Source organism: Poecilia reticulata, chromosome 5 (assembly GCF_904066995.2).
Source record: "Poecilia reticulata chromosome 5, P_reticulata-male-v2, whole genome shotgun sequence".
NCBI classification, from domain to species: Eukaryota; Metazoa; Chordata; class Actinopteri; order Cyprinodontiformes; family Poeciliidae; genus Poecilia; species Poecilia reticulata.
In genome coordinates this window covers 31,190,091-31,243,893 of record NC_088834.1, presented here as the reverse complement: position 1 = coordinate 31,243,893, position 53,803 = coordinate 31,190,091, and the positions used below count along the sequence as shown (strand labels likewise).

The following is a 53,803-nucleotide window of genomic DNA, read 5'->3' as shown; positions in this document are numbered from 1 at the left end:
TACATGTTTTCTACTGAATCAAATACAAATGTCATTATGCATTAAAATGCAAATGAATTATTTAAAAATTATACAATGTGATTATCAGGATTTTTCCCCGGTGAGGCGTTCCGACAAAGAAAACGACAGACCATTTGTCCAGCAGTTCCAGTCGTTGCCCTCATGGGTGGTTTGAACAGAAACAGTCGCCACCAGTTTTTGGATGTAATGCTAAGGCTGAGAGATAAAGATCACCCCCTTTCATTTCATATAGATGTCCTCGAAAGGCGGTGAATGGGGGATCCATCCCAGCCTCAGTGACCCGCTTCGCCCAGCCGGGAGGCTCCCTCATCCACCCCTGTGAGGCGTTCACGCATTCCCTGCGTTTCTGGAGTGCTGTCTGTCAGCGCCTTCTTCCACTAAAGAGCCGCTGACAGCCATTAATTATGGCACAGCGTGAACGAAGGCCATTCCTCTTTGCTGAAATATTGGTACTCATACACAGACGCTTCTGCGTTCGGCCGCAGAGCAACGCCACCTGGCCTCTGTCGGTCTTCATCGAGTTTGACGAATGAGTCTAAATGTTTTTTGGTTTTCTTTCTGTTCTCTGGAGTCATTTGATCACAGTTCGACTGCACACACACCCGTGCGCACTATGCTGGCAGGTAGCTGAGGGTTAGGGTGCTACACCCTCTTTTAAGAGACAATTTTATGATGATCTGCACAGATACTGAGTTGTGATGAAAGGCATGCTGAGGATTTTAAATTTTTATCTGAGCTGGGCAGTAAATCATCGTTCAGACAGCTCAGCTGGTTACAATGTGAGGTCTTCTGTGTGTTTTTGTCTATGTAACCATGGAAATAAATCTGTATTTCTGGCTAAAACTGGGAAACACCACTTGCCTATTATGCTTCACAATGTTGTTGTTTTTACCTCCACCCAGAACACAATGTGGTTTTCAAGAAGATGTTAACTCTTCTAGTGGATTGGAGGTTTAATTGGGGCCTTTGTTTTTTTTTTGTTTTTAACCGCTTTCATTAACAGTTTAGGAATAAAGTGGTATTATGTGACGGGCTGCACCAGTGGTGCAGTTGGTAGAGCTGTTGCCTTGTAGCAAGAAGGTTCTGGGTTCGATTCCCAGCCTTTGGTCTTTCTGCATGGAGTTTGTATGTTCTCCCTGTGCATGTGTGGGTTTTCTCTGGGTACTCTGGTTTCCTCCCACAGTCCAAAAACATGACTGTCAGGTTAATTGGCCTCTCCAAATTGTCCCTAGGTGTGAGTGTGTGTGTGCATGGTTGTTTGTCCTGTCTGTCTCTGTGTTGCCCTGCAACAGACTGGCGACCTGTCCAGGGTGACCCCGCCTCTCGCCTGGAACGTTAGCTGGAGATGGGCACCAGCAACCCTCCCAACCCCACTAAGGGACAAGGGTGTAAAGAAAATGGATGGATGGATGAATGTGAAGCGCTGTCCTCTCTGACCTGTCAGCGGTGTGGGCTTCCTCACCCCGCTGTCCGTGGATGGTTGAGATTTCATTGTTAGGTGAACCAATTACCTACATCTCTCATGACAATGTGAACACTGTTTTCTGCCAAGCAGCTTACTGAACAACAAGTATGCATACAGCATCATAAAAATCGACTTTTGCTTTGCGTACACCAGGATATATGGCTGAGTATGTGGGGACCTTTACTGTTGCAAGACTTAAAATTTTACCTTTGAGTCTGCATTGAGTTCACCTCAAATGCACACGGACTGCTGCGGAGTGAAGTACATCTGAGTATCTGGGGAAGCCTTAACATGAGCACATAATCCTTCAAAGCCCCCACATGAACTTCACTCGTGCTAAAAGCAGACCTAAATCAGATGTCCACCAGACGCCTCTGTACAAAGGCCAATCTTCACATCATTCTCAGGAAAACGGCATTCACATCGAACTGTTTTGAATACAACACCAAGCTTGGAGTAATAAGGGATTATCTTATCTTAATGTTGAGAGTTGCCGCAAACAGTTGCAAGGATGCGCAGCATTTGTGTGTTGGCTGCCCAGGTGGACAAGAAACAGGGCTAGGCACCCAACTAGCTCATCAAACTTGCTGGTATCCATTCAGATTGTCGGAAATTAAGAAATTTGTCATGAGAAGTGCAGTCAGTCGGTACGCTCTACTATGAATTTGCCACTGTCCATGGACGTTGTGCTCAGAGTCTTAACATACCATCCCTATAATGATGCATGGAGGTTGTAGCATCATCCTGTGGTGATCCTGTGGATCAGCAGGAACAGAGAAGCTGATCAAAATTGATCGGATGATGGATGGAGCTAAATTCAAACCAATTCTGGAAGACTACCTGTTAGAGAAACTCAAAGTCTAGACCTAAAACCAAATGAATCTGGGGCAACACGTTGAGACCAATAGCTCCAAACAGAGGGAGAGCTAAGTATAAATCTTACACTTCCATCTATCCATCCATCCATATCCTCAGTGGGTGCTGGTGCCTATCTGCAGCGGTCAACAGGTGAAAAGCAGGATTCACCCTGGACAGAATGCCAGTCCATCACGGAATCTACTCTTTAATTTTATAAAACATTTTCCTCCCATCTCACATATATGAGCGACTTTTTGCTGGTCTAGCACATAAGACACCCTCGGTAAGATCCATAGCCAAGAAAAAGCTTTCTGACGTATTCAGATCAGTAATCGGGCTCTGTGATTGGAGAACATACCTGGCAGCCAGGTGGCCATGCCACCAGGTTAAAGTCGGTCGCTGGAACATTTATTTTGACACGGAAGGTTGCTGTTGCCTCACCGATACATGTAACACACACACATGGTCTAACCTTAGCCTGGTCCAGGTGCTAAGGGAAAGTTTCTGGCAGCTCAGTTGCTGACAGACGCATGCTTGCACAGAAAGCATGCGTCTGTGGAGAGGGAAGCACATCGTTCTCCTCCATACCAGCATGCAGAACCGCAACTATGGTTGCCAAAGCCCCCATCAACAGCATGATCTACCATCTGGGGTTGAGTGTGTGGGTGAGAGGAGTTGTCACTTTCTCTTCACCTAAATCCTCCCTCCTTCCCTCTCCCCGATCCATTCTTATCTGATCTGTCCACGCTTGTATAAACTGTTGTCTGAAAGGCATCAAATGAGTGTTTGGAATTCAGCTGTATCAGAAATGCTCTAAAGCTGCACAGATACAGTTGTTGGAAACAGCATTTAGTGGTAATGTAATAGTTGTGGGACGCACTGCAGTTGGCAGCGTAAAAAAAAAAATGCTGCCGGAGCTTTTAGATCTCGTTTATTTTACTGTGGATTGTGTTGTTTTTATCACCATAACAAAAAGCTTTTAATGTTTAACAAGGTAACGGCTGAGAGGTGAACAAGCACTAAAACACTGGTGTCATGGTGGTTCTGTGCTTGGGAGTTGGGTTCATTTCACCTTTACAACCTCCGTAGGCACTATACAAGATGTAGAAGGAAGCTCTACTGGATCCAGTTGGTTCTCTATTCATCTGTCAAAGTAGCTTGGCCATTCCCTTCCTGCGCAGTCTGGCTCAGTTCTCATCTCCCTTCATTGCTCTGTCTGGAATTTCTCTCATTGTTTGTCCAGTAGAAATTTGACCGGGCCAACCAGCGCACAGAAGGAGAAGTCGTGAGCGAAGACGATAATTTCCTGCGCTGTTTTGGAATTGTAGTTTGCCTGTAGTTTTAACTGGCAGTAGAGGAAGTGAAGGAAGCTGTTCAGTCTACGTTGTCCACGCTTCCAATTATTGAGCAATTTTCATCGTGTGGATCCCATTCAGCAGAGGAGAGGACAAACATGAAAGTCGTTCTTGCCAGCATTTCCACAACTTTTACTAGTTCAAGTCAAGCTAATTTGTCTGTAGCAACAGCTCACCTCGTTGGGTCTCATCCACGGCAGTGTTTACAAAACTAGGCTTAGAAACCAATCCAGATCTTCTACCTTCTGACATGCTTGTTGATTTAATCAAATTGCTGACTTTGCCTGAATATGTACCACATGATTTCTTCCACTACGTCGTAAACAGAGTTTCTCCTTACATCAGAGCAGAATTAAAAACGTTCCAAAGTTTGGATGTTAACCAGTTTTTTCGTACATGATGGTAGGGCATTTCCTCCATAATTAATAATGAATAAACATGTACCTTTGCCATAATTCAATGTTTTATTCCATTGTATGAAGTAGATGAACATTAATCTTCTTACCTTGTAAAAAGTTTTTGAAGGGAATTTGTGAGCACACAGAGCTGCCGGGTCTTCACCGTGCTGTCATCTCCGTCTTCTGCTCTCATAAAAGGTTTACAATAAAATAACAAGTTTGGTTTGCATCCTTGTCTGTTTGTTCACCTAATAGCTACTCTTACAGTGACATTAACTGAATGAAAGTGATACTAGGCTAATTGTCTGTTCACTGACCAGCAGGGGCAGATCTACTGGGGTGGCATGGGGTGGCAGTTGCCACCCCAAATAAGAGCCTTGCCACCCCTGTTGCCACCCCAGTTGGCGACTATGAATTCAATAAATAGTTATGGGAAATCGGACATTAAGCGCACAAATCTCTTTTTTCCGACAACATTGAATGCAACACAATGTAACCTGACACCTACTGCTGAAAAGCAGGAAGTGCGAGAAAAGGACAGAGCGCAGCAGCATTGATGGATATATAGGTTACTGGACTGGACATTACGTGACTTATCGTGCGCCACACATGCACCATTGCTGTCCTCTGAGTCAACATTATGGGTGGTCAGAAAATACCACAGTCGCGCAAAGAATCTGAAAAATGGACGCAAAATTTAGCGATTAATTCAACCCTATGAATTGGATTACAAGGGCTTCAGATTTAACAGGTGAGCAAAAAGTTTTAACTTAAAGAAAACATTGAACAAGTGAGCAGTGGGTCCGTTATGCTAGCCTACCTGCAGGGCTTAAAGAGCTCTGGCCAGGGGCCGGATTTCCGGCTTTTGACCAAACGGTCCGCCTCAACCAAACTAGTCTCCATGGGGGGGGTTCAGACTTTCAAGCAAAGCGAGCATTGGACCAAACGGCCCGCCTCAACTAAACTGTAGATAATAGACAAAGATGTCTGCCAATCAGATTTCTAGCTCCCGTGTTCTTGACCAATGACTGTAAAACGGTTTGTAGAAAAAAAGCACATGCGTTCGGTTCAGCGATTACATCAAATGCAATATGAAAGAAGATGAAGTTTGTCTGACCCGGTAAAGAAACACGTTTACTTGAGAAAGGAATTAAAAACAAGTGGCGCTGGGCATGGCTAGAGGAAAGGGGACAGGAAGTTGGTGGAAATTTTTCCAAAAGGGCGGCGCTGGGATTCCATTGGGGGGCGTTTGGTCGAAGGTAAACTTTACACCTTACAATCACAACAATACCAGTTTAGACTCGAGCAACTTGGTAAAACTGTATTTCGGAACATTAAATCATGCCTGGCTGCAACTGTATCGATGGCAGCTCTCCTTCTATTCAGTGTTTGTAGCTTTTGGTGCAGCTCCGCTCCTGCTAGTAGCTTCACCGCATCAGGTCAGCGTTACACCGGCTGATGACCGCTGCTGTGATTCACTTTGTGTGGTGTCTGATTTTCTAATATTTTATGTTTTATTGAGGATTTTTGTACATATGTTTTGGCAGTTCTGTGATCATGGCAAAGCAGCAACTTATATTAAAAAGTGTTTTATTGTCCGTCTGGGTGCTGCCTGCTTCCATGGAAGGACAACAGAAAATCGCTCTTATAAACAAGTAATTGCTAAAATCACAATACCCTCACTGTGTATCCCTCTGAAAAATGAACCCATTTAAATAAAGAAATCCCTCCATGGGTGATACCACGATAGAGCGTTCATTTTATAGCGTTAACACCGGTGCTGTAAGTGGTCCGGTACGAAATGGGTGCAATAGAACAATGGTACCACAGCACTTTTAAATTTTAATAATCAAAATACCGAAATTGTTTCCGCTGTTTTAAAAGGTTTATGTTAGTCTGCCTTTTCCCCAACGATACTTTTCCCGACCGCCCTGCACCTTAGGGGGTTAAAAAAAAAAAAAAAGCCGTGCACATTGAGCAAAACTCTGAAACAGGAGAAGCGGGACATAAAACGGAGCGACAAACTAGATGTGAATTATGGCATAAAAACAGAGGACCCGACTCTGAACAGTGAAAAATCAACACATGATGTGAAACATATGATGATTAGGCGGCTCAGCAGGTGATGAGTGAAGATTACTGATGGTGAGCGTCAATAAACGATTAAATAAATCTAGCAACAGGAAAGAAATTAAAGTGGACATAGCAATAAACCAAGAGAGGATAATATTAATCAAAGGAAACTAAATGGAAATGAATGAAGAACAAAATGCAAGAATAAACTAAGAAGCTAAAGTAAATACAGAGGAATAAACTGGTTTGGCAAGACATTTCAAGCAATAATCAATACAGAGGACTGTATGGCAAGAATAAACAGACACTATTTCCAGATAAAAGCTAAAATAATATTGTTGAAGTGCCATGGGTTTGTTGAGACCATATCTAGTACAGAGAATAAATACATATTACAGACCATAACAGTAAAGAACTGATCACTTATTTTTATGTTTTTAATTAGATTTGATATATTTATTTCTTCAATATTATTTTTCATGTCATTGTTAATGTCATGAGGCTGATGACTCCATGACACTTTCAATTTGACTCATTAGGATTTGATTTAGAACCAGAATTGTTCTTTGTAATTTCTGTCCAGTAAAACTATTAATCTATAATCAATAGACAGGTCTATATAAAGATATAATCCATGTTTCTGTCTCATATTTGTACGGCATTAAAAGGATCTGGAACTTTTGTTTCTCCACTGAAAGCTCTGGTTTGCACAATAAATGCCATGAGGGTGAAATTTTATGGATGATGCTCTGATGTCCCATTCTCCTGAAGGCAGCACAGAGCTGCACCACCAGAAACTGACAGAAACACTGAAGAGAAGAAGAGTTATGATTAATGTAGTTACAGTTCTATCCATGTTTTAATGTTGCAGAGCTCAGTCGTTTTGCAAATAGTTCAAAGTTTAAACTGGCATGTTGAACATCTTTTATCTGGTCATTTTGTGGAATATTTAACAACTGAAAAATGGCAAAGAACAAGAATATATTTTCCCACTCTGATTGGCTGCTGTTAGGCCTACCAATTTTGCGTTGAATGTTCATTAAATTTTTCGTAGACGCCTGTGAAAATAATTTCTATTCCCATGACTTTTTTGTTCTCTGGGAAATTATTTTGATGATAAATACAGAAACAAGCATTAAAATCAAAATATCTACAATAGTGATAGTAATATTAATGATAAAATAATAGTCACTGCAAAGTAGCCTACAAATTCTTTGGTGGGGGGTGGTGGGGACCTGGATAAAGGCTGGGGGGGAAGGGGGGAGGGGCTGGCCCAAAAAAGGTTGAGAAACACTGATTTAGTTGGTAATGTTGCATGTTCTAAATTACTTGCAAAAACATTGACTGAAAAGACTCTTATTTAATGTTGAGGGGTTTTTGCCTGTAAGGCTAACCTTTAGGGCACAGACATTTTACATTTTGTTTTGAGTTGATATGTACTGAAGTCTTATTTAAGTTTGAGTATTTGACTTGTTAATTGTATTGTTAGAAGCAATTGTTTGCACTATTCAAAGACACTTTTTACTAAACTGTGGCAATAGCAACGGTATAGTTAATTTATATCATAACTATAAGTTTCAGGCTCAGAATTTTTTTTTTACTTTAAGGCCTGTAACTGTTGCTAGTCTTCTATTGACTTTGATAAACCTTAACATGTGCTCAGTTCGGTGTGTTTTGGTTCCGTTAGCACTAAAACAGGTCAACCCGCCCACCAAGTCATCCGTACAGCAGCTGTTTAAATGAGCTAATCAACCACCGCTGTGCTCAGGCGAAAACTTATTAATAATGACAATATAGACATTAAGCCTGACAACATAATGCAACAAACTGGATGTTCTGTTTTGGTGTTTTTGCTACTTTTTGTGTGGGAAATGTTTGTTTTTTGGTGTTGATTCCCCTGATCAGTAATCTCTGCTCTATCTGTTGCCATGGCAACTGGTCTGCGTAAAGCGATACACAGAGCGAGAAAAGGCAAAATAGAAGTGGTGTTTGGTTCTTCACCTGTTTATCAGCTTTATTGTACCTTTATTGTGGCGCAATGTCTGCAGCTGCTGCAATTCCTAAAAGTTAAACAAGCAACAAAAACTGAACTAATCATCAAACTACGACTCCTACAGCATATTTTAAATAAAACGATTGACCAATATAAGAGTAATTTGCCCCTTCTTGCATCTTGACAGAACTAACAGAAACAAAATTATTTAAAGATTTGTATGACGGAGAATTTATCAAACATCAGTTTTCTCCTCTTTATTTTAAGTCGTATTTAATAGATATATCCGATAACAAATGATGGCGCTACGAATATTTTTGTGACAGATTTCTGCTCGTCCTGCATTGGGATAAAATGGTTTGGACATAACTCAATGAGTCACATAGTGACTAATAGGTGCTGTTCAATCCAGTAACACATATCAATCAGCAGGAGTATGAAAGACATAAAAATAATTAACTATACTATATTAAGAAATTATATTTAATCCTCAGTGCTACATGAATGCAAGTTAAAAACAACATTTTGCAACAAGTAAATCAAGTAAATTAAGTCCAATGTTGGACCTGTGTAAGCTAAACGTGAGAATGAGACGTTTTATTTATATATATATATATATATATATATATATATATATATATACTGGCATATGCTGCCCCCCTCTTACCATCCCATAAATATTTTCTGGATCCGCCCCTGCTGACCAGCTTTCCATTCATGTGACATCCATCAAGGCGGAGTGAGCCACTTTCTGAAGAGCGTGACAAAAGGTCAACACTGACTGAGTTATGCATCGCTAGACAATGTTTACCAATGACAATGCTTCTGAAGAAAATAAACATTACTGTATTTTATGTAATTGTATCAGAGTAAACAGGTAAACAGAAAGGCCTTGTAGACTTTTCAGATTTATATTTGAAAGTCTTAAAGGTGTAAGACTTTCACCTTTATCACTTAAAATCCCAATAGGCTTTATTAAACATAAACACAACATAATAAACTTTGTATGTGCAAAGTAACTAAATGCACGGAAGCTTAAGTCGTAGGCCTATGAATGTGATTTATTACAAGAAAAAAAGCTTCAATGTGAGAGGATGTCTTACACAACAGAGCAAAAAACGGTGAAAACACAAGAGACGAGAGGGAGCAGAAGGTAAGATGTGTGTGTGCGCGTGTGTGTGAGAGGGGGAGGGGGGCTAAGAGAGAAAGAATCGCAACTGTCATCACAAACAAGAACCATCTGCCTCATTTGTGTAACTTGTTTTCTTTTAATATGAGAAGTATGCTGGAGAGATCTGGGAGTTTGGGAGAGCGCTGGGAGGGCCAGGCTCTGAGCTAAAGCCGGCCTTCTCCTGGGTTCTCTGGGTGACTGGCATTAATATCCAGGCAACCCACACGGCTAACCCTGCAGATTCACTACACACACCGGCCCAGACACACAGACGGCCCTGGGAAGTCTGCAAACTGGACTATCAAGCAGATACGTGAAGTGAAATCAGCTTCAAGATGAATGTCGAGTTAGAGTCCTGATTTTAATGAGATGGCATCTTTGCCCGCTTACATCTTATAACTTTATTCACTGCTGAAAAAGCACAGAAAATGCAATGCACGATAAAAACGTGTTTGATAATATTTGATCTTTTAAGGTAGCTCAGCTTTAGAGAGACTGTGAGGATTGAGCCTCTGGTCACATGTACATCCCACTGGGACCCGGAACATTCTGGAGGGACTCTGTATAGTTAGGCTCAAAATTATTTATATCTCTATCACATTTAGTTTTTTTTTTTGTTGAATTAAAATAAAATTAATTTAATTCAATTAAAGAATTTAGTTGCTGATATTCAGGAGGCATCAATCCATTTTAATTTCAATTTGCCAGTATTTAGTATTGAAAAAAAAATGTCATTGACTTTTAGTTAGATTTTTATTAAAATAAGCACATAAAAAAACCTTCTCAAAAATTAATGGAAAAATCTTAGCATTTACATTTTATCATACTAACTTTTAGTATTGACTTTAAGCTTTACAAATATCTTCTACAACATCAAGATAAACAACAATGCACAAATACACGTGGAAGTACCTGACATTCACCCATTCATCTGTCCTGCATGTTTTTGGACCTGGAACAACAGAAATGTGAACGAGTTTCACATCATTAACGGTTCTCTAATGATGCTCCATCAGTTTTATAACAAAGAATATTTCAGTGGAATACTTATTTTTCATGTGACGTCACACTTCCGGGAACTTTGTAACTGACAGCCATCTTGGTAGGCAGTTGCTATGACAACAATAAACAAGTCACAAGATTAGAACTAGCTCATGCCTTATTCCTATCTAACTTATAAACAATTTAAGTACATTATGGCTATTACTCAATTATAATTTTTGAGTACTGTACTCACCTCTGTGCAATACTAAGATAAATATCAGTAATATTTACTGGAGTACTTAGTACTGAACTAGCAAAGTTAGCTTAGCTAATGTATCTTTTATCTGCGAGCTAAGATAGACATAAAGCTAGACATCTATGTTACCACATGTACTTACTCTGGCAGTCATCAGGACTTTGTTATTCCCATGAAGAGTTCATACATCCTTTACAAAGCCTTTGGAGCACCGATTACATGCGTCCCATTTTTTTCAGGCGTGAAGCTCCTCCATGGTGTACAGACTCTTCGTGTCCACTAAGTGAACTGTCACAGTAGGAGATCAGAGGCAGCTTGTCCACATCATCTGACATGTTTCCATTCTCTGTCTCATATTGGTCAATGCCTAAAGCAATGATTTTGTTTAAATGTCTTTCTCTTGCACATTAGTGAACACTGGCTAGGTATTTTCTTTTTGTTGGTCTCAAAGCCATGGGTCAGCTTTGCGCTGCACTTGCCTATCAAGATGGCGTGGATCACTTCCAGTTCAGACTTGTGGGAAACCTGTTGTGGGAGAGAGAAGTGCTGTAGCATTTTTCATCTACCGCACTGCACAGTAACAGTAACAGGTAGGGGAGGGACAGTACTGTCTTTCTTGATATGTCACACCAAAATGATACGATGGAACATTTGAGCAGTTTTGAAAAACCACAACCATTTGTTATATTTGCACTTTATTAACTCACACATAGACACACAGCAGCAGAGTCTGACTGCCAGTCTCTTGTCTCAGGTACAAACCACAATCCACAATCCACATGAGAATTCCCTGACTGACTGTACACTCATACAGTCTCTCAGGCTCTCAGAGGGAGCGTATGGACACATAAGCCAGCAGACATTCCCAATCAGCGCGGCTCCCCGCCACCCACTGCACCCAGGCCATGGCAGTGGTTTAATGAAGGACAGATCCCAGCCATCCCAAAACCACAAATGGCTGGAGTTGCACTCTCTGCAGAGGGGGCATCCAACTGGAACCACTGTAAGTCAAAGATATTGAAAGAGAAAGAACAAGAAGACCAGAGTGGGGAGAGCTGGGGGGCAGAATGATATTAATAGGACAGAAAGAGGAACAAAGTTTGTGCCATGTGGTCCTCATTTCACTGTAATCCGTGATCTAGCCCGGCGTTCTGCTCTCCCCTCTTCGCCCCCCGCTCTGCCTCAGTCAAGTGGTCTCTGAAACCCAAGAGGCCAGTTCGGTTCTTCCCAAACCTCGACAGCCACAGTCCCAGTGCCGCAGAAAACACATCCATCTCCTATTGATATACTGTTTGTGCTGATACTGTATATGGCACATAAATAATGTTTATAGGTGTCACGGGGTGCAGGGAAAGACCTCGGGGTGTAATGAAGCACACACACATGCATACACGCACGCACACACTCAAAATGCTGCACATAGCAAACTGTGGTCACATAATAATACAGCTGAAGACACGGGAAATGGACGATTTTATTGAAATATGTGAATGTCCGTCAGCAGTGTGTATGTGTGTGTGTGTGTGTGCGTGTGTGTGTGTTCTTGTTTTTCATACATTGTAAGGACTATTTTCCTAACACATACTACATTGTGGGGACCCACTGCTCTCCTTATGGGGCCCAAAGATAGAGTCCCATAAGAAGAAGTGCTGTTTTTGGGTTGGGGTTAGGGTGGAGAAATGAATACAAAATGAATGAAAGTTGATGCAAAGTCCTTGGGAAAGTAGGAAGACATACTATACGTGTGTGTGCGTTTGTCTTGTGGTGAAATGCAATCTCTCATGTTTCTCACGGTCTCCCACTTTTTGTTTTTAATATTGAATATTTATCATTCATACACACACTTACCTAGAAACAGAAACACCATATAATCTTTGTTTTATTAAAAAAAAATGACAACACTGAACTTAAAAACATCATATTTCATTATCAGCATACATTCATAGGCAGTATGGTCTTCTTCAGTGTCTTTACAGGTTGACAGTTTATCTCTATGATATAAACACGTTATAGGGAAGCTTGGCTTTATGGTGGTGGTACAGGAAGTCCTGACAGTGGCATTGATAACTTTATGTGTGTGTGTGTGTGCGTGTGTGTGCGTGTGTGTATGTGAGTGAGTGCAATACATATACAGAAGGTAAGTGAATATCCGTTTGAATGCTTGTTTCTGTGTGCCGAGGGTTCTATGTGCGCTTGGAGAGAAAGTGCTTCAGTCATGCTCAGAACATGCCCTCTGGATGACCCCTTTGGGTGTGAATGTGTGTGAGTGTTTGTCTTTGGAGAGTTGGCTGGTACATGCATGTTACTCATGTTTGTATGAAGCAAACCTAACAATCTGACAGATGGCAACTAACGTCAACATCACTCCAAAAGAACAAAAGGATATTCAGGAATAATAGTAGAGTCATTACAAATCTGTTCTGGTAAATGTTTAGACAGAAACTTTCAGGTGTCCTGGACAGTCATGGCTGGATGCAGGTGTTGTTCTGTGGCGTCGTTTACTGTGCATTAGAGGTGTAGCAAGACGGTCGGGTCAGAACAATGGACTACATTGCAAGAATGAGGCAAGATGTTAGCTCATTTTTAGGAAAAACTTGGAATCCCCACTCTTTTATGGGAGTTCCATCAGGCCAACTTGTGGGTTTTATTGACTTTATTATTGAAGTCAGACTCAGAAAAGAGGGAGAGCGAAAGGGGATAGTTGTAGCTCTCATGCTTGTGCAAAAGAGGACAAGAATCAGATGTTGGTTGGAGTAGCAGCCATGCTGCACAATTTTCCCAGAGTGTTTCTGACACTACTTGGTCTTTGGTAGTGCAAGTGCTAAATCAGCATTTGGTCCATCTGTCCTGCTTAATGGCCAGAGAGCACTTACTCAGGTTCACAGCCAGAGATTTTCTTACGACACTGGGCCGTGTGAACCCAACTTTGTTTTGACGCTTTCGGGTCTCTACAAAGCAGATGCCAACTTTCATCTCTTTCTTATATCTAAATATATACTAATAAAATGCTTTCTTCAATGCGTTTTTCAAAACTTTGGGCCAGCCTCGTTACTAGTCTTTGTTTTTAAATCTGTTAACAAAATGAGGCAACTCAAGAAGCATTTCTTTTCTTACTTCAAAATAAGAGTCTCAGACAAGTAGCTCAGTTTCCATTAACCATAAAATTGAACAGAACTGGGATTATGAAAGTAAATTAAAGGAAACAAACCAATAAAAAAATCCCTCATGTTTGTCAATGAAAAGTGTTTGCACCAAAATAAGTTTTTTTTCGGCTGTATCCAAATCTGTGCATTTCACAAAACTGTAAAAGAAACACTTTTTTGTATTGGTCGGATCATTCCAGTTTACACTCAGCAGTTTGTATTTTTAGCCAGTGCACAGCTGGCTCCACTAGAGCTCTCAAAGCATCACACAGTTCATTAAAAGTTGAATTTGGCATTCAAACAAGTTGAATCCATTGCTATTCTATGAAATCGCCAACTACGATTTCGCAAAACACAGCTTATGTAGAAGCTCCCAAGTATAAGAGGTTTATCGCTCCGCCTGAATAAAACATCTCCTCTGATGGCTGAATTATGAATATGCTTCTTATCAGTGTGTACATCCGTCACCATCTTAATTTTGAATCACGTATTGTGTGAGCAGACTCACTCGTGTGATTTTAATTGCATTTCCTACTTACTGGAAATAAGTGTTTTCTTACAACTATGTTTTTAAACATTAACAGAATATCAATGTTTGTGCACATTTCTAATGGAAACGAAGCCATAGGTACAGATGACCTGTCCTTAAGCTCTCATCTTCATATGCAGAAACCTGTTTTATAAACTGACACTAATCTTACCAGATGTTACAGACTTTACTCAGGCCAGAAACACTATAATGTTTTAACGTTGCAAGATTTCTTGGCATGACCTCTTGCTACACCCCTACTGTGTGTGTATGTATGTTAGATTTGTTCGATACCCATCACCTGCCAGTGCTATGAAACAAACCAGAAGGAGATGAAAGTGGCTTTTTCCTCTCCATTATCATCATTATATTCATCGTCCTCATTGGAGGAAGAACCCAGTGGGCATGTCAACGTCAAGGTATTTCAGTGGCCAGTTAGGTACTGATGCACACTGAGAAACCCACAGAAGATCCACAGTGTTTCTCTGTGTTGTGCGGGTGCGTCCTCTGACAGACTCGCCGACTCCCTTTTTTCACATCCAGCTCCCCAAATGAGTCCTGGAAGCAGCAGCAACATCATCAAGCACAGCGGGCAGGCAACCCTCCTTCTGATCCCCAACCCCACCTCCACCCTCAACTGTACAGTCGCAGTTCCAAATTTGTCACTTCTTGTCCCAACTTCTCTCCTTCTGTGTCCACCATCTGTCAATCTCCTCAGTCTCAACAAATAAGTTAGAGAATATAAAAATAAAAGGCATCAGTGACAAATCAAATGTGAGCATAAGAGAGACAGGAAGAGAATGGATGTTCTTTTTAAAAAAAAAATCTGACTCTGTTACTGGAAGTAGCCATTACTACAGCAGGATATATTTGCGTGATGACGGTTGACCTGAAAGAGTCATTGCCCATTGCTGTTTTAGGAGGGTGGGATGGTTTGAAAGCAGAAGAAGGGGGAGTTTCATAGAGCTCCTTGCTCCCTCTGGACCGTCACTGAGGAGCCGTATAGGATATTAGCTTTCCGTCCATCAACGTGGCCCTTTTTGCAGATTGCATCACCGGCAAGTGTGAATCTCCACCATTTTGCGGCACTGTTTGCATTTCACATAACAGCACCAGTGGAACTTACAACTACACCTGTCCACCACCTCCACTTCCTGCGTCTGGAAGCCTCGGCCGCAGCACATCAGCTCACAGCCGTCGATAGCCTTGGACGTTCTGTTACACTGGCGTCCCACTGTGCCCAACATACCCGGTGTACGTGGGTCATGGTCACAGAAATCCGGACTGGGCTCCAGGTAGACCAGATCTTCATCTGTGTGAGGTTTGAACTGGGAATTGCGAGGCACCAGGACTTTGGTGGATCCCACCTTGCGCTGCTCCACCTCTGTGGCCCCGTCGAATTTCTCCTTGATGATGTTGCCAACCTTGCGGAATGGTGGCATGGCTTTCCAGCAGGTCTTCACCTCACAGGAACCTGACACGCCATGGCATTTGCATTCCACTCGCATGTGGGACAAGATGGCCTGGAGAGATATCACAGCCATTGTCATTCTCTGAACACTGACACCCAACAGTTGTAGCATTATAATCACTAACAGACTGATCATCTTGCTAAAACGTAATAATGAAGATGACAGACGGTAGCAAGGAACGAACCAACAAACCTGGACCTGGCATTTGGGCTTTTCTCAAATTAAGAAGGACTTGACTGTCCTAAAAATATCCCCATCCCCGTATGGGCAACTCCAGTCCTCAAGCGCCTGTGTCCTAATCATGAAATTACTTGAATTGGATGTGTTACAGCACAGAAGCATCTAATCGTTGCAGACCCTCTAGGACTAGAGTCTCTGTCCTAAAACATAAATTAGACTGAAATTCAAGATTAAGGTCGGACTTAAATGAATGTTTAACTCAACCAACCCCATTTTTCCTCAAGTGGAAGCTTGTTTTGAAACTTTGAGGATTTTTTTGTTTGCAGAAAAGTTTCTATTGACTTGTTGCTTCCTGTGGATTTGGTACTAACTATAACTAAACAGGAGGTGAACTAGAAGTAAAATCACACCTTTTAATCTGATCATCTAAAACTCAATTAGCTCAACAATCCTGAGTCTCGATGGCAATCGAATTTAAATTAGAGCAAAGCAATGCAAGTTTGTTTGCAGATTTTAGCCACAAGGCAATTCAGTTCTCACAGAGAACTGAGCAGTGGGCTACCTTTCTCCCAGCTTCGTTGTTGTGCAGGTTCATGAGAGCGCGGCTGGAGGACTGGCCTTTACCCCTCTCTCTCACATCCACAAAAGACTGCGAGAAGGCCACTCCGTATGCGATGTTATCACTGCAGCCTGACCATTGGAAACCTTTGAAAACGCATAAAGTGGTTATTACCGTTATGACGTTGTTGGCTTTATAAGGTCAAAATGAGTTATTTAAAATGTCACATTATTTAATCTTTTTTTCAAGAGTAAATGGGCCTGGCCTTTCTGTTCCCTTTCCATGTGTGAAAGCGTTGCAGAGACCTACCCTCTGGACTGACTCCATGCACGTTGTGGTCACAGCCACATTTTTCCAGCTCTCCGCTGCTGCAGGCCCTTGTGACCGCAAATGCCACACTGGCTGCTGAGATGGCATACACAAAAGCTGCCTCACGGGTGCCTAACACACATAGGAAAACACAGACACATTTTATATAAATGAAAAGCGCTTCTTGCTCTGAATGGCGCAGCCTAAAAAAGGAACACACTCAGGATCAGAATGAAGCAAAATGCAAAGTAGTTCCTACTTTTGACCTATAATACATGAAGATTGTGAGTGATTAGAGCATAAAAGCGCTGACTGATGCTGTTAGTGTTGTTCCTTCAGGACTTGCTGCCGTGTACAACCCTACCTTGGGTCACTACTTTGCCAAACACAGGCATGGTTTCCAGAGTGGAACAGTTCCATCGACGGTTGCGAAACTGGAACTGACACTCGTCTATGGCCAACTGTGCTCCACGGCGGACCGCATCCATCACCTCCACACTGCGCTTACAGATCTGCACCTGAAGCACAAGCAGAGTGGACATGTTATGGTCATAACATGACCTAACTATTTGAACTGACTCCTTAACACTGTTGTTTGAGGTGTGGAAAAAAGAAAGTGGGAACTGTTTGAAGTTTAGTCACCAGTTCCCCTGCAGCCCTGAGCGCATAAAGAACCTCAGGTATGAAATGATCTTCAAATTTTAAGACTTTTAAGCAACTGCTAACTTTGTGAAGCAGGAAATCAACTGCTTAACTGGGACCTTATTTGTGTTGTTTTTTGTTAGTTTTTTATATATATATGTTGTTTGTCTTGTGGTGAACTTTTGTGATAAATGTATTTTTTTTATTTTGCAATACGCTCTTTTTAGACAAAAAAGCTTTTTATTATATTGTTATTATTCTCTTTTTTTGGAAGAAGCTTTGTAAGATGTGTGTATTGCATTGTAATATATTGTATTTATATTGATGCAGATGAAAACTAGCCTTTATGGCTAACTCTATTATGTAATGTGCAATGTTCCTTTTTGGAATAAATGAACAAGAACCTTACAAAACCCGTGATGTATAGTAACGAAGTAAAAACACTTCACTACTTTACTTAAGTATATTTTGGAGTACTTAATACTTTCCTTGAGTATGAACATTTTTGATAACTTTCACTTTTACTTCACTATATTTCCGAACTTAATTGCATACTTTTGCTCTGATACATTTTCAATGTGTGGTTTAGTTACTCGTTACAAAAAAGCGAGCGAGAGAAACGCTAGTTTTGACCCCACCTACTGATTGACTGCAACAAAGTCGGACACAAATGGAACCCCATACGACATGAACCACATATGCATATATGGTTCAGTTGTAAAGCAGGTTAAGTTAACTTTGTGGTATAGGTGAAGCACCTAATTTTCTTAACTAAATGATGCCTGCAGGTATATCTATTAGCAGGTTTAATTTTGCCTGCACTTGGTTGTGTACATTATTTTAAGTGTATTTGACAAGTTCACCAAAATATAAAAACTGTCATTCAAACTGCATTTGCCTTGTTTTACTTTTTACTTATACTTTTCATTACATTACTTGAGTACATCCATCTTTACAGTAATTTCCATACTTAAGTACAAGACGTTTCAGATACTTTAAGACTTTAACTCAAGTAACATTTCAGTCAGTGACTTGGACTTATACCAAAGTCATATTTTGGAGAGGTACCTATACATTTACTTGACTCTGAGATTTCAGTACTTTATACAACACTGTACAAAACTGTTGGTAACTGAGCTTCAGATGTTTCAAGCTCAGTTATCAACGAGTCATAGCAAAATAGTAACTTGCTAATGTTAGCCTAGCACTTTGACCTATAAAGTCTTAATAAAATGTCATCAGCAGGGGTGAGGTGTAACTTCTTTGAAGACTGTAGCTATCTCGAGTCAGATTGTTAATGAGTTAGTTTGACTGGTGAGTTAGGTGGTAACAAAAGGCATGAAGAAGCTTAAACATAATAATATTCTGCTCATCTTGTTATAACAGACCCTGTGACGGACTGGCCACTTGTCCACGGTATACTTTGCTTCTTATGCATTAACTACTGGAGCTCCTATGTTCTACTATGATTTATGGCATATAGAAAACGGATGACGTGACCCTAAATCATCACTGACTGTTGAAACCTCACTCTGGGCTTCAAGTAACATGGATTCTATGTCTCTCCACTCTTCCTCCAAGTTATGGAACCTTAATGTCAAAATGAAACGCATCTGAAAATAGTACTTTGGACCACTGAGCAGCAGTCCATTTCTTTTTCTACTTAACCCAGGTGAGACACTTTGGCCGTTACCTCTGGTTCAGAAGTGCTATGACTCAAGGCCTGCGACATTTGCATCCTGTGTGTAGGAGCCGTGTGTGTGTAGTGGCTCTTAATGTTACGAAGTGGCTGCGGTTGTCCCTGTCCCTGTTGCGCCTTTTCCTACTAAACTTTTTCCTACTGCTCAGCTTTCTATGAATATGCTTGGATGCAGCATTTGGGAGTGTCACAACCACTTTCCAATGTTTAACTTTTTTAAAACATTAAACTTTTCTGAGACACTATTTCACTCTATGTGTAATAAATGCATACATATTGGTTATATAAAAAAATGCTTTTTATGTACCTGTTCCTGACTTTATTTTGAATAACTTTGATGAGGTACTGGACTGGGACTTGGTATTCGCTGATACCTAGTTTTTCTTAACTCTTCTGTAGCAACAAACATCTTGATCTGGGCAGCTCTATTTGGACGACTCTATTTGACAACATCAGAGTTGTCAAATAGAACATGTTTTTTCCTAAATCTCAAAACTCACTGCTGTAACTCAGCTAAGACTTTTTTTTCCTTGCACAAGGCGAGTCCCTGTGAATTCTGCGTGTAACTCTGAAACCCTTCTCCTGTGATTACTGTCAGTCCTCCCACTGAGTGTACCTGTCTTTGGATAAGGCCTCGTAACCTTTCGCACGTCTCCTCGTCCCTGATGCTCCCCACTGATGACAGCTTGGCGAGATACCTGACGAAAGAGCACAGCAAGATGAAATCTCATCAGCACCTTTTGAAGTTCTGTTTATTGTAGGACTGTCAACAGTAACCTATTAACAAATGCAGTTATTCTGGAAAGCTTAATGCATTGAAATCACATAAAGTAGATTAATTGAATCAACTATTTTGACCTAAAAGCCTCTCCTAGGAGGGTATAGAGAAGGAGCAACGTCGACTTTTGTGTGTCAAGCCCATTATGCGTTCTTGTACTGCGGTCATCAATGCAGAGTCGCCCACACAAATGAAAATATGAGCAAGGAGAGTCTAAGTGGTGTGCTGAGCAGCAAATTTTGTTTTAAAACACCCTGATGGATGTTTGGATAAAACCGAGGTAGTCTGTAGATCCTGAAATGATGAGATATCCTTCCATCACAGAACAAGCAGTTTGCAAATTAACATTTAGCACAAAATGATTTGCTTTAACCTTCCTGAATCTTCAAAAATTTTGATCATCTTTCGAACACACGCGTATTTACAATTTAGCATAGTGATTAATCTGATAAAAATATTTTTAATAGTAACATAGTAGAAAAAAGAACAGTCTGATCGCAGTAGCTGGAACTACTGGTGACATATATCAAATGACATATTTGATATATGTCACTAAATATTTCCCACTTTGCCTGGAGGTTTCCTGGTCAAAGTGGGAGACGCCACTGAGAGTGATAGGGAACAAAACCGCTAAGAATTAGACTGATAAAAAGGTGACGTCTAACCAACTGGACGTTGTGATGCTGAACAAAGCAGAAATGAGGACAGTAGTGATAGATGCAAAAGAAGGAACACAAGCAGCTTGAGTAATTCCAAGGTCTCAAAGAGGAAACAGAGACGTTGTGGAGAGGCAGGGCGTCAGCAGGGCCTCAGCTGGAGCAGCAACTCCCAATCTGGGGGAGTAGAGACAGATTCCAAGAACAAACCGCTGGGATCTCGGTCTAGAAGACAAGGCTAGCTTTTGTGCTGATATGGGAATGTTTTGGATGGATGTCTGCTTGAGAGGAAGTAAAGTGGCTTATCACACACATCACCTACAGGCCAGACAGGTCAGATATGCTGCTAACGGACACACTCACACACAATAGAAGAAGATGTGTGAGAAAATGACACTAGTCAGAATATTCTGATCCTCCCACCTTCACCTCAGACTCATATCTGAAGTAACAGCTGCACCTTACAGAAACAGGCCTCAGATTATGTAGCGTCTGCACTGCTCCATGAACAGCAACGGCCTTTAAACAGGTGTTGAGTCAAGAAGTTATTTTACTAAAACAAAAGAATATAATCAATCCAAATTTTCAACAAGGATTTGATTGCCATTTTTCTCAAGATAAACACCTGTGCTCTTAAAGAGCCCACTTCACAAGGGGCTGGATTGTAGTTGATGCAGCCACACGCTGCCACGCTATAGCTCTATTGATGGTTCATTCTTCTGAAGGGGGACTGAAAGTGCTTCATTGTACGTCTGAATGTTAAAAACAGAGTTGTTTACATTAACAGAAGGAGCAAATAAACAGCTTACATTTTTCTTGTAGATAAAAATCTGAAAAGTGTGCTCTGCGTATATATTTAACCTCCACGAGTCAGTGTTATCGTAGCATACAATGGTCCTTTTGCTACAGTTACAGCTGCAACTCTTGAGGTACAGTGTCTCTACAAACTGGTCTTGAAAAGACTGAAAGTTCTGCTTGTTTTTCTTCACTATGCCAAACTTTTCTGTATGTGTGAACATCAATTTTCAAGTCTTGCCACATATTCTCAACTGGATTTAGGCCTGGACTTTGACTGGACATGAATATGCTGTGGTCTAAACTGGTTTAGGGTTGTTGTCCGGGTTCGGTCCCAACCCAAAAAAAAAAGCACACACACAACCCCAGGGCTCACTCTATCTGCACAAATAGCAAAGAAAAATTAAGTTTACATGTCACAGTGTTTGACAAGACGTATCTTTAAAGTCTTCAAGCTTTCCTTTTGTTATATAAGTCAGTTTTTCCATGTTGTTGCTCAATAGTTTGATCCAGTGGTTCCCAAACTACGGCCCGCGGGCTGGATATGGCCCACCTCCACATTTGGTCCGGCTCCCTGAACAATAAAAGAGAGCATTCAGATTTTTTTCCATATACCGTATTTTCCGGACGGTAAGCTACTACTTTTTTCCTCAGCTTTGAACCATGTGGCTTACATGTGGATTTTCCTTCAACCACCAGGGGGCTCTTTAGCAGGAAGTGAATCACTGGAAGTCAAAATTGGAAATAAAAGAAGAAAGCGCCCATTAAAACGGAATTAGGTTTTAATAGGGAATTGAAATCTGAGAATAATGTTGTTGATCAGTTAAATAGCATTGAGGGGAAAAAGAAGATTTTTCATTTTTTAAATAATACTGGGATCATTATGAGAATTTGAGGTATAGATATTAGGATCCAGTAGATGGCAGTAGTGCAACAATAATGGATGCAAGCTGCTGTTGAAATCTATAGAAGAAGAATTCCATTTTCATTTAGCACATGCTAGTAGCAACACGAAGAATCAGCACTTTTACTGTTACAGTTACCGTTTGGAAACTACCGTAATCAGTTCAGTTAAATCTAAACTTGGCAACTTTTTCTTTGTTAACCATAATAAATGTGATATTCAATTGATCTGTAACGACTCAAATTTTTGCTGTCCGCAAAAATTTGCGGACAGCAAAAATTAGATGCTGCTAATTCTGATGCTGCTGCATCACTGTGGAAAACCTGGAGCGGCAGAGAAACCTGCGGCTTATAGTCAGGAAAATACGGTATTTATTTCATAAATAGTATTATTTCCTGGATTTTTTCTGTGAAGAACCCAGAGTGCGTTATTTGATTGTGCTTTCTGGAAAACAATAATTTTTTTTTACATTTAGGCACTCCTGCAATCGTCACACTTTTTCTGTTACAAACTGACTCCGGCCCCCGACCAGAGAAGGGAAAAGTTATGTGGCCCTCACAGGAAAAAGTTTGGGGACCCCTGGTTTGATCCATTCATTTATCTTTGGTCTTTCTGTGTTCCTCCATTTCAGAGCAATCAAATGTGCACAAAACAACAGTTGTTTTATTTTTAACATGTAACATTGCTTAATGCACTTTTGAATTTGAATTGATTTGAAAAGCAGGAAATGGACTAAAGTGCATGGCATTCTGGGTAAATACGTCCAAAACAAACGCGCAAGCCTTCTGCCAGGAGGAGAAATGGCTCGTTGTCTTTTGCCGAAGACAAAAGTGAAATCCTGATTTTTCAGACTGGAGTCAGAAACGCTCAATTTTGACCCCAATCCATTTTTGTTTACATTTTGTTAAAAAGACAGTTGTCCGTGTCTTCTTCAGAAGTTTTTGTGTTATTTCCTTTAGTGGTTCTTGGTGCAGAGCGCCCTCACAGGCAAGGAGGAATAGGTATTTCAAAGGATTTGGTTTATTTGACACAGTTCAGTGTGAAAGAGAACCACAGGAGCTGAAAATGTAATCAATGTTGCAATTTAAGCCTGCTGGTCTACCAGGTGTGCAAACACCCTCAGACTGTTCCACAGTAACTGCTGCTGACACTCTGTTTGTTTGAGGTTATGTAAAGTGAGTTCCACAAGGTATAGAAAGAACAAAGTTGTAAATCAAAATGCATGTTGTGAAAAAGCAAGACAATTGAGGTTTTGGACCATTATTCTTTACAGACACGGATCTGCTTAGCGTTTCTCCAACTTGTTTTATGAGTTTGAGGTTATGAGTTTCCAAGACCACACATACCTCCGTAAATCCCTGTTTGTCCATTTAAATCAAGGCATGGCACCCAACCAGACTGAAGAGGCCTTTCTGTCTGTCAGTCTGTTTGCACAAGTCAAATAGAATCCAAAGTCTTTTTGGTATAAAACACATCCAAATGTGTTTTATACCATGTAATGTAATCAATACTTCAAAGCGAATGACAAACATAATAATTATTATTATGTTTGAAGGTAACCTAACTTCTTAAAACTGTTGAGTTTAGGGGAGAATTTTTACATCAAACTTTTCCATAATTTTCTCTCTTTTTTTAACCACTGTATTGTAATGGAGATTCCTCCTATGGGTACCAACACCCTTCTTCTCTCACCCTCACAGTGTTTCAGATAGCCCCCCTCCCCCCCACCTCTTTCTTTGTCTCTTTGAAGGTCTTGTTTTCTCTTCTCGTCCAGACAGAGTCCGTATTAAACACTCATCACTGTGATAACCTTGTTCTCTGCCACTCCACCACATCTCAGCCACCTTGGCTCGGCTCTTCCCTCGAAGCTGACCTCACCATCTCAGAACGTTCAAACTACACCAGCTTCTTGCCTGCAGCATTTTTCAGGATTCCATCTCACGTGAATGATGTAAAGTTTGGAGAAAATATGCGACATGACCATTCAGACTGCAGACGCCTTGAAAACAACTGGATACATATCCGATTTCCACATATAGACAGAAGTGGCTCAGATTTGATTTTTTTGGGGAGGAGGGGTTTGGTATGAGATGGATAATCTGTGAAAAAAATTGAGCTCTTCTGCTTTCCTCCAGTGCTAACTAAAAGCAATCAATCAGAGCTAGCAGGAGGGTCTTAGCGCTGCCAATCACCATTGCATGCACCTCTTCTTCCTTACAGCTGAGCCTGTTGGGAATGCTAAAGCTAGTTAGCATGGTGGTGGATAAACAGTTTTCCTGTAACAGAAGCATGTTGAACAGCGAATACGTAAGGTAGACTGACAGCAATAAGCCTCTCCCCCTGGCTCCTGATTGTTTGTTGTTTTTGGTGCATTTCTGCAGACGGCAATAGCAGCTCAGGAGAGGAGGTGGAGGAGATTGAGCTTTTCACAGATTATCTGTCTCATACAGTCATGACACAGTGACAGTTTTAACAAATATGTAAAAAGCCATATATTTTTTAAGAATTACATACTGCAGCTTAAAGGTTCTAGTCATGGGGTGGAGCCATTGGGATGAGGATAAAGAAAGAGGAGAGTGAGGAAAACGTGTCCAAATGAACAAAAGTTCATTTGGACAAACCGTCTTTCATCATGTGGAAAAAAACATTTAGTTGGACGGCTTTGTTTGCTAAAGTCAATCAACTTCATGCTGCAGCTGCCTGATGAATGTGGTGACTAATTCATCTGACAAACAAACTTTTATCAAAGGCCTGAGTGCAGCTGAATAAGTCTGGCTTCTAGAAACTGAAACTGGGAAGTTAAAGGTCCGACCTCCGGTTCCTGTCATCAGAGGTACACAGACACAGAACTTCAGCAGCTTCAGGACATCACATCAGTACAAATGCTCTTTTCTGCAACCGCATTATGAAACATATTAGTGCCACAAGTCATCAACTACGAAAAATTTCAATCACTAAAACTCATTAATGAACACTTCTGTAAATTAAATTGGAGGAATTGTAAACTGTTGTTGCCGGGGGGGGTTTGACCTGTGTTTCTCTTTCTATCCATATTGGATCTGGTCCAAACCCAAACTGCTGCAGCTGCTCTGATTCGCTCCAGCGCGGTTTCATGACATTCATCAAAGCCATGTGTGATGCTTGATGCCTGTTTGTTCTGCCGCCTTGGATAGGGAGACACTGTTGAGGTACAGATGCAAATTTCTCAGTGCCTAACAATTCGATTCAGAATTTTAGGGCTATGATCAAATTCAGAAACAACTTTCCAATTCAAAGGACCAAGAGGTTCTGTTTAAATTATGTGACTGACAAGAGGAAAAGAAGACATTGTAAACAAATAGATCATTTATTTAAAACAAATCCAGACTGTGTCAAATTCCATCAGTTTAGATTCCCTCATCAAAAACATGCCTGGAGTATTGCTCTGAATCTCCATAGCAACCACTAAGTTGTGCAAAACGTCTGCGTGGACCTAGCACCACCTCACAGAACAGCCTTCCTCCAAGACTTCCCCACTCAGCTCCTTCTGACTAGCCAGCAGCAATTAGCAAACACCTGGTGGAACTGCAGTTTTGTTAAGCTCATTATAGGAGCTTCTTCTCAGTGAAACGCTGGTACAAACATTCCTAAATGATTAACAGAGGAGCCGTGATGTAATGACTTACTGAAGGCGGAACTTCAGAAAGAGCAGGAGTTTTTAAAGTGACAGAGACCCAATTTCAACGGGTTACATTACAAAGTAAAAAAATTCTTTAAGTCATTGTTGACACACACACACACACATATATATATATATATATATATATATATATATATATATATATATATATGCCTGTTTATAACAACTGAAGGAAACATAGTTAATTGGTGTTGTGCCATAAAATGGCACCATGTATCTGGAAAACACATAATACTGCCCCTGTAAATTACTACGTTAGGTTAGCTTAGCTTACTGGCTTTTTCTTAACATACTCAAAATTAGGGCTGTAATGATTCCTTAATGTTTCGAGTACCTTGATTACTAGGATTCCTCGAGAAAATGTATCTACCTCGAAGCCTCATTAAATTATGTTTTATTATTTATCACACTGTGTTGAGACCGAGTCATCATTTGCATTGAGCAGGGCTCTCTCTTAGGCCTATGAGTTGTTGCTAAGTCCTAAGTGCTAGCAGCCTAATGGGCAATTTTCAAATTTTGTCTGGGAGAATTTTATTGACTTATGATAACATCCAGGTTTTTATCGTGTTTGGGGGACCAATAAGCATCCTGAAATTGACTGGAGTACGGCAGCCTTTCTCCTCCCAGAGATGCTGCCTCATGGCGGTGAAGACCACGGGGGAGAATTTATACATGTGAGCAGATAGACTGAACACAGCGGGCGGCTGTTCTGTAGTTGGTGCTTAATGTAAGTGTAGTGATACGGATGAACTGGAAAATAAATTTCATGTCATTCCAACAAATTTGTGACAGAGCAGATTGTGGCGGTACGTAGCTGGTAGATGTCTCTGTGTGTGACGAAGGTGTCAAATCCCGTTGCTAACATGAACACAAAATCTATGACATTTTTTATAAACGTATTTGTGAGCCTGCCTCTTTATTGAATTGAATATAATTTCAGATTTTTGTATAACCTTTCTTCAGGTTAACTTAGAAAGTGAGCTATTACGGTTACAGTTTAATTTTCTAAACTACAGAACAGTTATTGTTAGGGAAGCTCAACTGTGAAAAATTGGACTGATGTTGATATCCAACAGTAACACTGCTGTTATGTTAGATTTACCAATAGTTTATTTGATAATTCTTTTTATACGATTACTTGTTTAATCGTAAGAATAATCAATAGATTACCAAAATATTAGTTTACAACAGCCCTACTAAAAATACCTATGGCGCGTCAGATGAGGTGATATGCAGCACATTCACAAACAGAAGTGGCGAAGACATACAACTTAAACACATTTTAAAATTGGTTTTTGAGCATTTTGAATCAATTCAGAATACTCAGGAGTGGGAAATGTGATTTTTTTTCACTACTTCTACTTTTGGGTAAGACCATCACAAAGTGAGAACAATAAGCAGGGAAGACAGGAGCTTCTGACAGGAAGCACTCAGAACGCCATCATACTGGCCCGACATTCACCTTGGAACCATTTAATAAACATTGGATAAGCTAGTGTTCAGGTAATTTTCTGGATATGTCTTCATGTGTGTGTGTGTGTGTGTGCGCGTGCGTGTCCGTGCGTGCTTGCGTGCGTGAGTGTGTGGGAAAAGTTGAGCATAGGCCTGGGGCGGGTGTCTCACTTTATCTTTTCATACTGCTGTGTGCACCCTTCGTTTCCCAGAGACGAGGTTAACAAAACACCTCTGCAGGGGAGTCAACTCATGGAAGGACAAACACACACATACACGCACACACACACGCACACACGCACACACACACACACACACACACTCACACCATGATCCCTCCTCTCATCCTGGCTCTCCCTCTTCTCTGTCTGTCTCCTTGGCTCCTGGTGGTTTGCGTCCTTAAATCCTGGGGGCCTAAGCCCGCTAGAGGCCTGTGATTCATAGTGCAACACAAACACACTGCAGCCTACGAACGCACCCCGATCCAGGTGGAACGCTCCATCGCTCTCATCCAGCCCCCACGTGGACCCTCTGTCTGCTTCAGAGAACCATAACAACAGATCATTCCAAGCAGCATGCAAACAAAAACATTTTGTATCTAATATAATAGAAAAGTGATATCCATTACTAACTTTTACCCTCTCATTGCAGCATCCTTATTTTTAAGTGGGGCTAATATAAATTCATGATTTGCAAGGAATATTTTTTTTTATCTCAATTTTGAATCCAAGTACAAACAATCCCAATTAAGTTAAGTTATTTTTAATCAAATCCCAAGAAAACCACATATAGTTGAATCAATTTCGCTGTTGTTTGGATGAATTACACAGAGAGGAAGCCTCACTTTTTTCAGTTTCCTGGCACAAACTCCTCCTTCCAGTAGGTGGCAGTAGTGGCCCCTAAGATTTACTGGTAAAAAAAACAGGATGTTTGGACAACAAGCTTATAATATGAAAACCTACGCTGCAGGAAGATGAAATCCAATCTGTACCCAGCATTCCTAAAACACTAATCAGTCAGTAAAATATATTAATATAGCACCCATAACAGAACCTTCACAAAAACACAAACATAAAATCAGCTAACCCTCGTTAGCAACGACTGCTGTCATGCACTGTGTTTTTAACTTCCCTATAGAGGAGTTTCAGCCACTCACCTCGTTTAAGATCACTGTAGCATTTCAGTCAAATAGAAGTCTGAGATTAAAGAAGGTCCAATTCAAAACCTCTGCTTTTAATTTTCAGTAATTCAGATGGACTTGCCGGTGGGCTTTAGATCAATGATTTTCCGCGTCACCCAAGCCCACTTGTGCTCAAAGTCAGAAACTTTTGCTAAGATTGTATTTTGAATTTTGCCATTTCCACTGACCTTTTCTAATGTTACACTTCAAAAAGCGCAAAAAATTGAGAAAAAGATTGTTAAAAAATAAGATTTAGGTTCCTGAACCAGTTCTTTGTCATTTCTAAAATGTTATTATTAAGAGCAGAACTAAAACTAAGGGACAGTATTGTGTATTTTTCAGTCACATAGTGCAATTTTATAGCACAATCAAGTAACTGTTACCTTCAGTTATGAAAATGTATTAAATGTGACTTAAAAGAAATCTGGCTTGGGGTGCTGTGGTGGCGCAGGGGCAAAGCACAGCCTATGTATTGAGACCTCAGTCATCAGACCAGTGGTCACAGGTTCAATTCCCAGCCTGGTGACATTTGCCACACATCTTCCCCCTGTCTCATAACCCTCTTTTCTGTCAAATTACTTTCAAATAAAGGCCACTAGAGCCAACAAAACCTTTGAAAAAGAAATTGGGCCTCTGTCTCTTTAAGAAACTCCTGCTCTTTCTGAATCTCTGCCTTCAGGAAGTCATGACAACATGGCTCCTCTTAACCCTTTAACAACATTTTTACCAGCGTTTCACTGAGAAGCTCCTATAATGAGCTCAGCAAATACACAGATCCATCAGGTGTTTGCTAAAACTTGATGGAACACCAGCAAATCTTGAAGCTGTAAACTCAATTCAATTCAAAGTAGAAAATATCATTAACAAATAAACATGATACATTTGTTAGTGCTTGCATTTTTATCCAAAACTATGGATTATTGTAAGAAAAGCCTAATTAAATATTTAAAAAAACTTCACTTCCTTTCCCTATGCAGTTAGTTATAAGTCTGTTGATTTTTCTACAATACGGATATAAAGTTGAGCCCTTCTTCAGGCCTTTCCTCACATTTTTGGGTGCACAACTATAAATCAGTGCCGATAGACTCTCCAAATCAAAGCCTTAAATCTCAGCGACTTCTCTAGTGTTACCACGAAGCTGCTGGCTGTTTGTATGATTAATGTTCTGCTTGCTGATATCTTGCTTGGCTTCCAGTTGTGCTGTTCTCAGTTGTCAGGTGATAGAACCGGTTCAGAACCATTTTAGAACAGAACTCTGCTCTAAGCATCTCCACAACTGTTTCCCTGATGTTCTATAAGAAAAGTCTCACAACTAGATTTATGTTCTCTTCTAACTAATTAGATCCATTCTGAAGCAGCTTGATTTTAATTTAGGGCATCAGATAAATAAAAATGTTTGTCACACTTTTTAGATTTTTAAAAATTTTAACCCCTTTTCCTTCCACTTCGTAATTCTGCACTGCGTTGCGTTGTCTGGTTTCATTAAAACTACATTGATGAAGTACTTTGCAAGGCCCTGATGAAGTAGAAGAAGGAGATGATGAATAACTAAACAACCAGGTCAATTTTCATAAATGATTAAGAAAAAAAAGTGCATCCTCGCGACAGGAAGCTTCCGCACGGAAAACGCTGCAGTAAGTCTGTCAGGCCAATCGGTGGCGCTGTGACAGCGCCATCAAACAATGCAACAAGCACTGAATGGTGCCATGTTTGCTTTTTGTGAGAGTGAGACAGAGCTAGGAGGTCACGATTTTAAAAAGACTGTACAGAAACATGAACTTTGACATTTTTCCCTGCGGTTTAAAAAATTACTGCTTCATGGTCTCCAGAACACTGGATCAATGCAGACGTTCAGGCTAAACAGCAAAATACTTTTATACACCTAAAATAACTCTCACATGAACCGCATAAGATTAATAATTTTTTTTTTTTAAAGTAAAAAAAAAAAACCTTTAAAGGGATCTACTACGCAAACATAAAAATCACTTTTTGGACGTTTTTGTTCTTCCAATTGGGTCTCTGCTGCTTCTAGAAACAGTCCATGCGCTAATAAATCCCAATCATGTAATGGTTTTTGATGTGTATGAAGTGTGTGTGTGTTCACTTTGACTTGGGGGCGTGGCCAGCAGTAGCTTATTTGCATAAAAGTGATGTTACCTTGAAACAGCTCATATTAAAAGCGGCTCAAAATAGAAAGAACAGAGCAGGTGAAACCTCATTATCGGAGAACGATTTTGTGCAAAAAATGTAATGAACATGTTTTGTATAGACCACAGTCCTTTCATAGCTTGTTTAAAAGAAAGCATAATGGGTCTCCTTTAATGTTTTCTTTGATGTGAATTTCCATCCATCCATCCATCCATTTTCTAACACCCTTGTCCCTTAGTGGGGTCGGGAGGGTTGCTGGTGCCCATCTCCAGCTAACGTTCCGGGTGAGAGGCGGGGTACATCCTGGACAAGTCGCCAGTCTGTCGCAGGGCAACACAGAGACACACACACACACACACACACACACACACACACACACACACACACTCACAGGAAGAATTTAGACAGACCAATTAACCTGACAGTCATGTTTTTGGACTGTGGGAGGAAACAGGAGTACCCGGAGAAAACCCACCATGCACAGGGAGAACATGCAAACTCCATGCAGAAAGACCGGGGCCGGGAATCGAACCTTCTTGCTGCAAGGCAACAGCTCTACCAACTGCGCCACTGTGCAGCCCTGATGTGAATTTGTGCTGGCAAATTAATAGACAAGTTTCAGATTCAGATGTTTCCTACATTTCTTAAAACTTCTATGATTTCCTGGATTTTTTATTTATTCATTTCCCCTTTTTTCAATTTTCTTTAAAATTATTTTTTTACAAGTCTGAAAACAGGAGCAAATAGAAATCATCACAGAAGGCTCTGTTAAAGGCCGCTTCACCGTGTTGGACCTGGACAAACCTCTTCAGAAAACAGGACATGAATCTGTATGCTGCTGCACACCTCCATCCTTTATAAATGTGTATTTATGTGAAAATATCCTCGTGTTTACCCCGCTGGCTCTGAGCACACACTGATGCTTCACAGGAACAGATGTATATATAGCAAACGCAGGGACGAACTGGAAGAACAGCTTCTTCTGGGCTGAGGCAGAAAACCCAAGATTTAGAGTCTCTGAACAGATTTTAGTGAAATAAATTAAGCTGAATGAAGCCTTCACATGAAGCTCCTCTGGCAGATTTAAAACGCAAATGACCTGAATTAACCCCCCATGTCTTCCTCCGCAGAGAAAACACAGCATGTACAGCAGATTGTGGCCTGTAGAAGGCGCTGTTCTCTCATTTTGATCCCGGCCATCATGCTGTAGGTGGCTTCAGATAAAACAAGCTCTCGTTATGTTCATCACACTGTCTTTAAACTGTTTTACATAAAACTACATGAGAAAATTCAGAATTAAAACATATTTCCAAGTGTTTTTTTAAATTAATTAAACAACGGAATGGGAAGCATCACTTTGAAGTGTAAAATTGGTGCTATAAATACAAATCCTTTGGAGGGAATCAAAAGATTCATCTATTCAAAAATAAATGTCATTATTTTTCTATCAAAAACAATATGGAAGACAGGTCACACCACAACAGTATTTCTTGTTTTCAAGAAATTTCATTTTTAGGACATACGAAAATATTAAAATGTAAAATGTTTGTAGAGAGACCTTTTTTTTAAAATGACTGATTTATTTGTCCAGCTATACATTTTATATTTCTATGTTTATTTATATATCTTTTTAAAAGGACAGAGTTATGCTGCCAGTTTTTAGTGTCAAATAATTGTAAAGATTAGACCAGTTTATGCTGATTTTAACCAGTTCTGATTTCTAGGGGTTCTGACAAAATGGGCCCAATTTGATGCTGTTTGGGAGATCGGCGACCGGCTAAAAGTTATACCAGAGTTCAAGGGATTTTATCCACTGATCTTATTAAACGTCTGAAAATCATCCACTGTCCTCTTTTGATCTGCAGTGAGGCTCACCAGGCCACATATAAATGATCAGCAATCAGGTAATATAAGCTTTTTCTCTGATGAGTCATACAATTTTGACAAAATCTGCAAGACTGTGCAAAAAACGTCCAAGAGCTTTTGACTAACCCTAATCCTAAACCTAACCCTATAGCAGTAAAGCAACTCGGCGTTCGTTGGTGCTCCACAGCCCAGTGATTATTTACAGTAGAAAAATAGACACAGTTTGATGGAATCAGCATTTTGATTCCTCTTACAGTTTCTATCTACAAACTTTTTGTCCTGTGGGTCAGAACTGGCTGATTTAACCTGCCGGTGGTAACAGAATGTATTAAATTGAAGATGCGAAAATTTGTTTACTATAATTTTTGTTTTATAGTTGCTCAACAATATATATTTCATATTATATTTTCCTGAAATCTAAATCTCATTATCTGAAATATAAAAAGGACTTCAGACTGTTCCCTTATTTAAAAAAAAACAACAATTTCCACATTTTTGAGTCATAAATTGTTTCCTGTGTTGTTGACCATTTACTTATTTTATTTTTCTATTTCTGAGTTGGGCTGAAACAAATCCTTTAAAAGGTGCTTAGTTGAAACATCACAGACCCTATTTACAATGTTTGCAAATAAGTTCCACTTGCTGCTGAAAATTTCTAGTTTGCCATTTTGTTATTTTTTACAGTTGTACCTAATATTTTATTCCATCACGACAACTACGTCCATTTTTCTTTTTACGGTTAATGTATCCATGGTGATCTAAATGATAAAGCTAAGGCTAATTTTCCAGCTAACTTTAATATCAGGGCAGTTTTTGAAAAGAACGTCAGAGCATATTTCACCATACGGAACAAAGCATGGGCACCACATGAGCAGTTGGAAACAGGTTGAAGTTAACAATTTTTCCCAACATAAACAACCTGCAGTCAAAGGAAAATGTGACTAATTTATAAAATCTGCAGTCTGACAGTTGTTAGAGCCAAAGAAGAAGAACAGGTTCAACGCTAACGTGAAACAGAGGATGAGAATTTATCATGAGAAAGAAATGTCTTGTACTGTGCCTCGCAAACTATTCACACTCTGTGAACGTTTTCATATGTTGATGATTTTTAAAACACCAAAAAAAAACAGAAAGTGTCATTCAGCCCGTTGAGTAGAGCCATGTTTTAGGGTTTGTCTCCATCTTTGCACATCAAGAGATTGAAATTCTTGCCCGTTTTTATGGAAAAGTGACTGAAACTCAGTCAAAACGGTTGAAAAGTAAAAACCAGATTTGTGTTGTTGCCAGTTTTCAAGTGGATTTAAGCGTACACTTTGACTGGGCCATTCTAACATCTGGATATGCTTCCATCCCAGAATGTTTAGGCCTGTCCAACTGGAATGTAAGCCTCAGTTGTTTTTCAGGTTTTCTCCAATTTTTTCCCTGGAATTAGCTCTATATATATTATAATCAACCCTTTGGATGGTGAACAGCATTAACATGTAGGTGAAAAATGTACGTTTTGTTAAATCTGATTAGACTATCTTCTTTCTTTTTTCTGGTTGTCTAAAATTACAAACAAGACATTTCTATTGGATTTTTTCAACTATGACTTTATTCTCGTTTCTCTTCCATAATTTTCAATTGGAGACCAATCGGTTCGATTGATTTCCAATTGAAAATTCAACATGATCCATGCTCCCTGCTCCACAAACCCACCGTTCCTGATGGTTTTAGATTTTCTACCAAAATAATTGTTCTCAAATTGTGCATCCTTTCAATGCCACTTCATCAAATTATTACTTTCACATAATATCCCCAAAAACATACATTGAAGTTTGGGATTTTAACATGTTCAGGATGAGAATACTTCTGTTTTTTGTTTTATAATATAAATCTCTACCATGTTTTAAAAAAGTCCTGTGTTAAACCCAGAATCGGGTCACAGATGTGTCCTTGTTGCTCTGTGTTGTTCTTTCTCAGAGCTTCTCCCCATCGTCCTCTGTCATTGTTTTGACTGCTGATAGTCTGTGAGCTCAAAAGCCGGTCCTGCTGTGCTCCTCTTCAAATCTGAGAGTGTGACAAAGAGGCTGAATGGATGGCATATTTTGCACCAAGGAGGACTTGAACGGAGAAGATAAGAAAGGAGTTATCTGCTGGACGACTGCATGTCGTCCAAAAAACCTCGGTTGGATGAAACCGTCCCGACAAGAACGTAAAGCCAGAACTCCTTCATCTGCTGGAGCTTCACTGTTCGGCTGAAGAAGTCTCTCGTGATTTACAAATAGTTTCACTCTTTATTTTTTTTTAATGATTCAAAATAAGCTTCCTAAGTTGAAAACACAACTGCAAAAAAAAACTGAATATGTTTAAAAAAAAAAAGGTAAATGAAAACCCGCCCCCAAAAAAAGTGAGGTAACAATGACATCCAGTCCCCAGTTTTGGATTTAAAGAGCTTTGGTTCTCACAATAGGTAGGTGTGTGGGTCTTTGTATTGCGGGCTGGGTGGGTCAGATCTTCAGTCATAATACTCAAAATGGCCTTGTGACTACATGTGGGAGGGAGGCGGCACCAGAAGGAAAGATAACACCGAGGACAGGATGTGAGAAAAAGAATGGTAACGATAAAGAAGTTTGCTTGAAAAGAAAAGGAGGTGGAAATTCTGAAGGGTAAAAGGTGAAACAAAATCAAAAGTTCCCTTAACGTTACTGCATCATCATGCTCAAAGTGTGTGCGCGTGTGTGTGTATGAGTAGATGTGCCCACGAGTGTCTGGGTGTATTTATATGCTGCCGGCTCCACTAGAGCTTATTTGCCCCTAAAAATAACACACACAGCCAACACCGCAACCCTCACACACACACAAACACATACGCATACACTCCAAAACTCACTTTAACACACATTTGCGGAGAGACGCTGTAAAAGTCCCAGAGTTATCTCCACGCCCGGTGCCAGTGCCACGGCCCCAGCAGGCTGGGAGCCAACCAGTAGCTGGTTGTGCGTGTTTGCCTGTATAACGTTCCGATCTGCGTACCATAGCTGTGAACAGCTGATTGGTTCTAAATGCAGGACCTGGCAGAAGATTCCTGCGCTTCCTCTATCCGAGGTCGGGAGTGAGCGTAAACGAAGGTGAACGTCACAGCGGCCAATCACAGAGAGCTGGACCGCATTAATCAGAATGGGATTCTGTTGTTTCTAGTACTTGAGAGTTACGACTTTACGGGGTGAACTTTGACTAGGCCAGCAGTGGCTTCAACTGAACTACTAGCACTGGCAAAGTTAAACCAGAAAGTTCTATCACCCCATGACACCATCCAAATGTTGTGATACGTCAATGGGACAGATGCCATATTCATATTTTCAGCATACTGTACTAGTGATTCACTTTATTGTTTATGATTGGATCATATGTAGAGAGTTGTTGTAGGCAACCAGGAAAACCTGCAGTTGGAGTTTTAGCAGAATGGATTCACACACAATTATTGTGATGCTGACGTGCGCACGTCCCAAAGCAACACAAACAACAATGCACGCACACACACACACACACACACGCACACACACACACACACACGCACACACACACACGCACACAGAATCATACCAGTCAGAGTAATCATGTAACCTAACAGTCATGTTTTAGGACTGTGGGAGGAAGTTGGAGTACCCTGAGAGAATCCATGGGGAGAACAAACTGCTGTTACACCAAACGACAGCAGATCGATTGAATGTGTAACTAGCAAAACATTTGCATTTCTAAACCATTCTTAACTAAAAACATGTCATATTCATGCATGTCATTTGCTTAAATAAACAACTTTAACCTAACAAATCAACAGTGGAAGTCAGTATTATGATTCAGTGATACGATTTGGTGTCCTATGTGACTGACTGACCAAGTGTGATCTTCCACCCTATGTTCTTCAACAAAATGTCTAATAAAGTAAGTCACGTTCCACTGAGGTTCAGTTGAGTCTATACAGTTATGTTATGAGAAAGAACATAAACTGGCGACAAGATTTAACCTGATCCCTGATGTAACGACAGATAGAGGGAAATCCTTCTGAAAGTGACAAAAAGACAAGAAAAGGAGAAGAAACAGAAAAAAAACCTCTGTCTGGATGCTAATGTGGCTTCCGAACTACAGAGAGACGTGAGTTACATTCATTCCTTAAGTCAGAGGTTCCCAAACTGTGGGGCGCACCCCCTGGGGGGTGCCGTGCCGTTGCAGGGGGGCGCTGGAATCCGTCTGGATGAAAAAAAAAACAGGAACGCTGTATGCGCTGGGTTTTTACCTTAGAATGGCCAACTCTCTGTTATTCCTCTGTCAATTTGATACAGTAGAGGCTTTCACACTTCCCATATATGTGTCCTCTGTCACTTTTATCAGCAGTTAAAACTATTTCATCCATTGTTAACATGTGGTAACCTGTTTTTCCGAGCCGCCTTTAAACGCAACATGAGCGCTACGATGCTAGCGCTGGGTTTACACCTGTGTGGCAGTGATGGAGACCTACTGCTGCTGTGCAGAGCTATGCAGGTGTGTGTTAGTATCATGACAGCAAACCAATCAAGACAGAAGATAAGTTACCTACATAGAAGATAAGCATATAAAATGTGTCTTATTATCAGCACTCATGATTGAGACAAAAGGCATGTTTATGATGCTTATGATGTAAATAAGTATTTGTTTTAAATGTTGTGTGATTTAAACTGGGCATTTGTTTAACTTAGATGCCAAAACTAAAGATAATTTACATTTTAAACATAATTTTAAGTTATGTTTAAATTAATCAGCAAAGTATGCAAAGTATGCTACAGCTAATATGGATTGACTTAATTACAATACATTTGTTTCTTTCTCTAATTCCCTCAACGCTGCAGTGGTCTATTAAAGGCCATTCTGTCAAACTTATGGCGGTATTCAGAAATGCAGTTGAACCGTCCCATAGTCCATATGGATCATTTTAAAACTAATAATTGTATTTTCTATCATCATAATACTAAAATTACTATAATACTTGACTGAACACCGAAGTGAATTAATGTTTTTTTTTTTAAACAGCCCAATAAAAAAGACAAAAATAGACAGATAAGAGAACAGAATCAGGGACAAAACTCACTGGTTTCTGATCAGTGTGAGTGCTGAGGCTTCACTAAGCCTGGCTGTTAGCCTGGTCTGTAGCAGACTGGCTGCACAGGATAAATCACCATGGTAACATGTTACTAATTTTGTGAATGGAGGCTAAATTAAGCCAGGATATCCAGAAAATCCAGCTTTAATCCTCTATCTAAACCAGGAAAGAGGATGCTAGCAAGATGGTCAGGTGGAGTTTGTTTGGTCATGTGACAGTGATAGTCATGCAGCACAGAATTGTGGGATGTTAAACTGACACAAAGAAGGTGAAATCAGCTGTGTGGTTGTTTTTTTCCCCCCAATGTGTCAGCAGGGTAGTGAAATATATAAGATATATAAAATATCAGTAAATATGGGTTATCGGCCATAACAGCGATATTAATATCAGATATTGATATCGGCCAAACTTTATCATCGGTTAAAAAACATTTCTTTGGGTTTTTGTTCTATTTATTTGAGCAACAATAACATACATGCAATAAAAAAATGATTCTGAAATGAAATGTTTCTTTAACTGTCAGTGTCAGATTTTACCATCATAACCTAATAATACAACCAAATTCATCTTACATTTTAATAGCATTCATAGCAAGACACGGTTTTATTAACTAACTTGATTATTGGTGTATAAAAAAATAATTTTACTAGCAAAGACACTAACACAGTTAGCTTTTACGGCAAAACATATCCAGTTACTCTCACCTGTTTATCTCCTAAGTAAAGGTAAAAAAATTTGGCTCTCATATAGTATTGCATTTATAATGAGATATTTTATCACAACCTGGCAGCTTTCAGGTTGTTTTTATTTCCACAGTCACTTTGGACAGATAAGGAGATGGGCCTGCTTGTGAAAATTTACATCATTCATGAGCAGCGGACAGGTCCTGACATGCAGCACTTACTGGTGCTGCTTACTGTTTACACAGTTTGATGTGTGTTTCTGTATGTGGGTGTGTGTATTGTAGATGGTTTCCTATGTATAATAAAAACTTACTGTATCAGTCACGTAAAGAATGTATTAATATACACAAATCCAATTTGAATAGTTTCTAATTCACCAACATCAGAGACTTTGAATTTCCATGTTGAAATTTGATTTCTGTTTGGAATGAAACATCCATCCATCCATTTTCTTTACACCCTTGTCCCTTAGTGGGGACAGGAGGGGTGCTGGTGCCCATCTCCAGCTAACGTTCCAGGTGAGAGGCGGGGTCACCCTGGACCAGTCGCCAGTCTGTCGCATGGCAACACAACCATGCACACTCACACCTAGGGACAATTTGGAGAAGCCAATTAACCTGACAGTCATGTTTTTAGATTGTGGGAGGAAACCGGAGTGCCCAGAGAAAACCCACGCATGCACAGGGAGAACATGCAAACTCCATGCAGAAAGACTGGGGTCGGGAATCGAACCCAGAACCTTCTTGCTGCAAGGCAACAGCTCTACCAACTGCGCCACTGTGCAGGAATGAAACATTGCAAGGTTAAAACAGATCGAAGCAGTGAATGTTTTCAGTGTCTTCATAAATGGATTAAATGACACATTAATTATGTGTCACGTAGTTACTGTCAAGTGTCGTTTCCAGTGAACCTCTCACAGCTCCAAACTGGCAACAAAATCCATCCGCCCCTCAGTGACAGGCAGGTCTAGAACCGTGGACCGAATGATTCTCTGCCAAGAGCTTAGTGTTGTACAACTCCTCCGAGTTGTTTTCTGTTTAAAATCACTTAAGAAAAAACTGCTCACAAATTGATAAATTGTGTGGTCTGTAAATATGTCTCACATTACAGAGGGGAAACGACTTAAGAATGTGTGTCCGTTTCGTTTGCGTTTCACAGCAGATTTTTGGATTTGTAGTTTTGCTTTGGTAATGTCTGACAAAAAACAGACAAATGCAGAGATAATACTACACATAACAGCAACAGTACTTAATGTGCTTAAACACAGCTTGACACACAGGACAACATCGAAAAGCAACAGTTTTCTGAAACCTTGGGCTGGACTCAACCAACACTATAGTGACAGAGACAGTGACAAAAGTTGAACCCTTTTCAACTGTTTTTTGTGTCGCATCGCCAGCTGGCGTGTGCATTTATGAGCTCAAAATTACACATGCAGGAATTTTGCCGGTCGCTTGGCGTTTGGCTAAGGAGGGCAAACAAGTTGTCGCCTTGTGTGTGTCGACCCATAAGACTGTGTCCAATGTGTGTATTAATCCATATTATGGTATATTTGGTTTTGAATTGTTGAAACAGGCAGTTCTAAAAATTTTTAGAGATAATCTCAAGTATTTGTGGATTTCAGCCATTAGTGGTGGTCGTGGTCCCTGACCCGCACTAAAACCAGAACTGAACTGGTTTTAGCGCTAATGTCACACAGTTTGGACGTATTTGTAGATATATTTATGCATGTGCTTCTCTACATTAGAAAGTGACTGGAAACAGTCAACTACCATTAGTAGGGACCCAAGTTGGAGTCAACAAGAGTAAAAGGAATTGAAAGTTGACTTTAGAGTTAAGATCAGGTTCTGGTCTTCAGGTTAACGACATGATTTTGTGTTTGTTCTGTTCTTGCTCTTAGAGGAGTTTCTGATATGTGGTTTTCTGTCCCATTCTGTTACGGTTGGTCCTTTCTGTTCAGTGTTGTCTTCACTTCTTGTTTTATTTTGCTCTCCTTTCTGAGTTTTCCCCATCATTATGCTTGTACACTTGTGTAGTTTCTGGTGTTTCTGAGTTCAGTTTCTGTTGTGCCATTCATTAAATTTGATCCATTCTGGCCCTACTGCCAATTTTATGAGTTTCTTTTCTGATATCACCACTTTTGGATGAAATATTTAGTTTTTGGACTTTCCTTTTGCACTTACTGTCCTGTGCCTCCCTCTTCGCCTGCATTTGGGCCCTCAGAAACACACCAAAGTGATAACAGAGCGGAGCTCTAAATATCTAAATGTGAGATGTTTTGATTGGAGGAAAGGACTTATGGTTTAAAATCCCCAAAGGCAAACGTGGATATGCACTGCAGTGCCTCACAATGAAGATGTCAGAGATATGCACACATGTTCACACACTCGCATAGCAACAAACAGAAAACCAAAGGAGTCATACTTTCCGTACAATGCAGAGATACAGTGACATGATGTAAGTATATTTAGCAGCTAGGGTGGGCAAATCACATGTAAGATAAAGTTACAACAGTATTCACATCTTTATCGCAATTGCCTTTGTTCCTCTATCTCTTGCATCAGGTTGACAGAAGACTGTGACGTCCTAACTCGAACTCATTGTTTCCCACAAGGGTTTAAAAAGTAAATAGCCTGCTCTTTGAGGTTTAGAAAGCAATGTGCTGTCTTCAGACAATAAATAAAGACTATAATCCTTTCTGTAAAGGAGATTTGTGCCAGTTTAACTAAACAAACAAATGACTTTGAGCCAGTCTGCTTATTTTCTTAACCTGTCTCTAGGTGATCCTTCAGGCATAGCGACGGCTCGTATCCACCCTATGGTTAGAGATTCAGACATTCTGATCAGCCTCTGAAAATGTGCTTTTACAAAAATGATTGATATGCTGACTGAATAATTGGACTGATTTAATTCTATATAGTTGAATGTGAATTGGTTCTGTTTGTCTTGGAAAGTGCCTTGAGAAAACATCCATCCGTTGCCTTTACCTGTTTATGTAGCAGAGAAATTAGTGAGACGTTCAGTGGTCACTGTGTGAGAGGCGGGATCCATCCAGAACAGATCATCGGTCCATCACAGGTAGATTCTTATGACAACATCTGCAGCATCCAGATGTTGTCATAAGAGAATTTTTGTGTTCATCACATGGTCAAACCCTGAAACTACCCAATAAACAATTCCTATTTGACAACCTGCTGTCATTTATGCAGATGGACGGACGGACGGACGGATGGATAATCTCAGGTTTTTTTTCAATATTTAGTCAACTTTAAGTAAAATGGATTTACATTGATAGCCAACAATAAGGCAAACATATCAAACAGTCAATCAAAATGTACATCAAGAAAATGTGAAAATCATTGCACAGTTTAACATTTACCAAAACAATTCAGAATATTTGTACTGTTTTGCAACATTTATGGAATATTGTCATAATGTTTATTTTTTAATACAAAAAAACAATAACTTCACTCCTGCTTTTTTCATTGGTTTACCTCAGTTCTCTTAGTGTTCCGTTTGAACCTTAGTTCCCTTATAGTGCATTCACATTCACACCAGCCACTTTAAAACAATGGTATTATGTGTTTTCAAGGCAGAAAGCACCTTTTGATAGCACAATTAAGTCACTCTGCTACCTTCAGTTCTAAAAAATTATTAAATATGACTTAAAAGAAATCTGACTTCCTAATTTAATGCCTTGAAATTAGGCCTCTGTCTCTTTAAAACCTCCTGCTCTTTCTGAAAGTCAGGAAATCATCACAATATGGCTCCTCTATTAACCCTTTAGCAACATTTTTACCAGCATTTTGTTGAGAAAATATAATGAGCTCAGCTGATGCACAATACCACCGGGTGTTTGCTATAATTGCTGGTTGCTAGTCTGAAGGAGCTGAGTGGGGAGTTGTTAGCCAGGCTGCTCTGTGAGGCAAACGCTCAGAAGCTTTGAAACTGCAGCTCTGAGGAGAAGCAGAGCCTTGAAGGGGGCGTTAGGTCCAACCAGGTGATTTGCACAGCTGAGTGATTGCCATGGAGATTAAAGGATTTCTCCAACATGCATGAAAGAATCAAGAAGCACTCAGGTATATTTTTGATGAAGGAATAACATTAGAACTTCATATAGCTCCAAAAAGTCAAGTTTACATTATACTGCCCATCGATCTCTGGTTTGTTTACCTAGAAAGTCCGGCTCATTTGAGGAGCAATGCAGAATCAACTCTGACGCAGGTTGAAGTCGTCACCTTAGCAAGTGGTAACAGAAGAGGCCCCAACTATTCTGAAATAATTTGTTTGGCAGCATTTTTGCTTTGGAGTAGGAACAGCAAATTGAGACAGACTCACAAACAAGACACAAACAATATGTAAGCACAGCAAGCTGTTCACACGGCAAGCAGGCAGAAAGCATCGCCATAACAACCATTAGCTGGACATTTAGTGGTACACTGAGATACGTCACAATCACAGAACACGCTATAAACAGCCACTGGGAAATTATCAATGTACTGCAGACATGCATGATTGAAGAGTTTTCTAGAAATCAGAAAAAGACAGACATCAGTTTGATGCAATATCTAAAATATTGGGAATAAAATGCCTTCTTCCAGCATAATTTTGATCTTGAAAGTTTTCTTAACATTAAAATCCATTGATATCTGAGATCACAATTACTGCTAAGTTCGACAACCTCTACTTACTGGAAATGTGTGTATATCACTGAAAAAAATGACCACAGCTGACCCCACCACCGCTTCTCTGATTCAGTTAAACACACAATCCCACAATCATGTGCTGCAACACTATCACTGTCATGTAACCAAACAAATATAGAAACAAACATCAACAAGATGGAAATAAATATCACGTTGTTAATATCAACCCATTTTTATTTATCAGAGGGATACTCATATGTTAAAACATGAGTAATGTCAGTCAATATTGATATTAGTGCCATTATATTGGGCATACCTTTTATATTTGTTTTAATTGGATTGCACTGCAAAAATACAAAATCTTAGAGAGTATTTTTGGTCCAAATATTTTAGTACACTTGAAATAAGGCAAACTAGCTTACAAGTAACTTTTCCACAAGATATAGGAGCATGTTTTAAGTCAATAATTTCTTAATATTCATGGAAAAGCATTAGTTACATTGAGAGACTTTTTCACTGATAACAATACATTTTTAACTGTGCTATCAGTGAAAAAATCTGCCAGTGGAACTCATAGTTTTGATTAATATTCAAAAATTATTGACCTAAACCAAGCTGTTACAACTTATCAAAGAGTTACTTGCAAGTTAGTTTTGCCTTATTTCAAATGTATGAAGAAATTAAGATATTTGCATTAGAAACTGGTAAATAGTAAGATTTTGTATTTTTACAATGTAATTAGCAACAATTAACACATTATGTGGAAGAAACCTGAATTTGAGGTAAAAGTAGTGATATAGGAAAGCCCTTTCCTATGTCAAGGTGAACTATCTATTGTATCATCCAAGGTAAACTGAACATTCCCAGCACTTCGTGTGGTCGATGCAAGGTTAGAGAAGAGCCATAACAGTGTGTCCTTGCAGCTGTAACATGCAGCCAGTTAAACAGCAATAATGAAAAACGAAACCTCACACGGGAAGCTGAATCATCTTGATGTCCGATCTAATCTCCTCTCATTGAGTTTTAGTGATCTGTTGGGGGCTCTCGGGGGCCACATGCATTAAGCCATTGCTTACATGTAGTTGTCATATGTTTTATAGCTGCTTGTTAACAGTCCCTCTGACTGCTGGCCATCCATTGACCCTTGCTGAAGCCTTGACGACTCTGCTGCAGACCACACAGATTCGTCTGAGCAGTGTAAATCCCAGAGAGCAGAGCAGCAGCTCCGTGGCCTGCCCGTACACGTCCTGCTGTGTGCTGCTGTCACCACACCTTCAGCTCCCAAACAGCACAATTATCCTGCACCCAGTGACAGAGTTCAAGGCAGCTTGAGCTGTTTGGCATGGCTTTAATTTGACTTCCACTGATGAATCTGTCAACAGCGTCAGTTAGCCTGTCTGCGGCACGATCCCGACGCAAACACGAGAGGGCCGTTATAAATCTCACAAGGTCGCCGTCACGAGGAAACGTGCGACGTCTACAGCAGACGTTTGTGACTGCGGTGATTTGTCAGCTAATAATGGATCTCTGCGGCAGGAATAGTTTGTATCACCTGCAAAGCAAATGGTGTGGGGGGAGGGGGAACTGACAAACAAGAGGTCGACCTCTGAAACGAACAGATTTTCTGCAGGTAATGGAAATGAATGGCAGCAGAGAATGGAGCGGAGCCTGAAGAGGAATGCAGAAAGTGAGCTAAACACCTCCCACAGGTCTGCTGGGAGAGCAGGCACACACATGTGGCCCAACCGACCGGCTCCCAGGACCCCGGAGGAGGCGGCACGCCGGCCCAGCAGGGACTCGGCGCTTTACGCCTCTAGTCTAGTATGAACCTCAGCTTCATCCACAAACAGAATGTAAAACTTAGAAATGATCTACATTTCTATAAAGGACAATTTAAAAACAAAGAATTTCTAGGTTCTTTGTTTTTCATTCTCTCTGTTTCGGATTAAGACACAAAGGTGTGTTTTTATATGGAAACTCTCAGTATCTGTCTCCATTATGGATCCAGTTCTATTTAATATATTTAAAGAAAACTTTATCAACACAATCATATTTGTCTTTAATAAAGAAATCGCTTGTTTGAGTAGAGTTTTCTCTTTTTGTAATGGAGCATAATATAACGCAGTGTGACCCCTCCCCCACCTGTTGCTGTGCACTGTGGGTTAGCTGAAAGACAACTTTCACTTTCATGTTGCTTCAAAGCAAAAACGATTTCCAACTTAATTCTAGTTTCCTTCAAATGTGCGTTTCAAAATGAAAATTACAATAATTAAAAAATTAGATACCACTAAAAGTCAATATGGTGTTTATTATTATTGTTATTTAAATTGTTTGTTTTTTCAGATTAAACCAAGGTTATTCATCCTTACGGATACAAAAATAACAAAATTCCCCCCAGCTGAGAGTTCTTCTAAAATCGTGAACATAAAGTGGCAGCTTGTCCAGTTTCTGCAGCTAAATGGAGCCAAATGTCCACCTGATGCTGCATGTTGTCTCATCAGCAGGCTGGAAAAGACAATTACAATTCCCTTCACTTACAAATACAAGGCCCATACCTGTAATAATCAATATCTTACATCATTTTGGCAGCAGGAATAATTGGTTAGGTTATAAAGTGGAAGATGAAGGCGGGCGCATCAATCCAAAATATCAATATTGATATCGATATCAATATCGAGGGTGGTACAACTAATGCTAGTTTCACACGAAATGTTATTTTATTTTTGTTTTTTTATTTAGTTTCTCAAATCGACCTAAAAACTGATTTTGTTTTGAGTTGCTCTCAACCAATAAGTTTGTTTTCCATTTTGTGTTAGGAAAAAAATGCACACTTTATTTTTTTCATTTTTCTATGTTCCTGTTTCTTGAGCTAATTAATTATTAAAATATTTTGTGGACATGTTTAAGCTTTGTAAAAATTCTCTGATGTTTTAACAAAATAATACAAAAGAAAAACCACAAAGATACCTGGAGGTATGTCAAATGTAAATAATAGAAAGCATTGCATCGGCCCTAAGGTGCCAAATGACCCTGTGTTCATTTAGCATCGGATCGGTATTTTTAAACATTTCATCTCATTTTTTGTCCTGTCTTGGTCCAGTGAAGCTGGAGAATGTCGAACTGGTCCAAAAAAAATTTAGATGAAAAAAAGGAAAAATATCTCTTTAATCAAAATATTTCAGCAACTTATTTTTCTACGAATTGTATAAATATTATAGCCGTCTCCAGTTTAAGTTGTCACTGAAAAGTTCTCCTCTTTAGAATAAACATGTCGGATTCTTTGTTTTGCTCAGTTTTTTGTGCAAAAGTTTTCTACTCCCCTCCGTAAGAGTGTCAGCTATTAAACCTCTGACAGAGTGCGTGCGTGTGTGTGTGTGAAAGAGAGAGAGAGAGAGAGAGAGAGAGAGAGAGAGAGAGAGAGAGAGAGAGAGAGAGAGAGAGAGAGAGAGAGAGATGGTTAACAATTAACCTGAGAGGCCGCTGAGCCGGAGGTAAAGAGGACAGGCGATGCGGAGATCAGAATGAAAACAGCGCCAGAACAGGTGTGTGCGTGTGTGAAAGTGCGCGCGCGCCGTGAGCATGCAGGGAGAAAGTGAGAAGCAGTGCTCCGGTCAGGAGAAATGAAAACACAACTGGAGGCTCAGAAACTTACAGCCAGTTGCTGGCGCTGACGGAGAGGAGCGCGCAGCAGAGCATCAGGACGCAGCGCAGAATTAGATCCTCACTCATCTCGAGAGGCAGAGACTGGAGGTCCGACGGGCCGAATAATCCCCAGGTAAGAGGGGCTCGAAGGACTGAGAGGAAACCAGACTGCGGGATGTTAATCCATCGTCCCGCATCCAGGGGATCCCGTCCCGTCCTCTGCCACAGGCAGCTTCCACACCACGGCACAGAGCGCTCAGATATATATGAAGAGAAACTAAGTATATTTAGAAAAAAGAAAAAATAATTAACTTGATGTTTTTTAGTCTGTTTGTTTTCCTTTTCTGCTGCGCATTACTGAAAGCGCGTGGAGAGGTCAACGAGCTCTTCCTCCTTGTGCGCCGGTCTGACACGCTGAGTCCGTCCCGTCCCGTCGGCTCTGCCCTGCCACATGCGCACAGCCTGAGCGGGCCCCCCTGCACACACGCCGCCGTCTCTCCGTAAGTCTGTTGAGGAGAGACCGAGAGCGCTGACTTTAGCTGAGGGGCGGTGCCAGGATGGAGAGGTATGCCACCAGGATGGGAAGTTTTTTTCTTCTTCTTCTTTTCTAAATCTTCGTTTTCGTGAGGGGGATGAAGTAGGCGGGTTGAGTGAGCTGCTGAAGTGTTGTTTATATGTGTGTGTGTGTGTGTGTGTGTGTGTGTGTGTGTGTGGGGGTGTGTGTGTGTGTGTGTGTGTGTGTGTGTGTGTGTGTGTGTGTGTGTGTGTGTGTGTGTGTGTGCGTGTGTGTGTGTGTGTGTGTGTGTGTGCGGGTGTGCGTGCGCGTGCGTGTGTGTGTGTGTGTTTTAGCATTTCCCACCTTGTAAAATTCATTTTTTTCCAACAAATACTCATCTTGTGAAGAACCACTGGTCCTTATAGGTCCCAAAGGCCGGGACCCATAAGAAGAAATTCTGATTTAGTGTTTGTGGTCAGGCTGACCCTGAATTAAAAATGAATGGAAGTAAATCCAAAGCACTTGTGAAGATAGACATACTATGTGGTGGGTGTGTGCATGTACATGTGTGTGCGTGCATTTTCCTGACACACACTATGTTGTGGGGATCCACTGCTCCTTGTGGGGACCGAAGCCTGGTCCCCACAAGAAGCACCATAGGACTGAGTTTTGGTTAGGATTAGGTATGTAATGGTTAGGGTAAGGGTTAAGTTTAGGCTGTAGAAATGAATGGAAGTCAATGGAAAGTCCCCACAGAGATAGCCAAACATGTATGTGTGTGTGCGTGCATGTGTACGTGTGTGTTTTAGAGTTCTCCTGGGAGGATGCAATAGCGCAGCCATTCACTATTGCCCTCCCAGGCCACTCACCGCTCCTGTCCAACATGCACGCACTCGCGCCTGGCTCACACCACACACACCTCTCGGCTTGGCCTCGTCACCAAATATTCTGTGGCTAACGTGGCTATTTAAAGCTCGGCTGCAGAATGTCTATGCTTAAAACCAGAAACATTCAAATAATCAGACAAACGACACCATTGCAGTACTCACTCAGCAGAACTTTATACAACATGTGGGTAATAAACAGGGGTGTGTGTGAAACTACTAACTCTTCATGACTGACGTGATGCAGACTAAAGAGAACGAGATGAAGACTGAGCAGTATGAGGACAATTATTCATTCAAAACCATGGGCATGGAAGTCTCTTGGTTTAAATGACATTTGATGGATTCCAGTTGTCCATAATGATGATTTATTAACCTTATTTTGTTAATATTGGTGGTCTTCAGGGTTCTGAACTGGGATCCTTTCTGTTGTCGTTGCATACTATGTGGTGTGTGTGTACATGTACATGTGTGTGCGTTTGTTATAATTATTGTTATGTTGGTGAAACTATGCCTTGCTAAATAGTTACTGTAAGTTTGTAAAACAAATAAATAAAACAAAAACGTTAAAGAGGGAAAAAAGGAAATAAAAAACAGAAAACTTGATATATGTTTTTATCTTTTACTTTTTCTTGCCATCTACCAAAATTTGTAAATAGTTTTAACCAGGATTGTCTTTCACTTTTAATATAGCTTTATAGTCAAATGTAAGCATTTACAGTTACACCTTTATTGAAAAAGTGTTATGAGGTTGATCCCAAGCTTTTTGATTACATTAAACATGTCAGGCTGAATTATTCTAGAAGCGTGTATAAAAAAATGCAAATGCATAAAAAATCTCTGTCATCCTTGGTAATACGTCAGTTTGAATCAGCTATTTATTCGTATGAAGGGCAGTGCAGATGAACGAGGAAACGAGAAGATTTTGTCTCCAAGTTTCTTAAATTCACAGTGAAACCTTCAATAAACAGTGTACGCACAGAAATAAAGATTCACAAGATGTCATTTTGACGGGAAAACTAACAAAAATAAACCACACTTATGGAGATGACAAGACCCAACTTGTTGCTTGTTTCATGTGGCTCAATCTGTGTGTGTGCGTGTGTGTGTGTGTGTGCGTGTGTGTGCGAGTGTGTGTGTGTTTTGACAGTCAGTGTGAGATAAGATAAGCCTTTTACATTTGTCAAGAGGAAAATCCAGGCATCGCAGGAGCAGATTGTATATTTAGGTGGAATAAAATGTAAAGCAATACTAGAGTTTAAAAAGGATGTTGTGATTGAATAATCAGACATAACACAATTGAAGTAAGTGTTATTAGACGATAGATCACTGTAAACATAGAGAACTAGAGCATTTTTAGGGACCAAGGGCAACAAATGAAGCCAATTCATGCTGTAGATACTGTATATTATTACATTTAGTAGGTTTCAAATTCCTAAAACAGATGTCAACAGGTTAGTAATTTGGGCTTTCAAACTAAAACTTAGACATTTTTCTAAATAAGAGCCTTCATAGCTTGTTTTCAAATAATAAAAAACTTAATTGATTCCAAAGGCAAATTCAATAATTGATATATTTTTATTGAAAATGTAGCTTCAACATTTTAATGAAACTACACCAGCGACAAAAAGGTTACTGTTGATCTCTCAAAATAAAACTCAGAGCCAGATTCTTTTTCATAGGTTAAATTATTACATGACAGGGTTTCAAATATCCCAAGGAAGTAAAATGGTGCTGAAAAGGAGATCATGTTAACCTTAGAAATAAAAGTTGTGTCCTTTAATGGGTTTCAGTAAAAAAAAAAGGGTTTCTCATGGCTCAAATAACCAACTTGATGTTCTGGCAACTGCTTGCTTGGTGTCGCACATAAAACACTCAGATGTGAAGGAAGAAGACAACTTCACATCCGGTCCACCTGTTTGGTGGACATTACTGCCACCAACTGGTGAGGAGTGAGGGTCAGAATGGCAATATTGTTTCAAAAATGTGTTAATAATAATGTGAATTATCACAAAGAGAATTATTTATGTTTACATACAGTTTACGTCAATATTAATACAGTACTCAGTATTCAGCACAAGTGATATTGTACGACTGTTTTATTTTCAGATATTTTACTGCTCAAAAATGTTAAAGTAGCCACTGTTAAAGTATTGTATATCGCCATGGCTGTTCTTATGGGCAAAACAATACAAAAAAAAACAAAAACATCTAATGCACAAAATTAATAGGAAATCTAATCAATGATTTGTATACTACTTTTTACTAAATCACTGTTGAAGCATTTAAAACTAAATTGAGTCGTATGTGCATGGATTTGAATTGAATTGTGAAGTTTTTTACAGCAGATCTGTCCATTTCATATTTATCATATTTGAGTGTTAAAAATATAAAATACCATATGCAGTGAATAATGACTTCCAGCAGTTTCTCAAATTGAAGCCTTTTATTAAAAAAGGAAAGAAACAGAAAACTAAATGTGTGAAAGTGTTTCCGTCACAACACAAGGATCTGGAAAGACCTCAGTGAGAACTCAGACTGGAGGTTTCATCCCAAGGTTTTCTACTCACAAGTCAAGCTTAGTCTTGGGTGCGTGTGTGTGTGTGCGTGTGTGTGTGTGTGCAAGTGTTGCTGCTGGTGGCCATGATGTTTGTGTGTGTGTGTTCACTAATCTCATTTCAGTTCCCAGAGTTCAGATAGCAAAATATTTAACCTGCTGGGACACAATAGTACATAAGGCCCATTGATCTACCACACACACACACACACACACACTCAAAAAGTGCTTTCCCCCTTAAAAAATTCAATCTGCTTTTGCGTCGAACTTGAATGTTTCAGATTGTCAAAGAAACGTTAAAATCAAACAAACACCACCTGTGCATTCACACCAGCTCTATTTAGTTTGCTTCAGTTGAACTTTAGCTTGTTTGCCAAGAAAGTCTGGTTCGTTTGGGGAGGTGTGAATGCATAATCAAACTCTGATATGGACCAAAAAAGCAAACTCTGGTCCTCCATTAAACCTAGGTCTCAGTTCAGCGGAAATGTTTGAAGAGAAATGTGAACGCCAAGCAGAGAGAAACCGCTCCAAAAAAATGGAACTTTACTACAGCACAGGGCATTCTGGGTAAACACAACCAAAACAAACATGTGTGTCTAGTGCTAGCAGGAGAAATGGCTCGTGGTCTTTCATCGAAGGCAAAAGAGAAATCCTACAACCGCTAAAATCTGATGCCACTCTTTTTGTTTAAGAAAGTTGCGCTCAGTGTCTTCTTCAGAGGTCTTTGTATCATTTATTTCAATTGTTCTTGGTGCAGCGCCACCACAGGTGAGGGGAGGAACTGGTTGCTCAAGGAGTTTAGTTGGCTTGACAGTTTAGTGTGAAAGCAAATTGCTCCATTCCAAAACAATGAATCATCATCATCATCATCATCATCATCATCATCATCATCATCATCATCATCATCATCTATGAAGTGTCTTATTAACACCAGTCACAGCTGAAACTGTGTGGAACATGACTATTAAATATGATAACGATAAAGTATAAAACTAAAGTAATAAAGTACTAATAAATTAAAAACTCAAATCAGACCCAATAAAGCAACACAAATAAGCAGATAAAGTTAAGACCAATAAAATCAATACCACTACAGCTAAGGTAAAATCAAGTCTCAGTTCGATTGAAGGCCAATGATTGGAAATAAGTTTTCAGACATTTTTTAAACATGACAACATGTAATCCAGCAATTCACTCTGATTACCAGCAGATTATATGGATCATAATTTAATCATTTTAACCATTAATAATAAAATAAAAAAACAAAAACAAAATAACCAGACAAAACAAGCAAAATTAGTTCATTCCTTACATCTTGTCCCGTTTTACTCTCAGTTTGCTCATTATCAAAGTTGTATCAAAATTCTGCATTTGTTTTCTAAACACTGAAGCACAATAATCTTAATTTTTTAATGCATTATAAATATGTTCTTGGTGAAAGTCTTTGCATTGCTTTCTTAAATGAATGGCAGAGGGATTTTTTTCCCTCTAAGATGAAGATTTAAATGAACTGATCTCACTCAAGAATTGGCATGAACCAGGAAGTAAATCTTTTAACTTGTGTTCATTCAGTTTGAGTAAAGCGAACACACTGCCAGGATGTGTGGCTGCTGAGGAGATCCAAGTTTACAGCCAGTGAAAGGAACTATTATCCCGTCGGACTCAAGATATCTGGGCTCTCTACATGCAGACAGACAACACACACACGCACACGCATCCCCGCACACCCCCCCTCCACACACACACACGCACACGCACACCCACCCCCACCCACACACACCCACACTGGCTGTGTGAGTTCAAGACACATAGGGAGGCATGGACAGGCATGACCACATAAACTATATTAAAATGGGGTCAAGAGAGAAAAGGTTGAGCAAGGACATGTTCCCCTTACGACTTCCCCATCTCCATGGCAACTCGAGCTGGCATACATGCCCATTGCGAAGGCATTCTGGGAAAGCACAGGTTTTATATTGCCCCTGGCTTTACACTCCTGTGCTATCACCCCGGTAACGCTAATGCTGCTTGGCCTTCTAACATTTACTCTTTGGCGACACACAGTCACGCACAAATGAACTGTTGCATGTGTACACACATACACGCACATGCACACACACAGACTCAAACACACGCACGCACGCTCCCACCCCCACACACACACACAGCAGACAATGTGTGACAAATCTGACAAGTCTCTTCCTCTCTCTTGGTTTTTCCAGCAGCCTGGATCTAGAATGGATCACACTCAACTGTTGTGGGAACTCAGTTCATTCTAAGAAAGTACGTTATATCTGTGTGCTAGGTAGAAAACAATCCTGATAAAAACCAGACCATTATTTTACACCTTGCTTCGTTCACTGGGAACCTTTGAACCAGGTTCCTCAACTATCATTTCTCAACCTTTGGCTGGTGAGAAATGATAGCTTACATGAAGACTCTGTTGAAGTTTTTTAGGCTCTTGTAGCCTTTATTTGAAAGTGCTAAGACAGGAAAGTAGGTAAAGAGAGAGAAGACATGCAACAAAGGTCACCAGGCCAAGAATCAAACCTGCGACTGCTGGATCAAGGACTAAGTCCTCTTTACATGGGTTGTGCTTAACCCTCTGCGCCACCACATCACCCTGTGAACAACATCTTTCCCAGCAACAAAATGTCTTAAACATTCCCAACTGCTCAATATTTGGAAGTGTGACCATCACAGACTGAACGGCTTCATTCACTTCCTCCATTGCCAATGCCAAACTACACGATTCTATAGAAGCACAGAAAATATTCATCATCGTTCACAACTGCTTCTTCTGTTTGCTGATTGACCCAGTTGAAATTCTGCTGGAGAAATCGAGGTCTGTAGGAGAAATCTGGAGCACTAAACCGAGATGAGAATCAAGTGGAATTGCTTAGGAAAGCAATGGCCAGGCTTGGTAGAAAACGAAGCAACAATCAACTCCTTCTCATTCACATTTTTACACCAGGTCTTCTATAATTGACAGTCTTTGTTAAAATGTATGTCCTTATCAAATTCTAGGAATGTCAGGCTCGTTTTTATTTTGGCCCATATCAAGATCATGAATGTCCTCATAGGGCCAGGTGAAAGAAAATGTAGTAACAAAACCCATCAATAAATGCATGTCTCTGCATTTGATATGTACTTAAAATGAAAAAATATAGAACGTCTTTTCACATTGATGTAATTTAGCAGTACACTGATTAGA

At 40.1% G+C, this 53,803-nt stretch overlaps 1 protein-coding gene across 1 annotated transcript; it reads right to left on the bottom strand.

Moving 5' to 3' along the window:
• Nucleotides 1-12,435: 12,435 nt before the first annotated feature.
• Nucleotides 12,436-47,169, bottom strand: wnt4 (wingless-type MMTV integration site family, member 4). Its single transcript, XM_008410226.3, has 6 exons — nt 46,663-47,169; nt 19,724-19,805; nt 17,131-17,284; nt 16,767-16,898; nt 16,461-16,603; nt 12,436-15,769 (listed from the first exon to the last, which is right to left on the bottom strand). The coding sequence occupies exons 1-6, from the start codon at nt 46,737-46,739 to the stop codon at nt 15,299-15,301; spliced, it is 1,059 nt and encodes a 352-aa protein (XP_008408448.1). The 5' UTR covers nt 46,740-47,169; the 3' UTR covers nt 12,436-15,298.
• Between the last annotated feature and the right edge of the window lie 6,634 nt (nt 47,170-53,803).

What these genes read in the sequence shown, in the direction of transcription:
- wnt4 (XM_008410226.3), bottom strand. Translation starts at nt 46,739, where the DNA reads ATGAGTGAGGATCTAATTCTGCGCTGCGTCCTGATGCTCTGCTGCGCG. An exon ending in GTCAGCGCCAGCAACTGGCT is followed by an intron (nt 19,806 to 46,662) that starts GTAAGTTTCTGA and finishes CTCTTTCGTCAG; the next exon opens with GTATCTCGCCAAGCTGTCAT. An exon ending in GAGGCCTTATCCAAAGACAG is followed by an intron (nt 17,285 to 19,723) that starts GTACACTCAGTG and finishes CTTGTGCTTCAG; the next exon opens with GTGCAGATCTGTAAGCGCAG.